This window comes from Molossus molossus, unplaced genomic scaffold (assembly GCF_014108415.1).
Source record: "Molossus molossus isolate mMolMol1 unplaced genomic scaffold, mMolMol1.p scaffold_m16_p_13, whole genome shotgun sequence".
In the NCBI taxonomy this organism is placed as follows: Eukaryota; Metazoa; Chordata; class Mammalia; order Chiroptera; family Molossidae; genus Molossus; species Molossus molossus.
This window is the reverse complement of record NW_023425348.1, coordinates 31024823-31096063: the sequence shown is the minus strand read 5'-3', so window position 1 is coordinate 31096063 and position 71241 is coordinate 31024823. Positions and strand designations below refer to the sequence as shown.

At 39.5% G+C, this 71241-nt stretch overlaps 4 protein-coding genes across 4 annotated transcripts in view; 3 read left to right on the top strand and 1 right to left on the bottom strand.

Annotated features, from left to right (window-relative positions):
- Positions 1 to 11424: 11424 nt before the first annotated feature.
- LOC118627864 (upstream-binding factor 1-like protein 1) lies at positions 11425 to 12651 on the bottom strand. The gene has a single exon (XM_036258319.1). It carries the CDS (start codon positions 12649 to 12651, stop codon positions 11425 to 11427), a length of 1227 nt encoding a protein of 408 aa, XP_036114212.1.
- An 8784-nt stretch (positions 12652 to 21435) lies between these two features.
- On the top strand, positions 21436 to 27156 carry LOC118627863 (tripartite motif-containing protein 43-like). The gene is made up of 6 exons (XM_036258318.1): positions 21436 to 21846; positions 22539 to 22648; positions 23467 to 23683; positions 24660 to 24682; positions 25173 to 25270; positions 26633 to 27156. Exons 1-6 carry the CDS (start codon positions 21436 to 21438, stop codon positions 27154 to 27156), a joined length of 1383 nt encoding a protein of 460 aa, XP_036114211.1.
- Positions 27157 to 39648: 12492 nt separating this feature from the next.
- Positions 39649 to 47640, top strand: LOC118627862 (upstream-binding factor 1-like protein 1). The gene is made up of 2 exons (XM_036258317.1): positions 39649 to 39666; positions 46396 to 47640. Exons 1-2 carry the CDS (start codon positions 39649 to 39651, stop codon positions 47638 to 47640), a joined length of 1263 nt encoding a protein of 420 aa, XP_036114210.1.
- A 9331-nt stretch (positions 47641 to 56971) lies between these two features.
- Positions 56972 to 71241, top strand: part of LOC118627861 (upstream-binding factor 1-like protein 1) — a 15543-nt gene continuing 1273 nt past the window's right edge. The window contains exon 1 of the mRNA XM_036258316.1: positions 56972 to 57100. Within this exon, the coding sequence (XP_036114209.1) occupies positions 56972 to 57100 (129 nt within the window). The remainder of the gene's footprint in view (positions 57101 to 71241) is intronic.

The window sequence follows — 71241 nt, the reverse complement described above, 5'->3', positions numbered from 1 at the left end:
ATGCCAGCAGATTACAATTTTTGTAATGACTAGCAAGGACTGAGCAGGAACCAAGAGAGCTAGAACCCTGGAGACGGTTAATAAACAACATCCCAGGGGCAAAATAGATAGAAAGGGAGCCAAGGGGACTACTTTAACGTGTCATCAAAAGAAAGCAAGAAAGAATGAGTGGGATGCCAAGGACTGTTTATTCCTTTTAAGTAATGATCCTATTTGCAGTTCCCAGGATTGAGACCATTTCAGATTCAGTTTTCCTGGATCGATAAGGTGGGCTTATACCTAAGAGTAAGTCCCCAGTGATATCATGACAAATTACATACCATGATGATTCCTCAGTCTTTATCCAAAGGAACCGATGTTCATTAGATATGTAGGAATATGCATATAGTTTGAATTCACACAGATTGTGAGTTTTTAATGGATACATGAAGACTCAAAGCATAATTATCACTTCATGTGAGATGGAAACAAATGAGTATCAAGTACAAATGCAGTTCTGGTCAAAATCCAAGATATAATAAGTCAGTTGGGTCTATAGACCTACTAGTGATTATTCTCTTGGTAACTGAATATATAGTGGAAGTGAAAATCCAGCTAATCACGAGTCAGTAGTTAGCTTCCTAGAGAAAGCATCCCTATAGAGTCAGGTGGACGTTATTCCACCTTTTCTGCTACACAGAGTATCTCATCTGTAATTGTCACAAAGCTACCCAAATTCAAGGGGATGGGACACTCTCAAGGGGAGCAGTATTAAAATAACATTATAGGGCCCTGGCCGGTTTGGCTCAGCGGTTAGAGCATCGGCCTGCGGTCCGGAGAGACCCGGGTTCGGTTCCCGCTGGGGGCACGTACCTCGGTTGCAGTTTGTCCCCAGCCCTGGTTGGTCGTGCGGGTGGCAGCCACTCGATGTGTCCCTTCACGTCGATGTTTCTCTCTCTCTCTCCCTTCCTCTCTCTCCCTCCCTCTAAAAAAAAAAAAAAAAAAAAAAAAACATTATAGGAAGATAATGAGGATGGAATATATTGTTGTACTTTTTGGTGGGGGGAGAGGGAGGGAGGAGAAATACAACCTGCTACATCTATTTTCCTTATAAGCCAATCACAGGGACCTGGATTCAGACAGGGAGGCTCCTAAAGACAGTAGGATTTAATGAGTCTCTCACATATCCAAAACTCCAGAGTCTTAACAAAGAGTCTACTGATTCTCTGTATAATTGGTACAGTACATATTCATTCTTTAGGGATTAGTGTCAACTGGACAGTCATCCTGAATACAACTGGTGAAACAGTGTTGACCCAGATATAGACAGCACTGGATTGGGGAGGGAGGGTAGGGGAGTTGTTGTCCATCTCCAAAGAACACAAGGAATAGACGTGGTCATTCTAGGACAGTGTGGTGAAGAAGGCCAGAACCTACCCTTGGCAGGAAGCCCCTTCTGATATCTCCATATTCAGCTACACAGACTCATTATTACAGGCTTTGTGGATGTCCTAAAAGAGCTAGGGACTGGGCCTGTGTTCCTAGGAGTGTTTCTGAAGAGAGAGTGAGGAAGTCATCTACTGGACCTTTTCAGCAGAGAGAGATCTTGGCCCCAATCTCAGACAGAGGCTAATCTATAATCTCACGACTCTGTGTCTCCCATATGCAGGAGGGACAGCCAGCCTTGTTCCTGTGACCTCCCACTTTTTGGATTGTGAAGGTATTTGATACTGGCTCTGAGACATGTCATCTCTTTGTTAAAATCTAGTTTTATATTAACTTTATGCTTTGAAGGGATAGAGTCTATGCTTTCCATTGGCCTCTGACTCTATAGGTATATGTCCCTCTACCCTGGCTTTTTGACCCATGAGTTCTGCCAGAATTGCTCTGAAACCCTTCTCCTTCAGGCCTCTGTCTGGCCCAGGTCTCAGTGCAAAGGTCTGGAATGTCTCCACCCACACTGCAGGGCTCTGCTCTTGCTCTTCACTTCTACAATATGAAACATAAAATATATGTCACCAAAATTCTCAGAATGTGAAGTGGGGGTGGCCTGCTGTTGATGAACACAACCACAAGGATGCAGGTTTCTGAGGGAGGAGGCAGCAAAGGTGAGGCGTTCCAAAACGTGTGGTACTGTCCCTGTCTGTGGTCCACTGCATGGAGCTGGAATGAGGGTTCTCCTGTCCGACTGGTCCTGCAGACCTGTGGGGGCTCACGTCTCACAGGACACAGGGGGTTTGGGATTATATAACAGAGAGAGAGGGAGAGGAAAGTAAAGACGACCAAGTAAAGGAACAGAGATGAGAGTAGGACAGGAGAGACATCACAAGGAGAGAGGAACTTAGAGAAAGCAGTGCAAAAAAGAGATGTCGTTATAGAGGTATTTGCTTAAAAAAAAAAGGTTTACACTAACCCTCAGGGCAGATAAGGGGTGGGGAGGCTCAAATAGTGCCTGACACAGAGTAAGTTTTCCTTGCTGGAACTGAATGAAACAATGCATTCAAGGGAAAGAGCATCCGTTGGGGAACAGTGACAAAGTTGTAGAGAATAGGGAAAACTGATAAAGGAGACCACAGGCAAACTGTCCATTTCAAAATTTCTCACGGGTGGTATGAAATTCCATTTCAAGGAGTTAGCATGAAGTTTCTGCTGTTCACTAATACCCAAAGTGAAAAAGACTGGTGAGAAATACTGCACTGTGGCTTAGAGCACAGGCCCTGAAGCTACCTGTTGGGTTTGATCCCAGACCCACTGCTTACTAGACCAGTTGACTGGAGGTGCCTCCGTTTCCTCAGCTGCAAAACAAAGTACCTATCTCAGAGGGGCATAAATGGATCAATGCCTTGCACAGTTTTAATTATGGCCATTATTAAGTACATTAACAAAAGGACAACAAAGGAGAGAGAGAGCACATTCATGAGAAAGGCAAAAAGATAGGAATGAAAGGAAAAGTAAAGAGACCTAAAGAGATGGGAATAAAAGCAGAGCAGGAGATTGAGAGAAAGCCTCAGTGGAGACAGGGATAGGTAAAGGAGCAGGAAAGCCATTAAAAGCTTTTCAAACCTTGAAAATGTATACTGGAGGAATGATGTGGGAAACAGATACACTGGAATATTAATCAGGATGGAGATTTCATCTGTTTTTCACTCTTAGAGTTTCAAGAGCCCCACAGTCATGACCCAACAGGAACAGATCTGAGTATCACTACCTGGAGCTCGACACCCTGGCTCCCAAGACAGAGAGGAAAATGGCCAAAGGTTTCAGCGACTGGACTCTCAACCTAGGAGTTGGACTTTAGTCAGTTGGATCTTCTTTCATTTAGTTCTCAATTTGTACCATTGGGGCTCGATGCTGCTGCATCTCAATTCCCACTACCTCCAGAACAAATTCAGAACCATGTTTTTAAACCTTGCTGTGGCTTTTCATAAGGGTTTCTCAGAGCCTGGAGAGTCTCCGCTGCCCTAGAAGTCAGTGAGATAAGGTACTCCTTCAGCTTCATAGTGGAGCCACCAAAGGATGGGAGACAATCAAGTGTGAGAGGTGTCTAGGCACGGTATAATAGCGACAAGCGAGTTGGAGTCCTGAGAGCCCCTTTTCTCCAAACACCCAACTGGACACACATCTAGGACTCAACTTTCTTTTTGTTCAGTGATGCCGTAGCTTTCAGGTGTCCCTGAATACAGCTCCCTTAGATTAGAAAGGTGTGGATCTTAGTCCCCATATTAGCCCCGAGAGCAAGCACCCCACTATCAGACAGCAGAGCTTCTCACAACTTTCCCCCATTCCTCATTCTCTGGGAGTGTGGCCACCACAGCATGACGACAGTATTCCTAGGGTCACCAATCACTCACCCCCACTCTCCATCCTGGGTTTCCTGAAAACAGGCACTTAAGGAGCTTCCTGGGGTAAGAGGTTCTCAGTGGGGCTGTCCTCCCTCTGTTCCTCAGAAATAAGCAATTGCCTCCCAGAAACAGGGAAGGAATAACCACAAAACAAATGGGATGAATTGTCTTCTTTATAGAAAGCAACTCAATAAAAGATAACAGTCAAAATAACCATCTGTACTGTTCCCCTCAAAGCCATTAAGTACAACATGTCTTCAATATTTACCTCTGCTTAGCCTAGCCCTTCCCTTAAACCAGCTTCTCCCAATAACCAAATGAAGACAAAAAGTAAAAAAAAAACAAAAAACAAAAACAATTTTTAAAATCCTGAATATCATTTATCCTTAAAAAACATGGCCTCTTTTTCTTGCTATTATTCTCCGGAGACGAGATGCCCTCAAAGGTGACAAAGTCTTGGGGAAGGATGGTGAGAATCTCACCTCTCCTCATGTACATTGTGTGCATGCAAGCTCACCCACTCCCACTCAGACACGGAGTTTTTCAACAGTGTACAGAAATCGCTGTGATTACTCATTAGTGAAATATATTTTTTAAATATCACTTAATCTCTAGAAGTGCTGCTTATTTTACATTTTTTCCAAGTAGGGTAAGTGCAACTGATTTTATTCCATGGAGATTCTCTTTCCCTTACCCCTCTCTCAGGATATATAAAAGTATCCTTACTAATCAATCCCATTTGGGGGGGTGCTAATTTTTTTCACACTTCCTCCAATAGAGCATAAAATTTTTTTAAACCTATACCTAATATATTGAGAAATATTAACAAAATTATTAACAGAAACTATTTCTGTATAGTAGGTAAAAATAATTTCATGTAATTTTTTTGTTGTTATTTTGTATTTTAACATTTTTGCAAGTAGCCAAACTATGTGAGTAAGGCTCTATTAGGAGCGTGGAGGTAGACTGCCATTGCTGTGGTTCCAGAGACATTGAATGAACAATAACGAAGCCTCTTTGATTAATAGAAGTAAAGCTCAGAACCTACCAAGGTGCTCTGGAGGGGGGCCTCCAGACACAGAGGGCCATTCTTAGCCCAGCTCTAGTTTTTTGAAGCCTTTCTGAATAACTGCCATCATCACCGAGGTAACCTCGGGTAGGGGTGGCCCACATTAATATGCTTGTTGAATCCTGGCCCTGTTCCTTTTCTTTTCTTTCTTTCTTTTTTTTGATGTGTGCCCCTAGCAGGAACCAAACCCGGGATTCTCTGGTCCGCAGGCAACGCTCCAACCACTGAGGCAAACTGACCAGGACCTGTTTCTTTTCAAACATGGGTCAAGAGATGACACTGGAACTCTGATTAAAGGCGTTATTAAAGGCTTCAGGAAAACTACAGGGAGAGAAAAGCAAACAGTAACCGGAAGCAAGGTAATCTTGTTTTATACAACTCCCTTTCCTCACCTTCCAGTTGGTGCTTCTCCTCAAGGAACCTCTGTTGGCTGATCCCATTTGCCCTCAGCACCCAAAAGTGATTCTCTGGATCTCTACCCAGATGGTCCAGGTTCAGGAAGGGGTGGAGATGGAGGAGGAAGAAAGGCTTCCCTTCCCATCTGTGCTGTGTTTCCTTTCTGAGATTAACATCACCACCAACTTCGCCTAGTAGGTGCATCAGAATCACCTGCAGGTCTTGTTAGATCACAGATGGCTGCGCCTCAGTTGTAGAGATTCTTGACTCAGTAGGTCTGAGGTGGGCTGGGGAGCTTGCATATCTAACCAATTATAAGATGCTGCTGCTGCTTCCTGGACCATACTTTGAAAATCTATGACTTAGCTCAATGTTCATTAAAGATGACACTTTAGGTTCCAAAAGAATGAACAATTTAACAAAATAGCACTCAATAGCACAAGGCTGGAAGGTCAGGCTATGACTTGCTGCTGTAGCTTCTTGAGGTCTAAAGTGGGGAGAAGGGAGCGGTAGGTCTGCAGCCCTTCGGCCCATATGACTACAGTGCCTTGAGAGAGCTGCAGAATGACTACCATGCAGTGTCCTTGGTTTCCAGGGCCCAGGACATCGAGCAGCAAGGTATAGGCCTAAGATCCAGGGGTCCAGACAGCCCCACCCATCATTTTGTTCCCTATGCCATCCTCATAGCCAGTGTTATCAGGAAATTATGTCCTCACTAGAGATTCTCAGTGTTGTTTTGAGAACCGTGGGGTATGCAATATCAAAATTATTTTTATAATAATATTTAGATATTATTTGGCCTTTGCCCTAGATGGTTTTAGAAATGTTATTTTAAATTATGTAATAAATATTTTATTATTTTTCAGTTAAATTTCTAATGTGGCATAGCCTGACATAACCCCATAAATAAAAAGCTTTTGGGGGCCCATAATTATGTTTCCAGCTTAATTGAGGTAAAATGTACATACTATAAAATTCACATACTTCATATGTACAGTTGATGACTTTGACACATTTTTATTAAATTTGTTTTGTGCAATCATCATCACATCCACTTTTAGAATACTCGCAGCCTTCAAAAAAGATCCGTCATGACCTTTCATGGTCAGTCCCTACTCTGGTCCCCACCTCTGGGCAACTATTGATCTGCTTTCTGTGTCTATGGTTTTGCCCTTTTAGAAATATCATATAAATGTAATCATACAATTCATAGCCCTCATTGTAGTTTTAATTTGCATATATATTACAAATGATACTGAGCATCTTTTCATGTATGGTATAGACTGAATAACTGTGTCCCCACAAAACTCATATTTTGAAATCTAGTCATTAATGTGATATCATTTGGAGGTGGGGTCTTTGGGAGGTGATTAGCTTATGAGGGTGGATTAGCTCATGCATAGGATTAGTGCCCTAAAGGGACATCTGTAATACTTTCAACAATAAAGATAAATTTAAAAATAAAATAAAAGAGACTCCAGAAAGCTCCCTTACTTCTTGTAACATGTGAGGACACAAAGATAAGACAGCTGTCTATAAACCAGAAAACAGACCTTCACCAGAAACAATCTGCCAACATCTTGACCTTGGACTTTTCAGACCCCCGAACTGTGAGAAATAAATTTCTGTTGTTTATAAACCATCCAGTCTACAACATTTTTGTTACAGAAGCCCAAGTAGACTAAGACAATGTTCTTATTTATCATCTACATATCTTCTTTAGTGAAGTGCCTACTCAAGTCTTTTAAATGGTGGATTTGGATTTCTTTTTGATCATTGGATTTCTTTTCGGGGGGGGGGCGGATCTTATTATTGAATTGTAAGAGTTCTTTGGATACAAATCTTTTATTAAATACATGTTTTGAAAATACTTTCTCCATGTCTATGGGTTATCTTTTACTTATATTAAAACATTTAAAAAAAGGGCCCTGGCTGGTTTGGTTCAGCGGTTAGAGCAACAGCCCATGGTCCAAAGAGTCTTGGGTTTGATTCTGGTAAAGGGCAGGAACCCCGGTTGCTTTTCGTCCAGGCCCTAGTCCGGGTCCTGTGGTAGGAAGCTGTGCATGTGTCTCTTTCACATCAATGTTTCTCTCTCTCTACTTCCCACTCTATCTGAAGATAAATGGGAAAATACCTCGGGTGAAGATTTTAAAAAATAAAAAACATTTAAAATAGGAAACAAAGCCCCTAGGTAGGGTGGGGATGGTGGGGAGGGAGAGGATTCCAGCTTGTCTCTCCCAGCATGCCCCGCTCCCTCCCCCCCCCCCCCCCTATACATGTACACACAGCGGCTCTCCAATGGCGGAGACTCCAGATTCCTTTCCTGGCTGCTGCAGAAGTGAGGAGCCAGAAGGCAAGCAACCTGCCAGGGCCTTGGTTTTCTGTGACCTGGCTCGGAATTTCAGCATTGTCACCTGCCACTCAACCATTCTATAGTTTAGAGTCCCACCACACAAACCTGAGAATAAACAGACCACGTGGAGGTTACTGAAAAGATGTTCTGGGGGCTGGAACTATCTGTGGCTGGAGAGTTTTGATGGTAGTTAGTAGTATTTGCAGATAGGAATATAAATAATCTTTCAGTTCAAACATGTTGATCTGTATCATTCTATTATTATTACTTAGTTCTTGAGGAATAAAGTTAACTTTTTTTCGAGGTAAATAGTGAGCGTGATAATACTTCAGGTTGTTTCTCTTTGGCATTAAAACTTGACTCCCAAAAATAGATTAGAATTTATGGGTGAGAAAATTGTCATTTTCTGCTTAACAAGAATTCATTTCTGCGTTCTTTATCTTTTTATTTATTTTTTCATGAAGAAAGGAAATAATAAAATTTTTAAAGATTATGTGGCCTGACGCCCTGGCCGGTTTGGCTCAGCAGTTAGAGCTTCAGCCTGTGGTCCAGAGAGACCCGGGCTTGGTGTCCGCTAAGGGCACATACCTCGGTTGCAGTTTGTCCCCGGCCCTGGTTGGGTTGTGCGAGTGGCAGCCACTCGATGTGTACCTTTCACATCGATGTTTCTCTCTCTCTCTCTCTCTCTCTCTCTCTCTCTCTCTCTCTCTCTCTTCCTCTCTCTCCCTACTACTCTATCTGAACAAAAAACGGAAAAATGTCCTTGGATGAGGATCAAAAAAAAAGATTATGTGGCCTGACTCAAAACACTTCCAATAATTTTTAGGAATTTATAGTCAGGTGTGCAGGGTCAAAAATGCATTAAATGTATTTGTATTTTGTCTCTTTTTAAATTTCATTTTTTATTTAGACAGATGAATTTCACTGTGGCTATTTGTGTTACCTAGTAAAATGTAAATTATATGTAAATGAAATTTTTCATTTAGCTCTGTTTCTTTTTTGGAAAAATAATTATATGTACAAATCGATCTATGGGGAAATATTGAGTATATAAAGAGAGAGTTGGTCCCTGGATCCCACTGGAGCCATGCAAGGTAACATGCGTCTCTGAAATCTAACTCAGGGGAAATGGACCTGTGTTACAGGGTATGTGGCCGCCAAATTCAAGGTTAGGTACCGTCCCTGGTTCCAGTGTCTAGCTACTAGAAGGGGTCCGTACTCCAACAAATCCAGCTCAAGGCCTAGAAGGGTAAGGACGCCCTTACCCTTGCAGCAAACCAGAGAAATCCCCATTTCCCTGAGGCTGTCCTGCAGGGAGGAGCTACATGGGGGCGGGGCCAGAGGAATAGAGACTCCCGCCGTTCTTGGGGCCACACCTCAGACACTTGCTTCCAGACACTTGAAGAGGAAGGAGCTCCCATTGCCCAAGGACTGGATCTGAAGAGGGTCTGAGCTTAGGCTCCACTAGCCCTGGAAAGTTTCCAGGAGTAGCCATGACCCAGGGAGCAGGAAGGACTTGAGGGAATAAAATGAGCGATTCTCCAGGAGCTTAGAAAAGGACAGATATAGAAGGGACTGACGGTGCCAAGGAATCCTGGCGGCTCAAGAGACTGCACTCAGGAGGCAGGTGGCTCGAGTGTCCGCCCAGAGACCGGATCTGCTTGCAGCGTCTGCGGGGCTCCTGGAGACTCGGGACTTTACTCAAGGACGCTTGGCCTGGGGGGGGGTTGGGGGGGGGGGAGGCTGGGTCCTGACCGGAACCCCGCGGACTTCTGCGGCTGCCTTGCTGTCTCCTGGACCTGTCCCTGCTCCTGCCTATCCCTGTGCTCATATGACAGCCGGGCGTGCTTTTCTCCGGAGTTGGTTCCTGCTCACTTCAGTGAGGACCAGGGGCCCCCTTAAGTCACCGGACCTGGGAAAACACATGGAAAGAGGCCAGTGCAGGCAGAAGGGAGTAGCGGGGTGGTCTCTCTCCTCCTGAGCGTGCGGTCCCAGGGGCCCCGAGTAGGCTCCGCTCCCGGACAGAGCAGCCAGTCACGTGGAGGCGAGGGCGCCTAGAAAAGCTAGTAAACCTCCACATTTGGTTGAAAAAGCTGCGGTGAGCAAAGGAGGAGAGTGGGAATCCTACGACTTGGAAAAGGTGGCATCCGCATTTGGCGGAAAGGAAGAAATCAACTTACCTTTGTTGTTTGTTTGTACTTATGTGAGTCAACTCTGAGCCAGGGATTTTATATGCATTAAATTGAATCTTCACTTACATCCTCTATGATTGTAATTTCATTGCCAGTTTATGATGCATTATGAGGAGATGGATAAACACATTATGATGTTAATCTATGCCACCTTATTACAATAGAAAAATTCAGATTTTTATCCTGTATTTGTCCCAAATTTGTGCTTTTCTGCCTCTTACTGATTACACTTACTGGGTCCTTCCTCCCTGCTTGACTGTGAGTAAGGCCAAGTCAGGAATTTTAACTTTCATCTCTGTATCCCAAGCAACTAAGACAAGGTTTACAGAGCAGTAGATGGTGAATGAATTTGAAAATATGTGATTCAAAAGCATGATTCACAAGCAGAGGTACGAAATTTGTAAATATTGTCATTATTTTCTGCCACTGTAATTGTAAGCTTATAAAAATGCATAAATAATGAAATATTTTACTAAGACATCAAAGAGTGAGATGAACTGTCAAGTCCCAACTGTTTTTACATATAAAGAATACAAGGGCTTATGCAATGCTAAAGTCCATGAGAACAAAAAGTGAAAATAACCAGGAAGGTTTAAAAAAAGATAAGTGTAATGAGGTGGCCCTGCCTTTCAACAGACTTTAATATGTCACGAAACCAAAATAATTAAAGCAGTGTGTTACCAGTACATGAAGTCACAGATCAGTGGAATAAAATAGTTATATACATATCCATACACGCAGGTATGTAATGTAATAAATGCATTGGGGGTAAAATGTGATTCATTTACACATGGAACCTTAGAAAGGGGCTGGGACAGAAACCAGGATAAATTCAGACATGACCTAGAAAATTGGTGCCAAGAGTCAAAGCAAATGATGCCAATGGGCAGTCAATTCAAATGGAAAAGGAGAGTTTTAAAAATGCAATTTCCAATTTTTGAAATCAGTAAGAAAAATCTCATTGACCGTTAAGAGATAAATACATGCAGGAAGCTGCTGCCCACAAGCCCCGTCCACTCACAGGACAGGGAATACCACTCTTCAGAGAGTAGGCAGACCCATATTAGGGGTATAACAACTTTTTTGTTGTTTTTCCAACTTTTTAAAAATTAATATAATAAATAATTTTGTCCACAATAACAACTGCAGTAAAGACACCAACAATTTTCTTAAAGGCAACTATCTTATCTCCAGTCAATCAAATCTTCCCCACCCGAGTTCCAGTGCAAGAGTCCTGAGAAACAGTTCCCCAGAAAAAGTACAAGTTATTGGCTCAGGGGTGAACCTACTCCTTTGGGCAGGTGGAAGAGGGAGTAAAACTTCTCACCTCAGAAAACTCAGTGCCCTCCAGAGCCCAATCATTGCATTGTTTATTTCAAGAGCCATAATTGGATGAAGTTCCTCTGGGAGGTAGATTTGGTGTATGGAGAAGAGCCAGAAGGTCCTACCCAAGATCTCGTCTTTTCTTTTGAGGAGAGAAAGAAAGAAGGAAGACAATAAAAATGGACAAGGAATAAAGACCTTTAATTGGATATCATGCCAAGGACTTTTATTAGGAAATTCTCTGCCCTACTCCTTAGAAATGAACAAAGCTCAGTGGGAATCTGAGCCACAGGCGTCTCCCAGGGAAGATGAACTGGAGCTGCTGTCCTCACTTTCTTCATCTTTATCCCAGTTGTTGGAGTTTGAGGGGCTATTGCCTTCTGCTTTTTCCCCTTCTTCCTTATTTTCTTCTGATCCACATGAGGCATGAGCATGGTCCCCAATAGTCTCTGGTGATTCTGTCTCTGGAGCCTGCAGCCCCTGCTCCTGTGCAAGGCCTTCTTGCAGAGTCCTTGCTGATGGAGACTGCACCTCTGTCCTGATGATCTTGGGGTCTGGGCCTCCATTCATGATCATGTTCTTACGCTTAGCACAGGTTCTCTCTCTGTAAGTAGCATAGTCTTCAGGAGACAGACTCTTGAGCCAGTGATCCAGGTCCACCTTGTACTGTTTCTGCAGCTCCTCAGCCTGCTTCTTATACTGCTCCTTCCGGCTGGGTGGGATGCGCTGCCAGCGTCTGCCAATCTCCACCATGCGCTCCCTCGGGGGCAGGCCTTGCAGCTCCCCACTGGACCACACATCCTCGTGGAACTTGTGGTATGCGTTCATTGGGGGCTTCTTGGGCTCTCCATAGAATTTCAACTCAGAAAAGTAGTCTTCTTGGGGAGACTTCACTTTTTTCATATTTTCCCCAAACTTTTTTGGGGCTTTGGTTGGGCTCCTTTTGTGGACAAGAGATGTCTTGGAGTTCTGGACTAGATCAGGGTGGTCCTTCCTAAATTGAGCCAGCTTCTCCTTAAACTCCTGTTTCTCCTTCTGAAAATCTTGAAAATATTTCAACCTCATCTGCTCTGGGAGTCTCTTATATTTCTCCGACAAGACCTTGGTCAGCTCCTGTTTCCTGAGGTTGGGGTGCTTTTGGGCGTACAGGAGCCGCTTCTCCTTGAAGAAGCGGAGGTAGGGAGGCAGGGGCTTCTTGGGTAAATCAGGATGAACCTTGTACTTTTTGCTTTTGTAGGAATTTTTAACATGTTCTTTCACTTCCAGGACTAATTCTTTCAAAGTGCGAACCTTTCTCAATTTATACGAAATTTCTAACCATTTGAGTTTGCACATTTCTCCAGAAAAATCTTTAAAAGCTACTTTTTCCCAGTCCATCAGTGACTGGGTTGTTTTGAATGTGTGGTTGTCTTTGGGTGGAAGGTTATTCTCCATGCTTGCTAGTAGCTGTGCTATGTCTTTTTCACACCAGTTGTCTTGACTGTTAGGCAATGCCATATCTAGGCCTTTGGGCCACTTCTATGGTCCTGGCAGTTTAGGCACCTCAGCAGGATCTCAACTTTCTTCACTCTCAATACCACACTGGTGAATTAATGTTGGACATGTGATTCTATATTTCTGTGGAGAAAGAAAAGTTACTCTTTTATGTGAAAAGTGAGATAATCACATACCACTTAGGCTATGTTCCTTCTATAATTTAACGTGCAAATAGAAAATATAAATAAAACCTGGCCTGTCCGGCCGGTGTGGCTCAATGGTTGAGTGTCAGCCCCTGCACCAAGAGGTGACCAGTTTGATTCCCAGTCAGGGCACATGCCCAGGTTGTGGGCCAAATCCCCAGTGGTGGGCAGGCAGGAGGCAGCCGATTGATGTTCTCTTTCATTAATGTTTCTCTCTCTCTCTCTCTCTCTCTCTCTCTCCCTTCCTCTAAAATCAATAAAGAAAAAATTTAAATAAAAACTGGCCCAACTAGGAGTTGAGATTATGATGAGCTTTAACAAGCTTTATTTGCATTATTAAAAATCCTCAAGCTCGCCCTGGCTGGCGTGGTTCAGTGGATAGAGCATCATTCCAGGCACCAAAGGGGCCCAGATTCAATTTCCTGGTCAAGGGCACAAACCTAGGTTGCAGGTTCTATCCCTGGCCCCCAGTGGGGACAGGAGGCAAGCAATCGTGTTTCTCTCTCACATCTCTTTCTCTCTCCCCCTTCCCTCTCTCTAAACATCCTTGGGTGAGGATAAATAAATAAATAAATAAATAACAAAACAAAAAAATTCTCAAGTTCAAAAGAAAAAGAAAAAAGAAAAGTCCCCACGCTCCATTCTAGTATGCCTTCCCATCAATCTTCCGACAGCTTGTCTTAATTGCACTTGAACAAAACAACCAGCAGTTCACTCAACAAGCAAGGATTAGAGAAAAGAAGGGAAAATTTAAAATATTGAAATGAAAAATAAATGCTTAAAGAGGAAAGGACTTTAAAACAACAATGAAATACCACTACACATCTATTAGAATGGCCAAAATCCACTCTGTGTTCCTTACCCACCCATTAGTCACTTAGATATTAGGGTTATGTTATAAAATCAACTGTCCTGGCATGACAGTGTTTGTGTTCAAGTAACCTTCATTTCACTTAATAGGCCCAAAGCCCAAGCAGAGCAATGCTGGCAATTCATATATACCATAAAGAAACCATAAAGTGCTTCCTTTAAGTTAAAAGGTATGTACATGCCCTGGCCAGTTTGGCGCAGCGGTTGGAGCGTCGGCCTGCGGTACTGAGAAACCCGGGTTCGGTTCTCGCTAAGGGCACGTACCTCGGTTGCAGTTTGTCCCCGGTCCTGGTTGGTCGTGCGGGTGGCAGCCACTCGATGTGTCCCTTCACATCGATGTTTCTCTCTCTCTCTCCCTCCCGCTCTCTCTGAACAAAAAATGGAAAAATGTCCTTGGGTGAGGATTAAAAAAAAAAAAGGTATGTACATATAGGAAAAATCATAGGAATTCACTGGGGGGGGTGGGGGGAGCTCAAAATGTGTCCCCCTTGGATAAGGGAGGACTACTGTAATCACAGAACACATTATTCTCAAACACATATGTTGATCATTTTCTTTTTTGTTTGTTTGTCTGGTACGTGCCCCTAGCGGGAACCTAACCTAGGACTCTCTGGTCTGCAGGCCGATGCTCCAACCCCTGAGCCAAACTGGCCAGGGCTATATGTTGATCATTTTCTAGGACCTAAAGAGAGTCTAAAATAATGCAACATTATTACAAGAACATTTAGAAAGTTCTGAATAAAATAAAATTATTTTATTTTTTTATTTCGAGAGTATATTTTTGTTTTTGTTTTTGATAATCCTCACTGCAGGATATTTTTTTTCCATTGATTTTTTTAGAAATAGTGGGAGAGACAGAGTGAGAGAGAAAATAACATCAGTGTGAGAGAGACATTGTTTGGTTGCCTCCCACACGAGCCCAGCTAGGCCTACAAGGCTGACCCGGGGAGACTGGGGCCAACTGGCCAGGGATCAAACCCGCAACCCACATATGTGCCCTTGACCGGGAGTTGAACCCAAGACCTTTTGGTGCTAGGGGCTGACGCTCTATCCATGGAGACACACCAGGGCAAGAGTATGTTCATTAAAGCTGGGCACAGTAAAACAAGGAACGGCTTAGGATAGAAGCAACAGGAGAGCCTAGGCTGGGATGCTTTGGCTCCTGAGAAGTCAGAGAAAAGGGGCCTTGGACAAAGGTTCAGGGCGTTAGCTCAGATTCAGCTGCCTCTGCCCACTGCTTCTCTGATTGCAAGTCCCCCAGGTCCCCTAGATCTTAGGAGATGCCAGCCTCAGAGGGCAGAGGGGGGGAAGGGAAAGGCCTGGGCGAGCTCTCAGGAGGGCACCGTGGCAAGAAAATTTTAATTTTAGAAAGTACAATCTTAAAAGAAATATAACCAACGCCATTGTAAATGGGGAATTCTTAGAAGAATTCTCTTTTAAATCAGAAATTAGGAAAAGGACAGTCATTACCACTGCTTCCATACCATCTTGTCCTGGGGGTCCTAGCTGGCACAATTTATAAAAATGATGGTGGGGGAGAAGAGAAAAATTAGAGGATTGAAAAAAATAGAAAAAAATAACATTGTTCATATTAAAATATTGGTAGGGGATGATTCTATTATAGAAAAGAACTGTATACCAACAAATCATTGAAAAAACGTAAGAAAGAGGTAGGGAAATGTATTCAAAATTAAAAGACTTTTGAAAGCTATAAGATCCTGAATATTCTGGTGTCTGTATACCTCATTCCACTTTTATTTCTTGTTCCCTCCAGGTCCGGTGGCTTTTTTCAGTCACTTGAGCTTATCACCTTCTTTCTCAGCTCAGGATCCCATCTAAACACACCCTAATTACCCTCAAGCCTGTTTTCAAAGCCACTCCCTTATACTAGCCTAAATTTACATTTCATTTTATCCCCCCCCCCTTTTTTTCCCTTTATAGCCTTAACCCAAATTGTAACTACAATTTCCATAGCTATTTGTGTAATGTTTTGCTCCCTGACTGTAGCCCTCATGAGGGTAGGGATGTTGTCTGTCTTGGTTATGGCTATTCCTTGATACATAGCACAAGTTGTTAATAAATAAGCAATAAATGAGGCAAGAATGCTTTCAGATGTGTTATTCACAGAATTGGAAATACATTTACAGACTGAAAGGCAGAATGTCTTAAATTACAGTGAAAATAATCCCAAATCAAAATATCATTCTCTAGTTAATACGAATTTAGACTAATCCTCCGATGTGATTTCAGAGAATCATATACATGTTAGGCCAACAGTATTTTAGTCTCATAGCTTTCATTTATGCATGGCTTCTACTGATCAGCTGTTCTCAATAGTTACTGGCTAAATAAAAACATCATTATGAATCCATGTTAAGATTCTATAGTTCAAAATTTTTCAACATTATAAATATTGTCATTTGAGGGGGAGGGGCTGTCCTTTGTTTAGCAGAATCCATAGTCTTTCCTCACTAATTCCAGTAGTGAATTCCAGTTGTGACAACTAAAAATGTTTCCAAATATCAATAAGTAACCCTGCAAGGAAAAAAAAATTACTCCCAGTTGGAACTACTGCATTAGTTACTAGAGAAAAATAAATATGAGAAACGGATAAATAATTTAGTTATGCTAACTGATTTTTTAAATCTCACAATCTAGCCCAGCCGGTGTGGCTCCGTGGTTGAGCATTGACCCATACACCAAGAGGTCACCGGTTCAATTCTTGGTCAGGGCACATGCCCAGGTTGTGGGCCCAATGCCCAGTGAGGAGCATGCAGGAGGCAGCCAATCAATGTTCTCTCTCATCAGTGTTTTTATCTTTCTCTCCTTCTCCCTTCCTCTCTCTCTAAAACCAATAAAGAAAAAAAAATTAAAATAAATAAATCTCACAATCTAGAACATGTAAGATAAGGCAATAAATATCATGTAAGATCATAGAAAACTTGCTTATGGAGTTTCCTCAAAAAGTTAAAGATGAAATTGCCTTATGACTCAGCAACTCCACTTTTGGGAATGCATATATTTAAAAAAAATACTAATTTGAAAGAATATATGTACCCCTATGTTCATTGCAGCATTATTTACAATAGCCAAGAATTAGAAGCAGCCCAAATGCCCATTAGTAGATAATTGGATAAAAAAGCTGTGTTAGCCCTGGCCGGTTTGGCTCAGCGGTTGGAGCATCCGCCTGCGGTCCAGAGAGACCCGGGTTCGGTTCCCGCTAAGGGCATGTACCTCGGTTGCAGTTTGTCGCCGGCCCTGGTTGGTCGTGCGGGTGGCAGCCACTCGATGTGTCCCTTCACATCAATGTTTCCCTCTCTCTCTCTTCCTCTCTCTCCCTCCCACTCTATCTGTACAAAAAAAAATGGGAAAATGTCCTCGGGTGAGGAAAAAAAAAAGAAAAAAAAAAGCTGTGTTATATTTATACAATGGAATAATACTCAGACGTAGAAAATATGGAAATCTTGCCCTGGCTGTTTTCACTTGCCCTGGCTAGTTTCGCTTGTCCATTAGAGCATCGGCCGTGGATCAAAGAGTTGTGGGTTGATTCAGTCAAGGGCACATACTTAGGTTGCGGTTTGACCCCAAACCCAGTCAGGGTCATCAGGGTGCTGGGGGAAGCAACCAATCAATGTGTCTCTTTCACATTGATATTTCTCTTTCTTTCTCTCTCTCTCGCACTGCCTCTTCCCACTGTATCCGAAGATAAATGGAAAATTATCCTCAGATGAGGATTTAAAAAAGAAAAGAAGGAAATTTTACCTTTGTGACAGCATGGATGGACCTGGAGAGTATTGTTACATGAAATAAGCCAGTCAGGGAAAGACAAGTACCACATGATTTCACTCATATGTGGAATCTAATGAACAAAATAAACAAAGTGGAGACAGACTCATGGATACAGAAAACAGACTGACAGGTTTCACACATGAGGGAGTTGGGGACTGGATGAGAAAAGTGAAGGGATGAAGCAAAAAAAAGAAAGAAAGAAAGACTCATGGACACAGATAACAGTATAGTGATTGCCAGAGAGGAGGAGGGTGGAGGGAGGTAGAAGGGGAAGGGGATAAATGGAGATGGGAGGAGACTTGATCTAAGTTGGTAAACACAGTACAATATACAGATGATATACTGTAAAATAGTATACCTGAAATGTATACAATCAATGTCATCCCAATAAACTCAATTTGAAAAACAAAACAAAATGTAAGTAATAATATTGAATAAGTAATAATATAAAAGAAAAACACAAACACATTAGCTCTAGTCCAGCCACTCATTGCCTAGGAAAAAATAACACATTTTGATATATACAGAGTTATAAATAGGTGTTTAAAGAGGATGCTAAGGAAGAATAATGGCCTCAACAGTATGTTCTTACCTGGTGTTGGAAGAATGATGTTATTACAAATGTATTGAGAAAGGATGTCAGATTAACCAGACCTTTTGCTAAGGCGATGTTTCCTTCACTCTGTAGAAGAAGCGTTTCTGGACCGCTCTAGCTCTCTAGGCACTGTGATCTTCCAACCGCACGGCTACAAAATTCACATGCATTTCTCTTGATCTCCCTTTTTTGATTCTTGAAAGCTGCGTCTTTTTCTCAAATGTGATTTCTCTTAAGAGGATTAGGCTAATGCAGTCAGTGTTAGTTGTGGGGGTTTTCCAGAAGTCTTTGAGGGTGAACTATGTATAGATGAGGCAGGACACTAACAAAGGAAGAATTATTCCAAGTGCTTGGGGATAAGGAAGCACAGAGTGAATGAATAATCTTTCTAAGACTAGATGGAAAGAAACCATTGCTACTGATCTCTGTCCACATCAAAATGACATGCCCTTCCTCTTCTGGCTTTCTGTAGCTTTTACATATCTTTTCATAAAGGTGCTTCCTATCTGATTTTATCAACTAAAAAATAATAAACTTTAACTCCTCCTTTACTTTCAATTTTTATTTTTTTAAATATGTTTTCACTGATTTTTTTAGAGAGAGAGGGAGAGAGAAATAGAAACATCAATGGGCTGCCTCCTGCATGCCCCCCGCAGGGGATCTAACCTGAAACCCAGGCATGTGCCCTGACTGGGAATCAAACTGGGACCTCTCAGTCTATGGGTTGATGCTCAATCCACTGTGCCACACCGGCCGGTCTAAACTCCTTTTTTAAAACGAGGGCATGCTTTAGATTTCAGAGCCCCCCAAAGTTTGAAAGGTTTAGGAGTCTCAAAGACCAATCTGTATCACGTGACTGGAGACCAAGGCCAAAGGGATTCTTAAAGTATTACCTTAAAAGTGACAAAAGCCAATCAATCCATCAAAGAAAACACTCCTCTGTGACAGATTATATTTAAACAAATCTCAGGAAACTTATTTTCAAGTTTTTAAAGGCATTTGCTAAAATCACTAACTGATAAAATTACCCGTTCTATCTTTTCGTAAATTAAAAATAAAAGTCCTGATATATAGAAAATTAGATATAAAGGCAGAGTGTGATATCTGCTTTGTTGTAAAGTTGGTGACTCTTGACTAGATTATATGTATAGGGTATATTTAAGGAGATTAGCAAAGGTGTTAAATTAATCCTGTCCTCAGGCTTGAAGACGCTTAATCACTCATTGTTAACATTTATCTAAAGACTCTGAAATGTAATCCTTCGAAGAAATGGGTGTGTTCTTTAGAGACTCAATATACAGATATACCGAGGGCCAAACTCAATCTTCTCCAGAAGAGAGAGCGTGTTTTGGGAGGTCACCTGGCTGGGGAGACTTCTGAAAGATACTTCAAACCACCAGAAAGTTTGATTCCTGAGCTGACCTCTTCCTGTTTTTCCTTCTACAGAAAGCACTGGAGACCATGGACATGTTCCTTCGGTGAGTAAGCCAATGCCCATACGGGAGTTTCTACAACTTTCCTAAAGGAAAACAAACAAAAATTCCTAATTGTAAGTAATCACCAAACTGAGTTTGTTTCTATCAAATGACATTGTTTGCCAGCTGAGTGAAAATGATTCCACTCCTGTTTTGATAAGTGTATTGAAATCACTACGATTCATTGTAGTTTGCTGGTATATCCCTTAGCTGTTCCTATAGTTACAAGGACTCAGAAGGCAGTGCCCAGATACCTTGTAGATTTGTACTCAGCATAGATTTAAAAACATTTTTTTAGGAATATTTGATTCTATATGTAGTACACATTACAGTCTACTCTAAATGTAGTGCATAGCTGCATACATGACAGAGGTGACTTTTATAATATATAACCAGATAACACATCCACAGATTTGAGAAGAATTTTGCTTTAAAGGGACCTCAGTTCTTGAGTTCCTCAGTTCTTGGGTGAGTTCTGGCTAAGAGAAGAATTCAGTGCCAAGACTCAAATAATAAAACAAAGTTTATTTGGAAAGTCACAGAGGTAGAAGCCATCCAAAAAAATGGGCTCAGGAAACAAAAACAGCAAACAATGAAAAGAAGGGCCCTTGGAGCTTAGTGGGGAGACAGAGAGAGAGAGAGAGAGAGAGAGAGACCTTGAGAGATGAAAGAGGGTGGAGAGGATTGGGCATGCTTGAGAGAGAGAGAGAGAGAGAGACTCCCTGGGGAATAAATGGGGTGGGGAAAGGCAAAGCTGTGCTCCATAGAAAGAGCCATGCTGGGTCCTCCATCCTGAGGGCTTGTAATAGATGAGATCTCAGGAGAGGATCTCAGTAGAATATTCATCAGCTTTCCTGGCCTGTCTCCTCAGGGTCATCATGGTCTCTACTGATCAGTTAGCGACAGGGGAGGGGATCATTAGTCAATGCAGCTGGTCCTGATGTCAGGCATGGCTTTGATCTGCCTGGTTTTGTTGCTTTTCTGGGCCTGGAGCTGAAATACAGCTGAGGCTTAGATGTTATTTATCCCCAGGGGTTCATGTTTAAGGGAGTGGTCCAGCAAGGGCTTGTAGTTTTTTCCACTGCTAGGCACCCTGGGTTCTCTGCCCTGGTGACATGGATATCTAGTTGCCTACTACAATTATGACTATATTCAAATTACATTTGTCACAATGTAAAGAAGTGCTTGATAAGCATTTTGAAGACTTGAAATATCAGCAATTCTCTTTAAATTTTGGTTTATTTGATTAAGTGATATAGATAATAAAAAGAGGAGGGCAAATGAAACACATTGGCATAATTATGTGAGTAGATTCTGCTTAGAATCTGATCTTTTTGACAATGTTTGGTTTCCACTTCTTTAACTCTTAACATGTTCACATACTGTTTTGTAAAAAAATAAATAAATGTTTTGGAATGTGGATTCTAATTGAGATGAAAAGGGATATCCGAGGTAAGATGCCTGACAATTATATGAAATAATGAAAACTGAAGTCAAATATTTTGATCTAAGTCAATGACAGGCATTGAGTATTGGATGGAATTTTACAGCATTCAGGACTCAGCACCTGGAGCTATAAATTTGGGTTAAATGCCCGAAACTCAAGGTATTAGGAGAAAATAAGATCTGGCATTCTTTTTTATGCAGAATAAAAGGGGGCAGGAGGTAGACAGTGTGGGTTAGAAAGCCAGGAATGGGTTCTGCAGGGTGTGAGAGCTGTCCTGTGTCTCTGCTTTCCACTTGGGCCACATGCCCTGGCAAGCCCCTGGTACTCCAGACACACTGCTATGGAGACAACCTGAGTCAAATGTTGCTTAGACCTTTGTGTCTCCTGGGCAGAGGAATAAACTCCTGATTTTCTTCCCTCAGAAAAATGGACTCAGACATCCCACAAAACTTCCAGAAAGAACTCACCTGTGTCATCTGCCTGAATTACTTTACAGACCCAGTCACCATGGGCTGTGGGCACAGCTTCTGCTGGTCGTGTCTCTGTGTATCCTGGGAGAAAGTTGAAAGTCCTGCTTGTTGTCCACTGTGCAGACAACCATCAGAACAGACAAACTTAAAAACTAATATTCTTCTGAAAAACCTGGTGTCCGTTGCAAGAAAAGCCAACCTGAGGCAGTTCCTCAGCTCTGAGGGCAGTAGGTGTGGGCTACACAGGGAGACACTGCAGGTCTTCTGTGAAGACGCCAGGAGCCTGCTCTGCGTGCACTGCTCTGACTCTCAGGAGCACGAGGCCCACAGACACCGCCCCGTTGAAGACGCGGCTGAGCAACACCGGGTAAGTACTTCTCCTAAGAGCACTTTGAACACTGGAGGATAGTACAGCGAAGACAACACAAGGACATGAGGTTCGTCATGATGATTGAATCTTCTCTTCATAGAGTGTCAAGTACCCACTTAAGGACCAGTGATGAAGCTATGAGGCAAACACACTTGTATATCTGCCTTTGTGGACATTGTATTTACTAGGAGTATAATTAAGTTAATGATCATCTGTATTTTGATGGTATAATATTGTGTGCAAGACACTGGAAAGCCCCCTCATTTGAGAAAGAATCTCTGGTGTAAAAGCTACAAATAAATGCAAAAAGGATTTTCTGTGGGTACATATTTGCTAGCATGGGACAAAGAAGCAGGATAAAGTATATTGGAAGTAGCCGGGGACCAGTATCACTAGTTCCAAATTCTGATGCAAGAGGCCTCGCTGTCTGAGAAGCAGCCATGTTAAGTACAATTCTGATCAGTTCCCTAGACAAAGGACAATGTTGCATTGTGGGGTTCTACAGGCTGAAATCTAAAATCTATCATTAGTGAAGGCAAAGAGGGAAACATCATTATCCTTCTCTCCCTAAAGTGCTTTCATCTAACATCCCTTGATTATCTCCATCATTTAGAGTCTGAAATCTCAAGTTATTTGCTTCTCTGGTTATAAAATTGCATTTTCTTTCTTTTCTATTTTTTTTTAAACAGGCAATGCTCTCAAACCAAATGAGATCTTTATGGGAAAAGATTCAAAGAATTCAAGAAAATCTCAGTAAAGATGGCAGAATATCTGTCTATTGGATGGTGAGTATGAGACTGTATCTTCATCTGCATCCGGCTGACATGAGAGAAAAAGGAACGGAGAATGGCAATTTAAGATGTGTGCCTCTGATAGTGAGAAGTGAGAGTGTAGGAGCTAGAGAATGATGTTGCTTTAAGTAGAAGAAAATGTAACATGCTAAAGAAAAAGAAAACGGAGGAAAAGAAATAAAGAAAAAACGTGAGATTAGTGCAAATCCATGACTTTTGGGAAGAAATATGCAATGGAATGAGGATTACTGTTCTCTAGAACAACATGGAAGCCTTGACCTTAAATGGGGGACAGAAGCCCATCCACAGAGAAAAGGAGGGCAGAGACAAGGGCTGGGAGGATGGACATCAGTTTAAGGGAAGGTGGTAAGGATTTCAGGAAGAACTCTTCTGATGGCTCCTAATCCTGAGCAAAATGCAACATTACTGCTAAAGGTCAGATGTCAAGTCAGTGGAGTAGGGAGGGTTTGACACTAAGGACAAATTTACTAATGCAGAGATCAGAATATTGCATGTAATGATTGATTAATTGATCGTACATTTTAACTGCTTGCATGTAGTCTTGAGAGAACGAGTGTGAAAAAAAAATGATCAAAGCACAGGATTAAGGCTCTTGGTATAATTTATATATGAATGGAAAATAAATGAAGGAAAGAGGAATGAATATGTTGTGTCTGACAGGTGGGAGGACCTGAATTTGGGATGCACGAAGCTTATTGGTAGAGAACATGACTCAGCAAACTAGATGCTGTTTAAGTGGAGGAGGATAGGTTGACCTGAGTATGTGATCTAGGAAATTCTTCTCTCTGCAGACTTATCTCTATAGACACCAAGATGAAACCAGGGCTTTTTATGAGACACTACAACTGGTTCTTCATGAGGAAGACAAACAATACTTAAAGAGTCTTGTTAAGGAAGGGTCAAAGATGTTTGAGCAACTCGAGAAACTTGAAGCTGAACTGAATGAAAAGAAGATAAGCCTAAGAGGAATGTATGATGAGCTTATGGACATGTGTCTGAAACCAGATGTAGAATTTCTCCAGGTAGGAACTGAGCATATGTCTGGGAGTTTTTATATTATCAGAAGCCTACAGACCTTTGATTCCCCTTATTTCTTTTTTACAAAGATACATGTCTTCATCTCCTGTATCTATGGTAGACAGTGTCTCCCAATTGGGAATAACATAGATAAACTGCCATTCCTAACTTAACTATGAACAATGAAGCTTTATGGAACTGTGATTATGGACATTCCCTATGGAACATTTTCTTTTTTAAAATCTCCTTTCATTTCTTGCTTCACTAAACACCAGAAAGGAAAAACTTATCCCAGACCTTTTCATGTTGGTTTACAAGTGGGCAATGTAGAGACATTTGGTAAAACTCCTATATGCTCCCTCCTTCTGTTGGGATATCATTGGTTTCATTTGCCATTAATTTGGGGCATATTTCCCTTTGGAGACAGGCCTTGGGAAAGATCCATGTGCAGAGAGCTGAGAGTAACAGCAACACACAATCACTACCCTTGTCTTCTCTCTTTTCACACTCAGTGTTTTGAATTCATCAAGAACATAAAAACAGATAAAAAAAGATGGTTACCAGAAATGGGGGGTGAGAAGCGTGGTGGTTAAAAAAGAGAATGGGAAAGAGTTAATACTATTGTGATATATTTACACAGTAACAGATGTTTACTACAATTAGTGGGGTGGTCACTCTAAGGTATAAAAATGTTGAATCACTATATTGTACACCCGAAATGATTATAACCAATATAACACTGTATACCAATATTATACTTAAATAAAAATAAAATTTTAAAAACATATTTGAAAAAGAATTTAGATTCTGACAATATGTTGTGTCAGGATTATTTTTAGGGAGGAAAAGGAAAAGGAATTTTATGAGACACTTTGTAGGTGAGGGGATTATTACTTTTCTGAACTTCCTCAAACTCAAAAACTGATTGATAAAATAACCTGCTTATGATTAAGTCTAAGCTTCTATTTTCTTTCTTGACAGGAATTAGGGGACAAGCTGAGAAGGTGAGTTTTGTTTTCAATGCTAGCTGGGGCTCGTGTGGGCTTTGAAAGAGATCGAGCTACTACTAAGATAGTGAAGACGTACTTTTTCAGATTTTTCTCAATTATTTGCATGTGCATCTGTTTATACGTGTTTTAAAGAAAATGACTTCTTGTTCCTTTTTATCAGAAGTTAGTATTTTTCCCTTCTGTGACTAAGGGAGGTATGTATTGTCAGGATAAATGCAGACCTTTCTAGAAGAATGGTCATTTATGGTTTTATATTTCATAATCAATAAGAACTGAAGGGCAAAGACTAAATTTTCCCAGAATTAGGTAAGAGAGACAAGAACCTCTGAGAAATGGGGTGGCAGCAGGTAAAGAAGAAAGGTAAGAGATTCCCTCAGAATGGTACAATACCATCCCATGATTGTGAACAAAGAGATTTTGATAAAGAATGTTCAGTAGAATGATGATGGCACCAGAGAGATTAATTGCATCTCCTAACTTACAGGAGTGAGCAGGTGCAGCTGCACATGCCTCCACCTCTTCAGCCAGAACTCCCTGCACGACCCATCACTGGACTGATGGATAGACTTAACCGCTTCCGAGGTGAGTGCCACCCCATTGGTGGGACCACCTGGCAGGGTCTTTCAATTATGATTTTTTTGTTGGTGATATTTTTCTCTTAAGCTTGCTCTTACAGAGGAGAATATCCTGTAAATATCCTACTTAGTCATGGAGCCACCATAATATAGGAAAAGATAAAATCAAAGCTGTTGTAATGATAGAGGTGACTCCGGCCTTATCAATTACTATACATTTGATAAATTCTATAATGAGAAAAAAGAAGACATGCACCAAAAAAGGGCTTCTTGAGCCCTAGAAATATCAACACATGAAATGTCAGTTGTTCATTGAGCCATAGAAAAGTGGACATCAGTTCGAGATATTTCAACTTCAAAATAACTGCAGTGAATTAGATTCTAATATATTTTTGTTTTAACAATATCTAGTAAATGGATTTATGACGTGTTTCAATGGGTGTAATCTGAAATAATCATCAATGTGAAAAAAAAAAAAACCAACTAAATTCAGAAACCAAGAATTTCAGAATAGTAACAATAAAGCAAGTTGGTGGTCAATGAGGCCACACACAGAGCTCCATGGTACCTAAGCCTGCAGGGTTAATCTATCGGTAAGTGGAAGACTGAGTTCTCAGGTGGAACCAGTTATCAAAAGCGGACAGTTCTTAGTAGGAAATCACACCTAAGAAGGTGGTTAGGCTTCCTCTTCAGTGTCAACTTGCCTACTTAACTGGTGCATTATCATTGTCATCCTATCCTGGCAAAGTGATCTCCATTTGTCTATTTATTTATTTATTTATTTAAAATATATTTTTATTAATTTTAAGGAGAGAGGAAGGTAGAGGGAGAGAGAGATACATCGATGAAAGAGGGAGCATCAATTGGCTGCCTCCTGCACCTCCTACTGGAGATTGAGCCCCAACCCAGGCATGTTCCCTGAGCAGGAATCAAATAAATACAAGATCTCTCAGTGAATGAAACAGTACTCAACCAACTGTGCCTCACTGCCCAGGGCTCCATTTATGTAGACTAAAATTGCTTTTCTCGCCCATGAAGGGGCAATCAAGATAAGTTTCATTGCTATGGATATGGTGGTACTACCCAGGTGTCCAGCTTTTCGGGTTTTATGAAATTAAACAGCCAGAAGCAGACAGGACCTTATACTCCTTTATGATCTCTGATTTCTGCAAAGCCTTTTTTATTGTAATTAGATTTTTTTTTTCAAAAGATATGTTGGCATCACTTGAATCCAATATTTTCTATTCAGAAATATCTTACTAATGTTGAAATGTTTTTATGTCAGTGGGACAGTAGGGAGACCCTTTTTCTCATAGACAGTTTTATTTTTAACATTGGTTTTGGTTGGAGTATTTTCTTTTCTTTGCAGTGGAAATTTCCTTCCCCTGTGAAATAACCAATCATAATCTCAGGCTGTTTGATGATGTGAGAAGTCTGAGGTTTACGCGTGACCATCTACATATGTCTCTGGATCCTGGAACATCGAACTATTTTGCTGCATGGGGAGCCCAGGCCTTCACCTCTGGCAAACATTATTGGGAGCTGCATGTGAGCAAGTCTTGGGACTGGGCTGTAGGGGTCTGTAAGGATTCCTGGTTGAGGAAGAGGGGCACACTACTTGAATCTCAGGACACATTTCTTCTCTTATGTGTGAAGGAGGAGGATTGTTACACTCTCTGGACCACTGCCCCGATGACTCGTCAGTACATAGAGAAACCTCTGGGCAGGGTTGGTGTGTTCCTTGATGTGGACAGTGGAAGTGTAAGTTTTGTGGATGTTGCGAAGTGTTCTCTCATAAAGCACTGTCTCATTAAGCCTTCCCCACTCCAGAGCAATCTAGATGACACATTCAATTTTCCTTTCAGGCCTTTCATTTACACTGGCCACACATAAGTAGGGCTAAGTTAGGAACCTGTCTGTGTCCAGGATCTCCATTCTGAGGGAGCCCTTCTCAGTTGAAGCCTATCAATGATACTTTATTGTCCTTTATGTTCTTCTGCTTTAATGTAATCTCCTTTTATTATTACTCAATATAAAGATCATCTGAAATGCAAACTTTTGTTCATTTTATTTTCTTGATGTCATGAGCTCGCTAGGGTCACCAAAACATACATCAGTGTGCAATCACTATTCATGGTCCGAATCCGGAATGCAGGGTTTGCACATAATGAACATACTTGGTTATCTATCCTGGCCATGTTAGCCAGCAACTTTCTTTTCCTGCCTCTTGCTCTAGTTGATCCTAGAAGTCCACTCACCCTCTGGGGAAAAACTAAATTGACAAGGAAGTTTCCACTGACTTTCAGGACTAGGATAGTCCTTCATATCACAGAACCCAGTATAGCTGGTCCTGTTCTTTTTCAACAGTATATATGACGAGAGATGGAGGAAGTGTCTTGTATTCAGAGCTGTGTTCTCAGAAGCTAACACATTGGCTAGGATATCAGGGGCCCTTAGCAAATCTTTGAAGGTATATATTAGTAAATGAACAAAACAATTACCTTACTTGGAAAGAGTTTTGTTATACATTTTCTGGATTTGAAGGTTGATAATAAAAACTGGTTAAATTATACAAGTTAAGTTTAAGCCTGGTTGATTTTCCCCTTATATATAAAAAAAATGGTATTTGTGTGTGGGAGGCAGCAACTATGGAGACTCTATGAGCATAGAGACTCTGTGTGTGTGTGTGTGTGTGTGTGTGTGTGTGTGTGTGTGTGTGTTATAATTATGGTGGTCCTACATCATTAAATTATTTAAGATCATCACCTGGGCCATGAGTGATGGAATGGGAGACAGAACAAAATGTAGAGATAAGCTCCCTACTATCTGTCCCCATTTCATCATCATACAGTATTGCATTGTTTTTTGTTTTAATTGTTTTTGACCCACACTAAATTGCAAATTCACCATTGTATTTCCCCTACCAACTATATTTCCTAAATATATTGTTAGAAATTAACCGATGCTGATTAATTAAATCAAGGTGATTTCTTGAACTAAAAAAAGAGGCTCAAGCTTAGGAGACATTGTAGTTGGCTATGTGACATGAAGAGGTCAACTCAGGTCACTTTGCCAATCTCTTCATTTACTGTTACTGGTAAAAAGAACTTACATTTATGGAGATCTTACCACGTGATTTTCCTATAAATGTGTTTTGTCTATTTTACATATACAGTCTTAATCCAATATTTCTGGTGGAGAAACTGAGTCATGAAAAATTTGGTGATTTGAACTAAGGTAATAAGTAAGTCTCCAATGTCTGTGCTCTTACCTTTGCTATGTGTTGCCTCTTAAAAATACATCTAACGAGAAATAATGTAGGAAATGGACCAATGTCCCAGTGAATGTTGGTGTCACATTACATAATGCATAGAGTTTGTTTTAGGACCTAATATAGTATAAATCCTAAATAAATATGTACTTCCAATATTTAAAAATATCATTATCACCCTGGCCAGTTTGGCTCAGCAGTTAGAGTGTCAGCCTGAGGATTCAGGTCAAAGGCACATACCTGGGTTGCAGGTTTGACCCCTGACCCCAGTATAGGGAATAACCAGTTAATGTGTCTCTCACACTGATGTTTCTCTCTCTCTCCCTCCCACTCTCTTTAAAAACCAGTGGGAAAAGATCCTCAGATGAGGGTTAACAACAACTCATCATTAATATTAGTGCAGAAATAATAATATATACTTTGGTTTTCTAGTCATTTCCCTCATTCTATCCTATCAGTGGCTGATCTAGACTTTTCCTGCTGTTAGTTGATCCCAAATCAACTACTTTCTTATTCTCAGTAGATGGCTAGTATAACCCAATGCTATGTCATTGATGCAGTCCCTTACATTCATGCTCAACTGCCATTATTCCAAACCATATCAGCAACCATCATTACTACCTTTCAATTGTTAGCAAAAATAAATAAATAAATAAATAAGCAACTTAAACTTAGTTTTTATTTTTCATAGAGTGTTTATTGTGCTTAAAATGAGGTGTTATGCCCTAGATATATGCAGTCCCTGATATACCCTTTCTAACATAGCATTTCAGGAAATAGACATTAAAAAGATAATTACAGTACTAGGATATTGTTGCATTTGTAAATTAACCACTAGATTTATATATATATATAAAAAAAGAGGGGTTGGTTAATCCCTTAATTGGGACTTAGAATTAATGTATTTCAATGAAAAGCTGAATATCTAAAAAAGTGGCTGTGATCATTATTAGTTACCTGTCTAATAGAGACCAATAGAGATGGAATTTCATCTCTGGTTATTAGGGCCTGTTACTATGATTTCTTATATTTCAATTTCTATGCTACCGACTACATTTACTTCACTAAGACACTCCTCCTGGGTTTACAATAAATGGTTTGAGGCTCTTTGGAAAGAAATTAAATTCAAATGCCAAATAGTACATTTTTAAATAATTTAAATTAAATTTGTATTTAATGCAAATAGATATTTACAATTTAATAAAATAAATATAAAATACTAGTATTTTGAAAATTGAAATTTAATTCATATTCAATCCAAAATATATTCAAAAACCAAAATAAATTCCAGATGAAATAGAGAGTTATATGTGAAGAATGCAACCATAAAATCAGAGGAAAACAAGGGTGTGGCTTAATAATTCTAGGTGAATTAGGATCTTGAAAACCTAACAACTGGAAAAAAATCACAAAGTAAATGATGTGTAAACAAATGAAAACAGCATACTGAGAAAAATATTTCTAATAAATATAACAAAATATTACAATATTTTCTCTCTTTTCCTTTTTTTCTTTATTGATTTTATTTTTTTTAAACTTACTTTTATTGTTGAATGTATTACAGATGTTCCTCCTTTTTCCCCTATTGACCCCCTCCTTCCCACCCTGCCCCCTTCTGCCTTTTCCTACTCTGTTGTCTGTGTCCTTTGGTTATGCATACATGCATATAAGTTCTTTGGTTTATTTCTTCCCCCCCCCCCTCCGATCTCCCTTTCCTTTGAGGTTTGTCAGTCTAAAAATCAATTTGTACTTCTTAGTCCCTTCATCTTTTTCACCCATTCCCCCTACTCCCTCCCATCTGCCAACCAACAAAATGTTCTCTGTATCTATGAGAATGTTTCTGTTCTGCTTGTTCATTTTGTTTGTAGAATCAATTGTCAATAGATATGTATTTATTGCCATTTTATTGTTCATGTTTTTGTTGTTATTCAAGAAGAGCCTTCAACATTTCATATAATAATGATTTGGTGGTGATGAACTCCTTCAGCTTTTTCTTGTCTGGGAAACTTTATATGTCCATCAATTCTAAATGATAGCTTTGCAGGATAGAGTACTCTTGGTTATAGGTCCTTTCTTTTCATCACCTTGAATATTTCTTGCCATTCCCTTTTGATCTGCAAAATTTCTTTTGGGAAATCAGCTGACAATCTTATGGGAATTTCCTTGTAGGTAACTAACTGCTTTTCTCTTGCTGCTTTTAAGATTCTATCTTTGTTTTGAACCTTTTGCATTTTGATTATGATGTGTCTTGGTGTGAGCTTCTTGGGGTTCATCTTGTTTGAGACTCTCTGTGCTTCCTGGACTTGTATGTCTGTTTCCTTCAACAAGTTAGGGAAGTTTTCTGTCATGATTGTTTCAAATAGGTTTTCAATTTCTTGTTCGCTCTCTTCTCCTTCTGGCACCCCCATGATGCGAATGTTGGTATGCTTGATGTTGTCCCAGAGGATCCTTACACTATCCTCATTTTTTGGATTCTTTTTTCTTTTTGCTGTTCTAATTGGGTGTTTTTTGCTTCCCTATATTCCAAATTGATAGTTTGCTTCTTGGCTTAACCTACTCTACTATTGAACCTCTGTAAATTATTCTTTATTTCAGTTAGTGACTTCTTCATTTCTGACTGGTCTTTTATTATGCTCTTGAGGCTCTCATCAAGTTTATTGAAATTCTCTCTCAGTTCATTGAGCATCCTTATAAACAGTGTTTTGAACTCTGCATCTGTTAGATTGCTTATTTCTGTTTTTAGTTCTTTTGCTGCAGTTTTGTTCTGTTCTTTCATTTGGGACCTGTTTCTTTGTCTCTTCATTTTGGCTGCCTCCCTGTGTTTGCTTCTATGTATTAGGTAGAGTCGCTATGCTCCTTGACTTCCTAGGGTGGCCTATTGTAGTAGGTGTCCTATAGGGTCCTGTGGCACAGCTTCCCTGGTCTCCCAGCTGGGCCCTTGAGGTATATCCTTTGTGTAGACTTTACCCCCTTCTGTTGTAATTGAGTCTTGATTGCTGGTGGAATATCAATGAGAGGGTTTTACTCAGGCTGATCAGCTGCAAGGACTGGCTGTGCCCACTATCCACTGACCTCAGACTACCTTGGATGATCAGCTAGCTGTGTAGGCGCCCACCACACAGAGCTAGACTTACTTCAGCAAGGCTGTGGTACCCATTGAGTCCATTTCTTGAGTGTGTCACTTGTGGAGATGGTTGGGTGGTGATGCTTCGCAATGTTCTGCAGCTGTCCACTGGATGTGCTGGCTCTGGGGCCAGGTCAAACACTGCCTGTGTTCTACCTGGGGCTATGCAGCATAAGCTACAAAGTGGTCTGCTGATGGCTGCTTTTTGTGCTGGGTTTGGAGGTGCCTAGGTAAAGCCAAGTTGTGAACCAAGACTTGCTGCTTCTAGTGCCAGGCCTAGATACACTTAACAAGAGGGATGGGACTTGCTGAGACCAGATGCTTCTTGTTTGAGAGAATTTAGGAAAATCTGAGGCAGGATCCAAGACAGGCCATTCCTATGGTAAAGCAACTGGTAACAGCTTGGGTGGGTCTGAAAGTTGGGTGGGGCATGGTCTCGGAGAATCACCAGGGCAAGACAAATAGTGTGAGCCAGGTTGCTGAAGTCCCAGATATGGTGGCTATCTGCTGCCCCAGGGAAGGGCTCACCAAAGGAATAAAGGCCTCTGACAGCAGGTCTGTCCAGGAGAAAGCTGCCTCTCCAGCTCTTGCCCCAATGTCAAATAACTCAGTTCTTTCCCGTATGTCTCTGGTGCCTTTTGAGCTGCCTCCCCCATGCTAGAGCTCAGAGGGAACAAGTCCAAGTAAATCCATGAGCGGACCCCTTAAGAGGAGCTGCCTGGGGCTCCAGTGAATGCAACCTCCCTCAGCCTCAGTTCCCATTGGTTTTTCCAGCCAGAAGTGATGGGGATTCTCTTTCTGGCACTGGAACCCTGAGCTACAGGGCCTGGTGTGGGGTGGGACCCGCTTACTACTCAGGGAGGTCCTTCCCAGCCAAGGTGTCCTCCTGATTTTTCTCTGCCACATGTGGGTGTGGGACCAGCCCGTTTGCCTCCGCCCCTCCTACCAGTCTCAATGTGGCTGCTTCTTTAATTTCATAGTTGTAGGACTTCCATTCAGCTTGGTTTCAAAGAGTTTTGAGTGATGGTTGTTCTGTAGTTTAGTTGTAATTTTGATGTGGTTGTGGGAGGATGCGATAGTGCATTTACCTATGTCGCCATCTTGACTGGAAGTCTTACCATATCTTCTTAAAGGCTCTTTTAAATCAAAAAGTTTATATTAATAATTAATCTGTAACTCTCTTTCCTGGGTGTGTATATGTGTGTGCGCGGGGGGGGCGGAGGGGGGCATGTCTCTGTGTGTGTGCATGTGGCCACATTAAGAAAAAATAAAAATAAAGAAAAAAAATGATAAAAACATAAAACCAAGCCACAAAGAAATATAGAATGAAGATACATACTACTAGATCTCTACTCTTCTTGAAGTTCAGCCACAACATTAAGATTCAAACAAATCTATTGAAAAGCAAAAAATAAAAGGTCAACATGATGGCAAGCATATATGACAACTCAAGAGAATTTTGAGCAAGAATAAATTAGGAGGTCATGAGGAGCAAGTCACAGGAAAAGTTAATTTCTATAATGTATTAACTCAGATTTCAAAGGACCCCTATACCAAGAAGAGACTGCTCGGTCTTACCCAGCTCATCAAAAACGTTTTTGTTCTTTCTTGTTGTTCATAGTTGGAAGAGGTTTAGACAATGTTTCACCTAATTTGTTAGCTCCCTCCAAACTTTTGATCTATAAAGTTACTGTGCTCTGTGATTTGGGAGTTTTTCTTTTTCTTTTTTAAATTTGTATTGAATTTATTGGGGTGACATTGGTTAATAAAATTATATAGGTTTCAGGTGTACAATTCTATAATACATCATCTGTATTGCATTGTGTGCTCACCAGCCAAAGTCAAGTCTCCTTCCATCACCGTTTATCCCCACTTTACCCTCTACTACCTTCCTCCACGCTTTGTGAAGTCACTACAACCAATGTGTGTTTCAGAATACTGATCCAATGGTCCACAATATTTTTACAGTTGCATACCTATAACTCAGTTCCTCCAGAGGGTGCTGCTGTTGAGCAGTAAATTTATCCTCAAAGTCAAGCAAAAGTTTTTGAAATGTTTTTGTGAGATATTTTTAACTTTAAAAAGTCCACAGACAGGAAAAAAGCAGTTCTTTATAATAAAACATATACATACCAAGTGCTTATAAACCACTTCAAACTAAAGGTCAAATTTCTGACAGAACTCACTGTTACTTATTTTTAATTGCCTTATAAGAAATAACATTCTCAACTACAAAAAAAAGAGAGAGATGCCCTGGCTGATGTGGATCAATGGTTAGAGCATCACCCAGGGCACTGAAGAGACAGGGGTTTGATTCTAGGTCAAGGGAACTTGGGATCCATCCTGACCTGTCTAGCAAGTTTGGGAGGCAACCAATCAATGTGTCTCTTTCACATTTGTTTTTCTCTGCCTTTCTTTCTCCCTCCCTTCCTCTCTAAAAATTAAATATATATATATATCTCCTAAGGTGAGTATTAACAACAACAAAAAAAGATAGATTCATAATCAGTATAATGGATTCAGGTGGCACACAGAAATTTTTAGGGCAGTTAAACTATTCTGTATGATACTATTATAGTGGATGCATTTCATTATAAATTGTCAAAATCCATAGAATGAACATCATCAAGAGTGAACTCCAATGTAAACTATGAGATACCTAAAGGCACTCTGAGCAATAATCATGTGTCATTGTAATTTTATCAATTATAACAAATATACCACTCTGGTGTGGGATGCTGATAATAGGGGAGGCTTTGCAAGGCTGGAGGGAGGGAACATAGGAAGAATCTCTGTAGTTTCCCCTCCATTTTGCTGCAGACCTAAAAAGTAAAGTCTATTTTTTAGAAAAATTTATGCAAAAGACCTATTGTAGTTAATATAGTTTAGGTTTAGAGTGAAGGGTCAGTGGAAGTCATACTTATTTGAGGTCAATTTATGGGGGTATAAAAAAAATGTAAGATCAAATATGGCATTAGAAAAACCAGGCTAATTATTTACCACTAGCAGACATTTGTTGTTTCCTTAAATAGATTAAGGGATTATATAAATCCAAACAAGGAGAATTGAACTTTTATTTATACCTATGATTACCTCATCTCTGGTTAAATGTGTAGTACAATACATTAGGAAACTTGTCCAGTCTGGAAATTCTATAAAGGGCTTAAGAATGAAATTCAGTCCTCCACATTTTCCAGAAAACAAAGGCCCTCACTGGTGGTCATTATGATGCCAAGTTACATCCACCAGTGAATGGTGTCCTGTAAAGCAACCAGCCTGGTCAACTTGGACAACTTTTCCTCTAACACTATCATCAAAACACCAGTTATGTTGGCCATCTGTTGGAATTTAGGGAATGTGGGTTTCGACCCACCCTCACTTCCTAAGACCATTTGAAATTGTTCTGTCAGCTAAGGATTTGAAAACAAGGTGTCTCCATGTAGATGGGTGGTTTGTCTAATTGGGTAGTCACATGCAGTTGAAATGGGACTAGAAATGGGACTAGTCTGAACTGGGCTGTATTGTCAGGTAAAATACAAGGGTAATGTGAAAAACTTAGCATTAACAAAAGTGTAAAATATCTCATTAATATTTTAATATTAATTGTATGCCACAATCATTATGTTTTGGATATATTGGGTTAAATATATTGTTATAATTTATTTTTACTGTTTTTAAGTACTTTTTATACTGTGTCCACTAGAAAAATTTTAGTATTAAAGGACTGTATTATGAAAGAAAAAAGCCTACCTCAAGGAGGTAGATAAAGTAAAGCAAATCTATGCCAAAATAAATGTCAAATGAACTTTAAATACTGAAATTTAAAAAAATATAATGAAAAAACTCAATAACATCAAAAATGGGTTCTTTTCAATGGACATAGACAACAATGCTGTGAGGGAGGGCAGGATCCGGAGGAGGGGTTCAATGAGGGAAAAAGGAGAAACATCTATAACAAAAATAAGTTAATTTTAATAAATTGACTTTTTGACTACATCAATTAAATTGATAAGCCCTAGAAAGACCCATCCCCTAAAAGGAGAGAAGGGTGTTTAAAACAAGAATATATGATCAAAAGTAAAAAAGCAAATATGCAGTCCTGGCTGAGTGGCTCAGTTGGTTGGAGCATTATCCTGTACACGGAAAGGTTGCAGTTTTGATTCCCAGTCAGGGCACATACGGCAGGCAATAGATTTATGTTTCTCTCTCACATCAATGCTTTTTTTCCCTCTCTCTTCTCTCCTCTCTCTCTAAAAGTGAATAAAAACATATCGTCAGACAAGGAATTTTTAAAAATGCAAATATGCAGATTACTTAGATACGAATGAGGCAATAAGATTTGATGAATAATTTTATGCCTATGCTTTTACCAATTTAGATTCAAGATAAAAGTGTTTGATATAATTCAATGCCAATTCATTATTGTAAAACACTTATTAACAAACAAAAAGGGGAGTGAAAATTATAGTCTTATAAAAAATTTTTAGAATCAATTATAGCAAATAGCATATTCAAAGGAGAATTTGAAAGCTTTCCTTTAAGAATAAGAAATGAAATGACAATGTCAGCTATTAACATGTATATTCAACCTTAGGCTGGATGTCCTATTTAATGCAATCAGACAAGTAAAAGAAATACATTGTAAAATAATTCAGGAGAAAGAAAGCTATCAAAATTTGCATTATTAGCATAACACGATGGTATACTTAGAAAGCTTTTCGAAGTTATGATTAGTGAAGTCAAGAATGCATTTAATCAGTATAAAACAACACTAAAAAATGGGAAAGGAAATTTAAAATGTTTCTTATATTATCAAACATATACTCAAACATGTAAAAATAAATTTAATAAAAACTGTAATTCTATGCATATAAACTATTAAACACTTGAAAAAATTTTTTTAAAACTGAGTCTTGTAAATGTAGATATCATATATTCATGGATTGTAAAACATAATATGGTAAATATGTCAATTCTCACCAAATAGATTAATAGCATAAATGTCATTCAAATAAGGAGTTAAACACTGTGTGTGCATTTGCAAGTATTTTTAATTGAGAAGTTGATTTTCAAAATTATGTGTGTATGACTGGGGCTCGTAGAAGATATTTTATGCTTTGGTCGATAAGGCAGAGACAGACCACATACTAAAAACAAATTAGTATTATAGGATTTATCACCTCAATTATTTCCATACCTAAATGGCACAAATAAAAATGCTTTCATTTTGTAGGGGACAATATTTCTGTAAAAGAGGACATAAGTTGTAGTAGGAACAGTGTATAATGATCTGTCTAGTAAGATCTATCTCAGCTTTTCATTCCTTCAACAGTGACCTTGAGTTTAAGATATGGTACCCAGGCAGCTGCAGTGGATTTATAATCTCAGTAAATTACAATTTCGTCCAAGGGAGTGAATAGTTCCTGGGTTTTGCCAGGCTCTGTGTTGGCCATAGGAGGATTCAAGCCTTTTTGGTCAATGTTTTTCTGGGGCCTTTTTCCATGGAAAGATGAGGGGGTAGGAATCTCAGTTTGTCATTTCTTTGCTTCTTCAGTTGTAGGATTCCTCTTTCTTCCTTGAGATGTTATGATGTTTTTGTATATCTCTATGCATGGAGTAATATTTTCTACTAACCTATAATCTCCAGATTCTAGGGTTTTTGTCTTACCTTGGAAGACTAGGTTTTGGGGGAGGGGAGGGGAGAAGTTACTGTGGTACCTAGCAAAACTTAGTCATGTTGTCTTAGTCACTATATGTATAATTTGAGGTAGGGATGAGATTGCCGGGCCTAGGTTCTAGGACCTTAAAATGCTGTGTGACATAATCACAACTCCAGGAAATTACAGTGCAAGTGCATGTTGGAAAGTCCCCTCATGGGACAGTACCATGTAACAGCACTACGGGGGGGGGGGGTCATCTGTGATTTGTTAAATTGTTGTAGGTGTCAACAAAATAAGACACCTATAACAGAGCCTGGCAGCTCTGTTAAAATTAATTTTCTACAGCGTTTGTAAAATGGTGACTGTCGTCAATAACACTGTATAGAATATTTGAAATTTCATGCGTCTTACTGCAAAACATGTTTGCGTTCTATTAGGGCATCAATCCCCAAGTGTTGTTTCCTATAGATTATACATCTAATCCGCCTGCCCACGCCTCTCCCTGTAGCCTAACCCGCCATGTCACTTCCTTTTGAAGACATCAGCCAATCACAGGGAGGGGGCGTGGCCTGGGGGGAGGCGAAGCACACTTGTCCAGGCAGCACTTCTGTAGCGTAGCCAGAGGCGTCGTAGCTGCCGCTCGAGCGGAGCGCGTTCCTGCGGACCCCGGTGTCCACAGAACTTCCAGAGCCGAGGCCACTCCTGGAACACTCGGAGGGGTACGGAATTGAAGGTAAATATCTTCATGCCTAATTTCTCTTACATAAATATTTTCCATTTACCTGTTGGAGTGCAAACAATGAGTTTTTCTAGTTATTTGAAATGACATCAATATTTAAAATATCTGTGATTAGAGCACTTGTAATAAATTGATATTTGTTATAAATAATTGGATTACTTTTTATTTTATTTACCATATTACTACTAGATTATTTAGGCCTTAAAGGGGATTTCTCCAGTTTTAATGCAACTATGGAAATGATAAACCACTTAAAAAGATCAATATAATGTCTGCATGTAATAGTTTTCATACACATTAACCTAAAAAACAAAAGGTGTTGAATTAATTAGAAAAGCCCTTGTACATGTCCTGTCTGCTATGTTTTTAAAATCTTCAGTTTCCAGACTGGATTTGAACATTTCAAAATAGACCCAAACAACTGTATGAATTCCCAAGAAGTAGCACTGAACACAATGAAGAAATATCAAAAATAAAGACAAACCAGTCATGTTTCCAATAATGGTATCTCTGAATTTTAGTGTAGACAAAACATCCCAGTGTTGAACTCCTTAAACGATAGACAATGTGAGAGAAACATTGATTGACTGCCTCCAGCATGTACCCCGACTGGGGGTCAAACCCACAACCTGGGCATGTGCCCTGACAGAGAATTGAACCCACCACCATTTGTTGTATGGGACAATGCTCCACCCAACTGAGCCACACTGGCCAAGGCAGTGTTGTTGTTGTTTTTTAACCATTGATTCCTTGCAATTATCACGGGAGCTTAAACATTCACCAGTTCAAGATGTGGAGGTGCTACAAAGGACTAGCTGACTTGGAGGAAATTGTTCACCTAAACTAGAAGTCACAGGACATTTTTTACAACTTATTGTTTGAAAGGAAGACTTTTCCTGTTAAATTTAAGGCATAAATTCAACTGTTTATATTTTAAGGAGTTCAAAGTTAAAGTTGACACTGATGAAATTAAACAAATGTAGAATTACATAATCAGTTTGATTAGTCAGTTTGGAGGCCAGACATGTAGAGACGATTAGCATAGAGATGAAGGGTGTCTCTATTTTACTGTCACGAAGTCAGAGAAAGAGAGAGACAGATTTATTAATTAATTCATAGTCTGTATATATGCTTCTGGACCAATCAGTTTGTACAAATAAGTTAGATATGATTGAGACCATTGTGTTTTTGTTTTTGTTTTTAATATATTGATTTTACAGAAAGAGAGGAAGGTAGAGGAAGAGGGAGAAACACCGGTTTGTAGTTCCACTTACTTATGTATTATTGCTTGATTCTCGTATGTTCCCTGATCAGGGATCAAACCCACAACTTTGGTGTTTCAGGACAAAGCTCTAAGCAATGGAGCTAAGGAGCCAGTGCTGCAATCATTGTTTATTTTTGAAGGGTTAGTAAGGTTAAAGGGTGTAGGCAAAAGCTTGCAAAAGGCAGTCAAGGCATGAAAAATGCATTGCTAGCATGAGCTTTGCTCAGCCTTCCATTAAGTGGGGAGCATCCAGATTATCCCCAAAACAATGAGTCACCCAGCAGATGCAGGAGGAGATACCAGACCACTCCAACTGCATAGAGGACGATGGGCAATGCAGAGGAGGTCAGCAGGAATTGCCAGAAGCTAAGAGCAGAATATGTTACCTAAACCCCAAATGTTGTTCCTGGATGAATCCTTTATGAGCCATTGAATTTAAAAAATATAGAAACAGGTCTCCTTGTCCCATTCTAGGTTGACTGTGCAGGGCCACCTACAAAGTAAATGTCCTGATGTACCTTCTTGAACTCAATGAATTGATCATTTTAATAAAAATTTCTGATTATAGTAGTAATACATTAAAATTTTAACCTCTAAGATCTCCCACTCTGATCTTGACTGATATCAGTGAGTTTTATTTTATTTTCAATGTGGTATCATTCAGTACAGTTAATTGTCTTGCAGCGGTTTTTCTAGTCATGTGGACATAAGCATTTGTTTTAGAATATTAATAAAATCCATTAGTTAAAAACTGACAAGGTAACATAGACTAAACCAATGACAATAGAATATTGTCAGTGGCATAACAGACTAATAATATGTACAATATTTTATTAAATGATACCCCATATTTCAGAACATTTATTTCCTATTCATTTATTTATTCAGCTACTAGAAATGCTACAAAATACATCCTTCATATATATTCTTGTTTGTGAGAAATTCTTTTGGAAAGTTTGCTAAAGAAAACATTGCTGGGTTAAAGGATACATGGATATAATATTTTGAGTTTACCACTGTACAGTAGTAAATTTAAAATTTAAGTCAAGCCCTGGCCAGTTTGGCTCAGCGGTTAGAGCGTCGGCCTGCGGTCCGGAGAGACCCGGGTTCGGTTCCCACTAAGGGCACGTACCTCGGTTGCAGTTTGTCCCCGGCCCTGGTTGGTCGTGCGGGTGGCAGCCACTCGATGTGTCCCTTCACGTCGATGTTTCTCACTCTCTCTCCCTTCCTCTCTCTCCCTCCCATTCTATCTGTACAAAAAATGGAAAAATATCCTCGGGTGAGGATAAAAAAAAAAAAAAAATTTAAGTCAAAAAACTCATGTTTCTTAAGAAACATTTACTTCACTTCAAAGTGAAATACTGAAAAAGTTAACAATATTTTTCAAGTCCTTGAATTCTTCTCTCATTAGGTAATAAAATATCATCTCTCTTGTGTACACAGGCATTCACCACACTTAGAGTAGATTGTAATGTGTACTACGTGTAGAATCAAGTACTCCTAAAATTTTGTTTTAGAAACTACAACATGGACAAAACTACAAGATATCTGGCAACTACTTTCTGAGTCCTAGAAACAGTGAAGTTATACATAAAATAAGAGAACTAAAATTAGCCATCATATTTATTCCAACACACAGTCCAAGACAAGATGACCAAACCGTGATGGAATCATTTTCACTAAGTCAGCAAACAACGTGATTTTATAGAAACAACCTCAGCTTGCTGATGAAATGAAATGGACCAGTGCTTTTTCTGGAGGTATTAATACGAGGACCAGCTCAGGGATCAAGCCTTCCAAGTGTGGTGGCAGTAGCTTTCAGAAGTCTCCCCAACCAGGGAGAACACTCTCTGTTCTGGAAAACAATGACTTTAGCTCCTTATAAGGTGTCTCTAAAGATCACGTCAGTTTTGTTCCAGGTGACAGCATTTAAGAGGTCTTCAGAGAGGTGTTAATAAGGGATGATTATGTCTCTTTAAGGGGGAAGAAAGATTAACACCTTTGCTAATCTCCTAAACAGTCCTCTACCAAAACAATCTAATCAAGAAACACTAATTATACAACAAACCAGCCCTTTCATGCTGTCTTTGTTTCTGAATATCTGGACTTTAAGAACTTTTATTGTTGCCCTGGCTAGTTTGGCTCAGCGGTTAGAGTGTCGGCCTGCGGTCCGGAGAGACCCGGGTTCGGTTCCTGCTAAGGGCACGTACTTTGGTTGCAGTTTGTCCCCGGCCCTGGTTGGTCGTGCGGGTGGCAGCCACTCGATATGTCCCTTCATTTCGATGTTTCTCTCTCTCTCTCCCTTCCTCTCTCTCCCTCCCACTCTATCTGTACAAAAAAAAAAAAAGGAAAAATATCCTCGAGTGAGGATAAAAAAAAAAAAAAAAAAAGGAAAGAACTTTTATTGTTGCCTTACAAAACAATAGAAAGGATTATTTTATTAGTTAATGACTTTAGCAAATGTCCAGAAACTTGGAATATTTTAACTTTTTGTTATGTAAGAATTGCTTTATTTAGTGGTATATTTTTATATTTTAATGTAAGATTTTAACGTAAAAATACCTTGGCAACTACTCTTTTTTCTTTTACCTTCCTGAGGATAAGCGTATTTATTTATTTATTTATTTATTTATTTATTTATTTATTTATTTATTTATTTAATAAACACTAGTGAGATCTAGGGCCAGGTTGGAGAAGTGGACTTTGGCCTGAGAATACATGAAAACTCCTTGGTCCATTGTGGGTGGGTGGGGAGGGGGGTGTCAATGGGGGGAAAAAAAGGAGAAACATCTGTAACAAAAATAAAATAATTTAAAAAAATAGGAATTAAAAAAAAAAAAAAAGAAAATTTCTTGGTCCATTGGACAAAAGAACCCACAAGCACTTCCTACCATTTACTTGGAGAAGATATTAATGAGAATACGAGTACCTTTGAAAATAATATTTAGTAATATTTAAATAAATAAAATTATAGTATTTGCTACTATAGCTCAGGATTTTTTCCAATATTAGTTAAAATCTTAACAATATAACACATTTTATTTGTTCCAGATACAGTAATTTAATTTCTCAGATTAGCATTTTCTTTATATATATATATACAAACATGCACACACACACTCACACACCCACACACCCACATATATATACATATTCGTATTTATTCATAAATATTTATTAAGCACCATGATGTGTTAAGGCCATATTCTAGCCCAGTGAAGGATACAATAATGAAAAAGGAGGCCTGGTACCTGGACTCAAGGAATTGAAATATGAGAGAGGAAGTGTTGCAGAAAAAGGTAATATCAATCACATGCAGGTTACAAAGGTCAGTGACTAGATACATTTATTAATATTAGCGAGAGAAGGAGGGAGAGAAAGAGACATGAGAGAGAAGCATCAATGGGTTGCCTCCTGGGATTGAACCTGAAACATAGGTATGTGCCTGACTGAGAATCAAACTCTTGCCCTGTCCTCACAAGTATTAGACGCTCACTCTAAAATCACTGCCCTGTCCAGCCATGGCCTTGACCTCACGAATAATTTAACATCTTGCTAAAGGTTAACATTCAAAATATCCCAGCTCTGTGAGGCCCTCTGTGTTGTGAGACTCATTCAGGTCCTCCATGGAGGTGGAGCTGTCAGGGGGCGAGGCAGTGATGGAAGGATTGCGGTTGGGGGGATGCTGGCCAGCTGGTCCAGCCATGGCAGCAGCATAGCCAAGTGAAGTGTTGCATGGAGCCAGATTTAAAATAGTGGCCGAAGAGGAGGTCATCATTTTGAATAAAAGAACATATGTTAAAACAAACATTAAATTAAGTGTTATAAGCATAAGCCCTGGCCAGTTTGGCTCAGCGGTTAGAGTGTCGGCCTGCGGTCCGGAGAGACCCGGGTTCGGTTCCCGCTAAGGGCATGTACTTCGGTTGCAGTTTGTCCCCGGCCTTGGTTGGTCGTGCGGGTGGCAGCCACTCGATGTGTCCCTTCACATCAATGTTTCTCTCTCTCTCCCTCCCATTCTATCTGTACAAAAAATGGAAGAATACCCTCGGGTGAGGATTTAAAAAATAATAATAATAATAAGCATAAACATACAGTATTGATTTATTTAAATAATTGTGGGTAATTAAATCACAGCTATGGTATATTGATAACAGAAATACCTACAAAACTATTTTTGTGAGTAATTTTAAAGATATGTATCTGGCAGTGTATTTTTATAAATATCGCTTTTCTTTTTTGGAGCAGTTTACTCTTATTAGCAAAAAAAAAAATGCACAATATTAAAAAAAGAGATAATAAGTTTTAAAACTCACAGCAACACATTATTACCATAAATAAACACAAGGAGTTTAGACTTCCAGAAATGTTCCTCTACATATTTTGCTTGTATATATGTATATGAATACGTTGAACTATCCAATATTAATTCATATTTACATACTGCATTACAATCTACCTATTAAAGCATTTTCTTATTTCAAGTTTCTTGGTGATATCCAATTGTGGGATATATTCAGATAATAAATTACTTGTTGGAAACTTAGTAATAAAATTTTAAAGCATTGGCTCATGGGTTGAGTGTCGTCCCATGCTCTAAGAGGTCACCTGTAACATTCCGGGTCAGGGCACATGCCCAGGTTGTGGGCCCAATCCCCAACAGTGGGCATGCAGGAGACATCCAATCGATGTTCTCTTTCATGGATGTTTCTATCTCTCTCTCCTGCTCCCTTCCACTGTCTCTAAAGTCAATACAGAAAAAATATTTTAAAAAACTTTTTTTAAGACAAAGGTGGAAAGTGGATTTTTTTTTTAATTTATGAAGCGTGATACTGTAAAAAACAAAGTCATCACTTCAGTATAATATCCTGATGGCCAATTGGAGGTTCATCAGATTACTTTCACAAAATCACCTGGATTTGTTTTTCCATCTCCTAGCTCTCTAAACATAGAACTAAATATAGTCATTTACATTTTGATCTCAGATGCCACTTTAACCTCTGAAGACTGGAGAGAAATTGAGCAGGGCAGAAACAATTTAAATAGGACTGAAGATGAAAGAATTTCAGATTCTAGACCATAGGGAAAGCCTGAAATTATCACCGAGGGGAAGGACCTATATGCAAATACCATGTTGAAATAAAGTCAGACATGGAAGCGGGAATGGGAGTGAAGTGTGTACAAATTTGCCATGTGGATGTTCTTTAAAAATCAATGCCAAGGTTGAACCAACAACAAGGAAGGTGGGGTTAAATAGATTCCTTCTGGAGATTCCAAAGTCCCTCTTTCTGTTGGTCTTCCCCCTGCAGAAGCCGAATCCAGGTGGAGCCTAGGAATCCCTATTGAAAGGGCTCTCAAAAGCCAGGATCCTTCTGTGTGGAGGCCTTTGGAGTTGTCTGGACTGGGAAAAGCTCAGAAGGTTACAGCTGCCTGCAGATACCCAGGGCCCAGAGATCACAGAAACCCTGATCTGATTGAGTGGGTGTTCTTACAAGCATCCACTGGGTGAGGATTATACAATTATACAGTCCTTAGGTAAGCACACACTTGTAGGGGGTGCATTCTTCTTTCCTTCAAACCTAAAAACACAATTATTATTATTTTAACTGTCAGCAGGCTTAAGATTGTCCAAAGAAAATGGAGTTTGCCAAATTAATAAAAAATTATGTAATTATTTTTAGTTTAGAATTTTCACCTGTTATTGTTTTGACATTAACAAATTTACAAAATTCTTTTTTATTTTGTGTTCCTTGTGCATACAAATTGTGATATCTAGAGGAAAAGTTCCAGATTTTTGTGTAGTTTCATATTTGGCATGAAATCTAAAGCTTCATTGGCAAAATGTGTAGAACAGCAAAAGTGACAGAGGCTTAAGAATACAGAAAAGTTAACAAATCAAATGATAACTATTCCATATTCTCATTTAATCCTTGAGATTTGAAGGGAAAATCAATGTGATTCATTAGAAAGTATCCATTCCCCAACACTCTAGGTAAACTATCAATTAATAATTTACTCCAGGTTCAAGAGTCACTGAAAACAAAAGACCATAGTGGAATGCATGTCTCCATTGATTGTTTTACTTTATTTCTAGCTCATACCTGCCATCATGCACAACTGAGCTGCACTTAGAAGGTGGCCACACTTGATGCACTAGAAAGCCACAGTCCTCCTTTTTAACAATTCCCTTTTCTTTCTTTTTAGTTTTTTCAGGAGGGTTGGGGGGGAAGAGAGAGAGAAACATCGATGTGAGAGAGAAACATTGAGTGGCTGCCACCCACACGACCGCAACTGGGCAGTGACAAACTACAACCAAGGTACGTGTCCTTAGCGGAACTGAAACCCGGGACTCTCTGTTCCCGGGTTGACGCTCTAACCACTGAGTGAAACTGCCAGGGCATTTTTCTTTTTCTTTAATCCTCACCCAGGAATATTTTTATATTTACTTTCAGATAGGAAGAGAGAGGGAATGAAGGGGGTGAAGAAGAGAGAGTGAGAGAGAAACATCAATGTGAAAGAGGCACATTGACTGGTTGCCTCTCACATAACACCGACCAGGACTGGGGACAAACCAAAGAGGTACGTGCCCCAAACGAGAATCACACGCCAGACTCTTTGGTCTGTGGGCCAATGTTCAAACGGCTGAGCTAAAACAGCCAGGCTGGACATTTCTCTTTTTATTTTAATTTTTTGTTCTTCCCAGGCCTTTTTCTTACATTGAGCCTTGAGTAGCCAGTTGCTGCTCTCTTTAAGACAGGTCCTAGTGAGATCTGGCAGAGGGCAAACTACAATGGAGGATGATGTGACGATTCTGGAACATCAAATGTAGCATATGTATGGTAAACATAAGTTTCACTTAGGAAGTGGACACTTTGTCAATTATTTTGTTAAGGCATTTCATTACATGAGGGACATATCCTAAGTGGGTTGTGATTTTCTCATTCATTTCTTCTCTTTCTCCTCAGAAATATAGAACACGCACACTGTAAAACTTCCAAAATAGCTTACCTGCTAAGTCTTAAAAGTGAAGACTTTAGAATTACTGCTGTGGTGTCTGCATAACTGGGACCTCGTAAGTGGCCCAAAGACCTGGAAATGGCATTGACAAATGGACAAGCCCAGTGGCCCAAAGAAGACATTATGATGTTACTGGACCTCCTGGAGAATAATCTCCCATCCAATGATAGCCACACATTCAAAACAACCCAGTCACACATGGACTGGGAAAAAGTCGCTTTTAAACATTATTCTGGAGAAATGTGCAAACTCAAATGGTTAGAGATTTCTAGTAAGATAAGAAAGTTTCGGACTTTGACAGAACTAGTCCTGGAAGCTAAGAAAGATGTTAAAAATCTTTACAAAAGTAGAAAACTCAAGAAACATCCAGACATGCCCAAGCAGCCCTTGACTGCTTACCTCCGTTTCTACAAGGAGAAGCGGCTCCTGTACTCCCAAAAGCACCCTGAGCTGAACAACCCAGAGCTGACCAAGGTCCTGTCTAAGAAATACAAGGAGCTCCCAGAGCAGATGAAGCTGAAATATATTCAGGATTTCCAGAAGGAGAAACAGGAGTTTAAGGAGAAGTTGGCTCAATTCAGTAAGGACCACCCTGATCAAGTCCAGAACTCCAAGACATCAGCTGTCCCCAAAAGGAGCCCAACCAAAGCCCAAAAGAAGTTTGGGGGAAATGTTATGGAAATGAAATCTCCCCCAGTAAACTGTATTCCTGAGTTGAAATTCTATGGTGAGCTCAAGAAACCCCCAATGAACGCATACCACAAGTTCCACGAGGATGTGTGGTCCAGTGGGGAGCTGCAAGGCCTGCCCCCGAGGGAGCGCATGGTGGAGATTGGCAGACGCTGGCAGCGCATCCCACCCAGCCGGAAGGAGCAGTATACGAAGCAGGCTGAGAAGCTGCAGAAACAGTACAAGGTGGACCTGGATCACTGGCTCAAGAGTCTGTCTCCTGAAGATTATGCTACTTACAGAGAGAGAACCTGTGCTAAGCGTAAGAACATGATCATGAATGGAGGACCAGACCCCAAGATCCTCAGGACAGAGGTGCAGTCTCCATCAGCAAGGACTCTGCAAGAAGGCCTTGCACAGGAGCAGGGGCTGCAGGCTCCAGAGACAGAATCACCAGAGACTATTGGGGACCATTCTCATGCCTCATGTGTATCAGAAGAAAATAAGGACGATGGGGAAAAGGCAGAAGGCAGTAGCTCCTCAGACTCCAGCAGTGGGGATGAAGATGAAGAAAGTGAGGGCAGCAGCTCCAGCTCATGTTCCTCAAGTGACACCTCCGACTCAGATTCCCACTGAGCTTTGTTCATTTCTAAATGGTGGGACAGAGAACTTCCCAACAAACTTCTATGGCATGTATGTCCAATCGAAGGGCTCTCCTCCCTGTCCCTTTTCATTTCTTTGCTTGTTCCTTCATTTCCCCTACTCCTCCTCAATACAAAGGAGAACATTTGGGAAGAAGGGAATTTGGGACAGTGCTCTCCATATCAGGCCCATAAACCTGGGAGGAGAGGCTCCTGCTGGGAGAACTATAAGCATTAGCCTGTATTGGGTCCATCAGTACAGCTTCCTCTGGAAACTGGGCAATGAAGTTCTGGAAACAAACAGTGAGACGACTGGGCTGTGGGGAGCACATTGTAATAGACGAAATGTTTCTGAAGTAAGAAGTTTTCCTTTCCTCATGTTCTTTCTGCCAGTGTTGGTTTGGGGCCACCCTGATCCTGTGACTCCTACATTCCCTGAAAGAACTGGACTCTTGCACTATGTCTGATGGTAGAAAGCAGTTGGTTACCCTGTAATGTGAGAGTGTGCCATGTCATAGAGGAGGCAATATGTATATTTAACTCTTATAATCTTTATGATACTTTCTACATTCAAATAAAATTATATTTCTTAAAGGTAACTATTTCATTTGAATAAGTGTTTTAATAGAATAAATTTATTATAATTTGGGGCTTTGCTTTTCCAACTCGTGTCTGCATTTGTTCTTTGCAGAAGCCTAAATTACTTCCTGTTGCTCCAGGTGCAACTGAATCTCTTACTTAGCATTCAGGGTGGAAAGATAAATGATAGTGAGTACGTAGATGGATAGATAAATACATACATATATACATAGATACTTACATAGACATTGATATATACACTACTCTTTCTACTGGTCTGTCTGTGAATTCTTGTCCCAATACCACACTGCTTTAATGACATGTTTGGTTTACTGACATGTTTGAAAATCTATTTAAAGCTATTGCTTTCTCATTGGATTTTTTCCCCTGTATATTCCATGCTATTTCCACATTGTGTTCTCATGAATATAAACATCATAGAATTAATTGTATCATTGCTATATGAAATCCATTCAGGTTTGAGCATTTAGATAATTAGATATCTTAGTGAATTATTTTTTTGTTTTGTTTTGTTTTTTATCCTCATCCGAGGACACTTTTTCCATTTTTTGTTCAGATAGAGTGGGAGGGAGAGCGAGGAAGAGAGAGACAGAGAGAAACATCGATGTGAAAGGGAAACATCGAGTGGTTGCCACCTGCACGACCCAACCAGGGCTGGGGCAAACTGCAACCGAGGTACATGCCCTTAGTGGGAACTGAACCCGGGTCTCTCTAGACCGCAGGCTGACGCTCTAACCGCTGAGCCAAACCAGCCAGGGCATGAATTATGATTAAGTGTTTTTCTAGGTAAATAATCAGTTTTAGAAAATAATGGTAACGTTAACATTTTTTATACCTCTAATCCTTTCTCTTTCCAAATGTGTTGGTCGGAATATCCAGAACAATGTTAAATAATAACAGTGATGTGTGCTTGTCTTGCTTCTGACTTTCAAACGATTGTTTAATAGATTTGCAATTGAAATTTTGTGGATTAATGTACATTTACATTAAATTATAACCTATTCATAAAATGCCTCTTTATTTGTGTTATTTTTATTATATAATGTGTATTAATATTTAACAAATCACTTCTATCATCTATTAATAATATTTCCCTAGATATATTAGTATCAGGAATTGGGTTGTTGTATTACCTAATATTAAGCCCTCATAATATTACAGAAATAAGTGCACTTTTTTGTCCCATATTAAAAACATGACTAGAGTTGAGGCAAATTTTTCAGCCTTTCCCATGATGAGATTATAACATTGACATAAAGCTTCTGGATATGTTTACTACATTTACTAACTCTTTTTCATAATTTAAATTTGAATTGATTTTCCCACAGTAATAAAACCTGAGAGTGGGCAGCAGGGTGAGGCACACAGGACGCATCAATTATCACAATAAAGCTGAATGAAGGATTTCCCCCTCTCTCTTCCCTAGAAATTTAAAGAAAAGGTATTTAGGGTAGAAGAACCAGGGAGGAAATCTCTCAGAAATGTCCCAGACACCTAGACTGGGCTAGATTAGCACTTGGTATGTTGTTTGGTGCGAAACTGAATGGTAAATATCATGGAACCATATGCGTTCTACGATATGCGTGTTGTCTCAAATACCAGAGGAAGGGTGGGTATCCCTCATGCCAGTAGTACTTGAACTGAGTCTCAAGGAGCTAGCAAGTTCAAGAGAGAAAAGGAGATTGCAGAGTGGTTTGGTCCATACGTTTACCACACTTACTGACTGGCTCTCACTCATCAGGCATTCCTTTTCTTCACGTTCCACAAACTCCTGAGTTCTTGAACTGGCCTCTCAATTTCCTCTGCTGCTTCCCCTGTCCTGGGGATGGGCATTTTTTTTTATTTTAGTCTATACACTTTTTCAGCATGACCTCATTATGCTCCATGTTTTTATTATTCTTACATTAAGAAGTCCCAAATTGATGTCTAAGTCTATATATATCCACAGAAATTCATATGACAAAGTAATGATCTTGATATCCACAGTACAATTGTCTTCTGGAATACCATTCTCAGTGTGTCAAAACCAGAATTCATCCCAAATTCAAAACCTGTTCCTTCCTTGAGCATACTCTTGGCATTGATCCCACCAATCATCAATTGCCCAAATCATTGTCATTGTTACATTCGGTGATATTCCTCTCATCTCAACCAGCACAGTACAAGCAATCTTCCTTCTTAACACACAATCATTAAATGTGAGTCCCAGGAAGGCTTTCATAGGGCCTGCCAAGTTCTAGTAAAATATTCCTAAATAGTTTTGGCTAGTTAAAATTTCTTGCGGCTTTCCTAGTAATTAAACACAGAATGAGTTATAAAGATAGAAGGGTAAAGGGAAAAGTGTAATTCTACAGTTGATAATTAAGAATATATTGACAATTAAAGAAGGAAAATATTTTTATTTAACTTTATTTTTGGAGCAGTTTTAGGTTCACAGCAAAATTGAATGGAAGGTACAGAGTTTTCCCATAAACCTCCTGTCTCCACATATGCATAAGCCTCCCCTTTATCAGTATCCCCCAACAGCATGGTACATACGCTTCTTACAACTGATGAACCCATATCAACATACCATAATCACCCAAAGTCCATAGTTTTTACTATTAGTGCATGAAAATATTTTTATTTATTTATTTTCAATATTACTTAAATATTTATTTCAACACACCACGTTGATGCATCCATTTTTATTTTTTCCTTTTAATTGAATTTATTAGACTGACACTAGTTAACAAAATTATACAGGATTGGGTGTACAATTCAACAACACATCATCTGTACAATTTATTGTGTGTTCAGCAGCCTGTAGGATAATTTTTTTTTTCCTTTATTGATTTTAGAGAGAGAGAAAGGGAGAGGGAGAGAGAGATAGAAACATCAATGAGAGAGAACATCAATTGGCTGCCTCCTGCATGCCTCCCACTAAGGATTTGACCCATAACTTGGGCATGTGCTCTGACCAGGAATCAAAACAGCAACATCTTGGTGCATGGGTCGATGCTCAACCAGTGAGCCACCCCAGCTGGGTGGAAGAAATTTTTTTACTTAATACATAAAATTTTTGAAAGTCATATCATAGCTATCTCTATGTATATAGTGCAGACCCTTAAAAGCATTTTTGTCTTCTTTTATTGAAACAAATATTTATTACAGCTGATTTAGAGATTTTTATTGAATAAACATAGAAGTCATGCATGTGATATTTAGCATTCAAAAAATGACTACTTTTATTGTCTGGAGAATTCTGTCTTTGCAGTTTCAGTAATATGCTAAGTGTAAATACCTGCATTTATTCTCTTGAAGTTCCTGGAGATTTATCAATTTCTTATGACTTCTAGATAACTGACACGTTATATTTATTGGGAAAAAATTTTAGCAGATTGTTTCACTGGTTTTGTTCCTTAACATTAACTTTGCAAAATTATGCTTACATGTTTCTATTTACTTCAAATTAGCAGATCCCAGAAGTCACTTTTGCCACTTGGTGGTAGAAATGTTTATAACCCAGGTTTGTAGTGAGATACACAGTCAGGTAGGGCTCTGCTTGTCAATTAAAAGTATACATTTTCTATTTCACTCAGCACCTACTGTTTCCTACGCCATGTCTCATTGCATGAGATACAGAGATGAATGTTATTGTTTCTGAATTCATAACATTCACAGTCTAGCATGGATGACTGGCCAGTCAATGTAATCAGTAAGAAGTATTATTTGGTCAAAAAAGCACAAATACTGGAATTGGACAAATATACATTAAAATTCTGAGTTTGTTATTACAATAAGATGGCATTAATTTTAAAAATTATCTCTTTGCTTATCTGTTTTCTCATCTATACATTATGAGCTAGGAAGAAAATTGCAGTTCGGTATGATAAAAGTAAAGTTTAAGCGTAATGTTTATACAATGCTTGGTTCACAGTAGATTTATAGAAAATGTTAAGTTGATTCCATTGGGGATGCTAAAGCAAAATATCATAGACTGGGTAGCTTAAACACAACAGAAATGGATTGTTAAGAGTTCTAGAGGCTATACATTGCCTGGTGGCACTGTTCCAGGTCGCAAACTTCTTGTATCTTCATTTGGCAGAATGGTCAAGGGATCTCCCTGAAGCTTGTATAAGGCACTAATCCCATTTCCGGGGGTTCAGCTCTCATGACTTCTCAAAGACCCCACCTCCTAATGCCACCACAATGGATATTAGGGTTCAATATATGAAGTTTGGGGCCACACAAACATTAAGATGTTATCTCTTAGCTTCTTTGATCCCTTTATTGTCACGATCTTCCATATTTGTCCTTTATTGAATTCTATACAGCAAGATAATTTACATTAAAATAAATGAAAATAGTCCTGGGTATTTTGGTTAGAGTGTCAGCCAGTGGATAGAAGGGTCACAGGTTTAATTCCCATTCAAGGGCAAGCACCTGAGTTGCAGGTTCCATCCTTGGCCCAGGTTGGGGTTGAGCGGGAGGCAACCAATCAATGTGTCTCTCTCACATATCTCTCTCTCTCTCTCTCTTCCCCCCTTCACTCTATCTAAATATCAACAGAAAAATATCCTCAGTTGATGATTAACAAAAAATAATAATAAAATAAATAAATGAAAATACATTTAATAAAATTACTCTACAATATACATGCCGCCATGACCTATAATCTTGCTGCAGTTTGGTTTCAGCTCTGACACAAAACATCATTCCAGAAATTTTTAAAAATAAGCGCCATTGCTATACAGATACATTTTTATGAAATAATAGTAGGAGTTCGATGATGCAATGGAAATTGATAGAAAGACAGCACACTTTTTTGAAATGTAAAAATTTTACTGAAAGAAAATTATTCCAGAGTTTGTCTTTAAACAATGAGGGATTAAGTAAGAAAATGGGTAGTGAAGTGATGTTCAGATTAAGGTAACAACTTAGCCAAAAATTAAAAGTGGGTATGATGCATTGCAGAACAACTTCCACAATTCCTTTGTCCTGGTTCTCTTTTACAGACAACTCCTAAAACCACTAAAAAAACTGTCACTTAGTTTGGAGGTACTCTTCATTTATTCAAACATTTCTAAAAATTACACTTGGGAATTCTGAAAATGTAAAAGAAGTGTAGTGTACCTGTAGAATATTTCCAAACTTCTAAATAAAACAGAAGAAAAACTAGGATAACAAATAAAATTTCATGGACACTTCCTACAACAAAACTAGTAGGCAAGTCCCAAAATATGAACAGATGCAGAAAAATCAGAGATATCTAAAGATCCATGGGTTATCAGAATCTCTATAGAAGGAAACATAGTGAGGGGCAGGACATCTGGTAAATCTTAGAACCCAAGGTCAGCAAAAGGGATTCACTGACAGGCATGGCAGGGCAATCTACGAATAGCTGCTGACCTTGGGTAGGGTGGAGGCTTGCACACTGAAATACCCAAGGGGTTTCCAATAAGATCTGAAGGGCCTGATACCATCCAGTTTTCACAACTCTCAAACAGAACCAACTAAAACTCCCTGCCTGAATCAAGCTTCTTACTCAAAAAAAGTACTGGGAGTAAAATATCTATGAAGCAAGACTAAGGTGATAGGACCAAAGAAAGAAAATATTGCAAACAAATAAGTGTGAGAGAAGCAGACCAGGAGATGGCAAACATAAGAGGCCATACTATTGAACACGATGAAAACAAACAGAGAGCCCTGGACTCATTAAGTGAGGAAAGCTATCTTGACATGTTTTCACCTCATAAAAGTCCAGGAAGATTAGCTGCATAAAAGTACCATCAATAGGGCACATTTTTAACTTCATATTTATAGAGAGTCCAGAGGGAAGAAAGTAGATTTTCAAAAATAACAGTCCTGAGTATGACTGCTCACAAGGTGGCCTTGAGAGATAGTTTCTAGACAAACCACAGTGCCAGGGCTACATTGACTTTGTAGCCTTGTGTTCCTGCGTTGGGAGAACATGGCTTTGAGAGGTCCTATACACTTCCTTCCTTAGCCTCGCAGCCCCACAGCCACACCTTCCTGGATAGAACTACATCACTGCGTCTGGCCACCCCTAGCTGTTCCTGAATGTCAATTCCTTCAGCATTTCATGATCCTCTCCTTTGCACACCTCCTCTACTCCTTAAAGTCTTTCCGTGCAAGAAGCTATCTACAAATTATTTAGTCCTGACTTAATAGTGAACTTTTCTAAGAATTTGTTAGAAACAGACAAAATTTACACAGGGCACAAGTTCGCTAATTCCTAATTGTAGACTACACCCAACTCTCACAAGGGTTTATTACTTTTCTAAATGAAACAAAGAACTCAGATTTGGGACTGGGGTCCTTGAGGCAGCTCCAGTATATCATCTGCAAATTAAAGTCAAGGTTTTGGACTTAGGAAACGACTCAAGAAAGGCAGACGTGGGTGGGTGAAAAATGAATGATCTGAAGGAGATTGTATGATTTTCCAGAAAGTCAATTGAACCATCACCAAGACCTACAACACAAGCTAGGCTTACTGAGGCCAACCAGAAACTTACCAGGACTCGAGTGTCCCCTTAGCTCTAAGGCTAAGACCTCTGAATCAACTTTGGAACTTGAAGGGATCAGTTGGAAGCATGGCCCTCCACATCTCCCGATCATGAGAGAAAATTCTAGAAGGCCAGAGTCCCTATATCAGCAATCTCACTAATATGTGGAAATGTACTGGTCCTGCAATCAGTCCCATCAGGGGTCTGAACCACTACCTCATCCTGTCCCAGTGGGCCTGGGTGGTGGTAAGCCCACAGGGACTTCCCCAAACGGTCCTGTGGCCAAGGCCCTTTGCATAGTTACCCTCTGGCCCTTGATTGGCCTCATGAATTGGGTCTCCAACAGTGAACCTGGAGAGAGAGAAAAGAGGTTTAGTATTTCTGGAGCTGTTTGGGTTTAAAAGCAGAAAAAAATATAGGTACAAGGGAGCTCCCATAGTACAGTCAGCTGATTTTTCAACAGAAATTTTGCCAGGTCAAAGGGATTGGCACCAAATACTCAACATGATGAAAAGCAAGGACCTACGATCAAGATTACTCTACCCAGCAAGGCTATCTCTTAGATTCTAAGGGGAGATATATAGCTTCCCAGATGAGAAAAACTGAAGGAGTCCTTTACCACCAAACCAGTGTTACGAAAAATGTTAATGGGACTTCTTTAATAATAGTAAGAAAAAAAGAGCAAAAATATAAATAATAAAATGATAATAACTACATACATATCAATAATTACTTTAAATGGCATAAGGTGGCTGAATGTATAAGTTAACTAGATTTATTCATATGCTGCCTACAAGAGACCTCCTTCAGGTTGAAAGACACACAAAAATTAAGGGAGGGAAGTTGTTTTTCATTCAAATGGAAATTTAAAAAAAAACCTGAGGTAGCACTATTTATATCAGAGAAAATTAACTTTAAAACAAAGGCTATAACAAGAAACTAAGAAGTAAGTACCCAACAATTCCACTTTTGGGAATTTAACCAATGAAACCCAAAATGCTAATTCAAAAGGCATGTATACGCATCCCTGTGTTCACAGCAGCATTATTTACAATGGCCAAGATATGGAAGCAACCCAAGTGTCTGTCAATAGACAAATGGATAAAGAAGATGTGGTGTTACAGACAATGGAATATTACTCAACCAAAAGAAAGAATGAAATTTTACCATTTGCAACAACATGGGTGGACCTAGAGGGCATTATGCTAAGTGAAATAAGTCAGACAGAGAAAGACAAAGACCATATGATTTCACTTATTGATGTGGAATTTTAAGAAGAAAATAAACCAACAAAAGAGAAATAAACTGGTAGGTACAGATAACATTTTGATGGTTGCTAGTTGGGAGGAAGGTTTGGAGAAGGGATGGAAAAGGGGAAGGGAGTAAGATATACAAATTGCCAGTTATAAAAATCATCTCAGAGATGTAAAGTATAGCATAGGGAATATAGTTCATAATACCGTAAGAACTATGTATGGTGTTAGATGGGTAGACTTACTGGGGTGATCAATTTGTAAGTTATATAAATGTCTAATCACCATGTTGTACACATGAAACTAATGAAATATTTACTGTATGGCATGAGTAATTGACACGCTTAAAAATTATTTTAACAAGTAAGAGCAGAGGATTCATTCTGTCTGTAAAGAGAACGGAGAATGTAGTATATGTCCCATGACACATACTGCAAAATAATCAGCTCCAGGACAGCTATCTCTGTCCAACGTCAGCCATCCCAGCAATTTCCAACCATTCTACCTAATGGGTGATTCCAGAAACTGAGATACTCCTATTCCTCCCCCATAAATCTCAGGCCATTATCTCCCATTTCAAAACCAAACTAAGCAAAAAAAAACAAAACAAAACAAAACAAAAAAACCCAAAACCTGGTAGGCACATTATACTGTGTTTTTATTTAAAATATAAAATGTTTTAAAATATAAATGCAGGCAGAGTTCCATTATGCCAACTACACACCATATGATCAATACAACAAACTGTCATTCTATTTGGGGATAGATAAAGGAGACAGCAGTGAGAGCCACCAGGAATCCATTTGTACTAAGACAAGCAGATATTGGGGCATTCAAGCAAGTGAGGCTGGCACATTTGATTGGCAGGAAGATTCACTATGAGAGAAAAAAGGCCAGGAGATTCAACATAAGGAAGAAAATCCAAGAAATTCTTGGGTGGAACTAAGGGAGCCAGGAGGCAGCCATGGGGTCAGCTGGTGGCTACATCGTCACGTGGTTCCCTTTGGTGGATTTGCAGCTAAACATGGAAAAGAGAAAAGAGGACCAGGTCATCCTGTCAGTGACACATGAAGCTGAGATTAGCTTCATCTCAGTGCTAGAAGCATCCTGAGCCTTCAGAAGAGAAAGGAGAGCATGTCTAAAAGGTTTGGGAATGTCAGAGACATGTATCTCATCAGAGTAATACTCCCCAGTCTCTCCAGGTCTCAGCCCCCAGCCCTCTGCAGGGTCTAAGTCTCTCCACCTACATCCCTGTCACTTCAGTGAACCCTAAAGTCCTTCCTATCCCAAAAATTGAGGTTTCCAAGGGGTTAGGTTGGTTGGAAAGTAGTGTTACAGATAGTTAAGATTCCACCCTGGGACAGATGATCATTCCAGAGAAGACACAGGCTCTGTAGTCTTTCACCACCTGGACCCCATGTGAAGGGTGGCCCTGCCCACCAGCCATGCCCCAGAAGGGCCAACAATACCTGTAGCTTCCCAGCTGATTCTTAGGGAGTTTGCCTGGGAGGACTTTTGCCCATCTGACCTCCTGTCTAGGAAGCCCCATGACTTCTGATTGCTCACCTCATTCACAAGAGTACAGTTTGAATGTAATTGCTGGTTGAAATTTTCATGTTAAGAAGAAAGACAACAGTAAAAGTATCAGGATGTATGTGAAAGCTTCACCCACTTCCACTCATTATTATTGACTGGAGCCAATTCTCGCTGAATGGGAGGACGATTTTTAGATTCAGAAGAATGTAACTACAGTGGAGCTTGAGTATTACTCAGAATGCAGGAGACACAGAATGACCCAGGAGTTTAACAGCTCACATGCATTATTATACCCCACTGTAGGCCTGCCAGGCACTGAAACCCCTGGCAGGCACTCCTCCTCCCCACCCTGATCCAGCTGCTAGTGGTGCCAATTCCCTGTTGTGAACACCACCAGAAGTGAGGTGTGGGTGGGTAGGGTGGTGGCATGAACACAAACCCTGGGCACAGGTATGTATGTTGGGGCAGGGGGTGGGGGAGGTGTGCATGTGTCCATGTTAAGAGAAAATTTTTAAAAAGGAAAAAACATGATAAAGACATAAAACCAAGCCACAAAGAAATATAGAATGAAAATACGTACTGCTAAAACCTCTACTCTCATTGTAGTTCAGCCACAACCTTAAGATACAATTAAATTTATTGAGAAGCAAAAAATAATAGTGCAACATGATGGCAAGCATAGATGCCAACTCAAGAGGATTACTGAACAAGAATAAATTAGGAGGTCATGAGGAGCAAGTCACAGGAAAAGTTAATTTCTATAATGTACTAACTCAGAGTTCAAAGGACCCCTATTCAAAGAAGAGACTGCTCCATCTGACCCAGCTCATCAAAATGTTTTGGTTCTTTCTTGTTTTTCACAGTTAGAAGAGGTTTAGACAATCTTCAGGGAAATTTGTTAGCTCCCTCCAAACTTTTGATCTATAAAGTCACTGTGCTCTGTGATTTGGGAGTTGGTTTTTTTTTTTCTTTTTTAAATTTTTAACAAATTTATTGGGGTGACATTGGTTAATAAAATTATATAGGTTTCAGGTGTACAATTCTATAATACATCATCTGTATTGTGTGCTCACCAACCAAACTCATGTCTCCTTCCATCACCATTTATCCCCCCTTTACCCTCTTCTACCTCCCTCCACCCTTTGTGAAGTCACTACAGCCAATGTGTGTTTCAGAACACTGAACCAATGGTCCACAATATTTTTACAGTTGCATACCTATAACTCAGTTCCTCCAGAGGTGCTGCTGTTGAGTAGTAAATTTATCTTGAAAGTCAATCAAAAGTTTTTGAAATGATTTTGTGAGATATTTTTAAGTTTAAAGAGGCCACAGACAGAAAAAAAGTTCTTTATAATAAAACATATACATACCAAGTGCTTATAAACCACTTCAAACTAAAGGTCAAATTTCTGATAGAACTCACAGTTATTTATTTATATTATAAAACATTTATATTTAATTGCCTTATTAAGAAAAAAGCATTCTCCACTACAAAAAAAAAAAAGATAAGCCCAGACTGATGTGGCTCAATGGTTACAGCGTCACCCAGTCCACAGAAGAGTCACGGGTTTGATTCCAGATCAAGGGCAGGCAAGTTCCATCCCGGCTGGTCTATGAGTTTGGGAGGCAACCAATCAATGTGTCTCTTTCACATCGATGATTTCTCTCTCTCTCTCTCTCTCTCTTTTCCCCTACTTCTCTCCCTTCCACTCTCTCTAAAAATCAATGGAAAAAATATCCCTGGGTGGGGATTAACAACAACAAATAAGATTCATAATTAGCATAATGGATTCAGGGGGAGCACAGAAGAATTTTTTAGGACAGTGAAACTATTCTGTATGATATTATTATTGTGAATGCATTTTAGTATAAATTGTCAAAATCCATAGAATGTACTTCATCAAGAGTGAACTCTAATGTAAAGTATGAGATTACCTAAAGGCACTCTGAGTGATAATCATGTGTCATTGTACTTTTGTTAATTAGAACAAATATACCACTCTGGTGTGGGATGCTGATAATAGGGGAGGCTATGCAGGGGTGGAGAGAGGGAACATATGAAGAATCTCTGTACTTTCCACTCAATTTTGCTGCAAACCTAAAAAGTAACCTATATAATCTTATTAAAAAGTAAAGTCTATTTTTAGAAAGATTTATGCAAAATACCTATTGTAGTTAATATAGTTTAGGTTTAGAGTGAAGGGTCACTGGAAGTCATACATATTGGAGGTCAACTTATGGGAGTGTGAAAAAACGTAAGATCAAATATGGCATTAGATAAACCAGGCTAATTATTTACCACCAGCAGACGTTTCTTATTGTTTCCTTAAATAGATTAAGGGATTATATAAATCCAAACAAGATGACTTGAACTTCTGTTTATACCTATGATTACCTAATCTCTGGTTAAACGTGGAGTACATACAATATTTTAGGAAACTTGTCTAGCCTTTGGAAATTCTACAAAGGGCTTAGGAATGAAATTCAGTCCTCCACATTTTCCAGAAAACAAAGACCCTCACTGGTGACCATTCTGATGTCAAGTTACATCCACTAGTGAATGGCGTCCTGTAAAGCAACCTGCCTGGTCAACTTGGACAACTTTTCCTTTAACACTATCATCATAAGACCATTTATACTGGCCATCTGTTGGAATTTAGAGAATGTGGGTGTGACTATGGCTCGTAGAAGATATTTTATGCTCCACTCATAAGGGACAGACAGCCCACACACTAAAAACAAATTAGTATTATGGGCTTTATCATCTCAATTATTTTCATACCTAAACGGCACAAAAAAAACTGGTTTCATTTTATGGGGACAATGTTTGTATAAAGAGGACATCAATTGCAGTAGGAACCGTGTATAAAGATCTGTAGTAAAATATATCTCAGTTTTTCATTCCTTCAGTCAGTGACCTGGAGTTTAAGATATGGTAACCTGGGCAGCTGCAGTAGACTTATAATCTCAGTAAATCAGAATTTCATTCATAACTCATCAACTAGTACATAAAACTATTGAGAGATGTAAAAGGCAGTGAGCTGTTCTTCAATCTCAGAGACAACTTCAAGTAATGTTCTCAAAAATTTAAAAATGGAACTGCCTTTTGACCCCGCAATCCCACATCTGGGAATATATTTGAAGAACACTGAAATATGTATGCACCCCCTTTTTTTTTATTGGAGTGTTATTTACAATAGCCATATTCTGGAACAGCCCAAGAAGGTAAAAGGACTAGCAAAGTAATACCCAAAAAGCATATATACATAGCACATAGATGCAGACAACAGTGTGGTGATCGGCAGAAGGAAACTGGGGTGGAGGTAGATGGAGATGGACAAAGGGATGGAGACTTTGCCTGGGGCAATGCACACACTCTGCAGTGTGCAGATGATGATTTGTTAAGCTGTACACTTGAGACTTGTATGTTTTCATGAACCAATGTCATCCCAATAAATTCAATTAAAAAAAAAAAACTCTAAAAGAACTACCAAGATTTCTCCAAGTAACAAAGAGTTGGGTTTCGTGAGAACCTCTGAAATATTTTTTAAATTTATCTTTATTGTTAAAAGTATTACAGGTACCACCCCCCCACACTTTCCCCTCACTGACCCTCTCCTCCCTGCTCCCACCCTGCTCTCGCCTTCCCCACCTACCTCTGAAATATTTTAAGTTGGGTCCCTGGTGTGCTAGTGAGCAGTACTTGCATCTCAGACGTATTAGGAAGTGAGCTAGGATACACTGTGCTCTGCAGGTGCCATAAAATACTTTCCCGAGTTCATCTGAAATCCAGTCCTGACAGAGCTTAGACATGCTGCATTCAGGCTCTTGCTACCCAGCATACTGAGAATGCCAGGTTGACAACTGGCGTTAGGGTCTGGGTTTGTTCTAAATCTTTCAGTCAACAGTGGTTCACATGAGCTGAAAAGCAGATGACCAGGCATGCCTGATGTGGGCGGTTTTTCCTAAGTGTTCACATCTAGTTCTAGCTGTCCGGGGAGTTCTGAAAGCAGTTCTCTAAGTGTTCACCTTCAGCAAGAAACACTCACCAACCCTTCCCTGCAACCACACTCATGTCAACTGGAATTCATCAGTGGTTGCTAGTTACAAAATCAGGCGACTCCACTCAGGCTGTGGAGGTGCCATAATGTAGGGCCAGTCTGGTGCCAGGCATATTAACATTTGTTACAGCTCAGGTAGCTGCCCTGGGTTATCATAGCATCCCCCACCTGTCCCCACCCCATCATGTGAGTTGAACTGAAGGTCTGTTTATCCCAAACTGGTGCAAACTGAGCTTCCAAGGGAATCTCTAGTCATCACAGAGCACTCGTGCGTTTTTTTTGTTTGTTTCTTTAATTTTTTTTTCCTTTACTGATTATAGAGAGAGGGGAAGGGGGAGGGAAAGAGGGATGGAAACATCTATGAGAGAGAACATCAATTGGCTGCCTCCTGAATGCCCCCACACTGGGGTATTGGCCCACAACCTGGGCATGTCCCTGACCAGGAATCGAATCAGTGACCTCTTGGTGCACGTGTCAACACTCAACCACTGAGCCACACCAGATGTGTGATCTCATGTTCTTTTGAAAATATCATTTGGTCCATCTGTTTTTTGTTTTGTTTTCCTTTATTGATTTTAGAGTGAGAGGAAGAGAGAGATAGAATCATCAATGAGAGAGAACATCAATTGGTCACCTCCTGCATGTCCCCCACTGGGGATTGGGCCCACAACCTGGGCATGACTGGGCATCAAACCGGCGACCTACTGGTGCATGGGTCGATGCTCAACAACTGAGCCAAACAGGCCAGATGGTCCATCTGTTTTTTATTTGCAAATTATCAGGTATTTGTGACAGTATTTCCTTAGCCTAACAAAGGTTCATAATAGGTTTTTATTAAACCAAGCTCATCAATATTGAGGACTTCCTTTCAGGCAAATGTTTTAGAACTAGGGTCATGCCAAAGGAGTAGATATTTCCTGCTTTTGGCCAGGCTCTGTGTTGGCCATAGGAAGATTCAAGCCTCTTTGGTCAATGTTTTCCTGGGGCCTTTTTTCATGGAAAGATGAGGGGGAAGAAATCTCAGTTTCAATCATCTCTTTGCTGCTTCAGTTGTAGGATTCCTCTTTCTTCCTTATTTGAGATGTTATGATGTTTTTGTATATCTCTATGCATGGAGTAATCTTTTCTATTAACCTGTAATCTCCAGATTCTAGGGGTTTTGTCTTTGTCTTTCCTTGGAAGACTGGGTTTGGGGGAGGGGAATGGAGAAGTTACTATGGTACCTAGCAAAACTTAGTCATGTTGTCTTAGTCACTATATATATAATTTCAGACAGGAATGAGATTGCCGAACCTGGGTTCTAGGACCTTAAAATGCCGTGTGACATAATGACAACCCCAGGAAATAACAGTGCAAGTGCATGTTGGAAAGTCCCCTCATGGGACAGTACCATGTAACAGCACTAGGGGGGGGGCATCGGTGATTTGTTAAATTGTTATAGGTGTCAACAAAATAAAGACAGCCTGCAGCTCTGTTAAAACTAATTTTCTACAGCGATTGTAAGACGGTGACTGTCGTCAATAACACTGTATCGAATATTTGAAATTTCATGTGTCTTACTGCAAAACATGTTTGTGTTCTATTAGGGCGTCAATCCCCAAGTGTTGTTTCCTATAGATTATACATCTAATCCGCCAGCCTGCACCTCTCCCTGTAGCCTAACCCGCCATGTCACTTCCTTTTGAAGAATCAGCCAATCGCAGGGAGGGGGCGTGGCCTAGGGGGAGGCGAAGCACACTTGTCCAGGCAGCACTTCTGTAGCGTAGCCAGAGGCGTCGTAGCTGCCGCTCGAGCAGAGAGCGTTCCTGGGACCCCGGTGTCCACAGAACTTCCAGAGCCGAGGCCACTCCTAGAACACTCGGAGCGGTACTGAATTGAGGGTGAATATCTTCATGCCTAATTTCTCTTACATAAATATTTTCCATTTACCTGTTGGAGTGCAAACAATGAGTTTTTCTAGTTATTTGAAATGACATCAGTATTTAAAATATCTGTGATTAGAGCACTTGTAATTAATATTTGCTATAAGTCATTGGATTATTTTTTATTTTACCATATTACTACTAGATTTTTTAGGTCTTTAAAGTGATTTCTCTAGTTTTGATGCAACTAAGGGAATAATAAACCACCGAAAATGGTCGACATGATGTATGCATTTAAGAGTCTTCATATACATTAACCTAAAAAATAAGTGTGTTGAATTCATTAGAAAACCCTTGTAAACCCTTGCTATGTCTTTAAAACTTTCAGTTTCCAGACTAGATTTGAACATTTCAAAATAGACTCAAACAACTGTAAGAATTCCCAAGAAAGAGTACTGGACACAATGAGGGAATATCAAAAATAAAGACAAACTGGTAATGCTTCCACTAATGGTATCTCTGGATTTTTAGTGTAGACAGGACATCCCAGTGTTGATCTCCTTAAATGATAAACAATGTAGGGAAACATCGATTGGCTGCCTCCAGCATGTGTCCTGACTGGGTGTCAAACCCACAACCTGGGCATGTGCCCTGACAGAGAATCGAACCCACCACCATTTGTTGTATGGGACAATGCTCCACCCAACTGAGCCACACTGGCCAAGGCAATATATTTTTTTTAACCATTTATTCCTTGCTGATTATCACGGGAGCTTGAACATTCACCAGTTCAAAATGTGGAGGTGCTACGAAGGACTAAGCTGACTTGGAGGAAATTGTTCATGTAAACTAGAAGTCACAGGACATTTTTACAACTTATTGTTTGAATGGGAGAGTTTTACTATTAAATTTGAGGCATAAATTCAACTGTTTATATTTTGAGGAGTTCAAAGTTAAAGTTGACACTGATGAAATTAAACAAATGTAGAATTACATAATCAGTTTGATTAGTCATTTTAGAGGCCAGACATGTAGAGACGATTAGCATAGAGATGAAGGGTGTGTTTATTTTACAGTCACAGAGTCAGAGAGAGAGACAGAGAAAGAGACATATTGATTCATTAATTCATAGTCTGTATATCTGCTTCTGGACCAATCAGTTTGTATAAATAAGTTAGGTATGATTGAGATCATAGTGTGTTTTATTTTTTATTTTTTAATTCATTGATTTTACAGAAAGAGAGGAAGGTAGAGGGAGATAGAGAAACATCGATTTGTTGTTCGGCTCATTTATGCCTTCATTGCTTCATTCTCATATGTTCCCTGACCGCGGATCAAGCCCACAATGTTGGTGTGTCAGGACAATGCTCTAAACCAGTGGTTCTCAACCTGTGGGTTGCAACCTCTTTGGGGGTCAAATGACCCTTTCACAGGGGTCGCCTAAGACCATCAGAAAACATATTTCCAATGCCAATTCATAGCAGTAGCAAAATTACAGTTATGAAGTAACAACGAAAATAATTTTATGGTTGGGCGTCACCACAACATGCAGAACTGTATTAAAGGGTCTTGGCATTAGGAAGGGTGGGAACCACTTAGAGTCTAAGCAATGGAGCTAATGGGCTAGGGCTGCAATCATTGTCTATTTTTGAAGGGTTAGTAAGGTTAAAGGGTGTAGTCAAAAGCTTGCAAAAGGCAGACAAGGCATGAAAATGCATTGCTTGCATGAGTTTTGCTCAGCCTTCCATTAAGTGCGGATTACCTAGATTATCCCCAAGACAATGAGTCACCCAGCAGATGCAGAAGGAGATACCAGACCACTCCAACTGCATAGAGGACAATGGGCAGTGCAAAGGAGGTCAGCAAGAATTGCCAGAGCCTAGAAGCAGAGTATGTAACCTAGACCCCAACTGTTTTCCTGGATGAATCCTTTATGAGCCATTAAATTTAAGAAATATAAAAACAGGTCTCCTTGTCTCATTCTAGACTTACCATGCAGGAACACCTTAAAGTAAATGTCCTGGATGTACCTTCTCGAACTCAATGAATTGATAATGTTAGTAAAAATTTCTGATTATAGTAGTAATACATTAGAATTTTAACCTTTATGATCTCTCACTCTGATATTGACTGATATCAATCAGTTTTTATTTTTATGTGGTATCATTCAGTACAGTTAATTGTCTTGCAGTGGTTTTTCTAGTCATGTGGACATAAGCACTTGTTTTAGAATAGTAATAAAATGCATTAGTTAAAAACAGACAAGATATGTCCAGCCGGTGGGGCTCAGTGGTTGAGCATAAACCAATGCATCAAGAGGTCGCTGGTTTGATTCCCAGTCAGAACACAAACCCAGGTTGTGGGCCTGTCCCCAGTGGGGGGCATGCAGGAGTCAGTCAGTTGATGATCTCTCTCATGGATGTTTCTATCTCTCTCTCCTTCTCACTTGCTCTCTCTAAAATCAATAAAGGGAAAAAAAAAAGACAAGATAACATAGACTAAATCTGTAATAATAGAATATTGTCAGTGACATAACAGACTAATAATATATAGTATATTTTATTAAATGATACCCCATATTTCAGAACATTTATTTCCTATTCATTTATTTGTTCAGCTGCTGAAATAGCTACACAATATATCCTTTGTGTATATTCTTGTTTATGAAAAATTCTTTTGGAAATATTGCTAAAGAAATCATTGCTGGGTTAAAGGATACATGGATATAAGATTTGAAGTTACCACAGAACTGCCCTAATTTAAAATTTCAGTCACAAAACTCATGTTTCTTTTTTTTTTTTTATCCTCACCCGAGGACATTTTTCCATTTTTTTGTTCAGGTAGAGTGGGAGGGAGAGAGAGGAACAGAGAGAGAGAGAGAAACATCAATATGAAAGGAACACATCGAGTGGCTGCCACCCGCACAACTGACCAGGGCCGGGGACAAACTGCAACCGAGGTACGCGCCCTTAGCGGGAACTGAACCCGGGTCTCTCAGGACCGCAGGTCGACGCTCTAACTGCTGAGCCAAACCGGCCAGGGCAAAACTCATGTTTCTTAAGAAACATTTACTTCACTTCAAAGTGAAATACTGAAAAAGGTAACAATATTTTCCAAGTCCTTGAACTCTTACCTCATTAGACATTATAGAATAGCATCTCTCTTGTGTACATAGGCATTCACCACGCTTAGAGTAGTCAAATACTTCTAAAATTTTGTTTTAGAATCTACAACATCCACAAAACTACAAGATATCTGGCAACTACTTTCTGAGTCCTAGGAATAGTGAAGTTATACATAAAATAAGAGAACTAAAATTAGCCATCATATTTATTCCAACACACAGTCCAAGACAAGATGACCAAACCGTGATGGAATCATTTTCACTAAGTCAGCAAACAACGTGATTTTATAGAAACAACCTCAGCTTGCTGATAAAATGAAATGGACCAGTGCTTGTTCTGGAGGTATTAATACGAGGACCAGCTCAGGGATCAAGCCTTCCAAGTGTGGTGGCAGTAGCTTTCAGAAGTCTCCCCAACCAGGGAGAACACTATCTCTGTTCTGGAAAACAATGACTTTGGCTCTTTATAAGGTGTCTCTGAAGATCACACCGGTTTTGTTCCAGGTGACAGCATTTAAGAGGTCTTCAGAGAGGTGTTAGTAAGGGATGATTATGTCTCTTTAAGGGGGAAGAAAGATTAACACCTTTGCTAATCTCCTAAACAGTTCTCTACCAAAACAATCTAATCAAGAAACACTAATTATACAACAAACCAACTCTCTCATGCTGTCTTTGTTTCTAAATAACTGGACTTCAAGAGCTTTTATTGTTGCTTTACAAAACAATAGAAAGGATTATTTTATTAGTTAATGACTTTAGCAAATGTCCAGAAACTTGGAAATATTTTACCTCTGTTTACCTTTGAAATGTTTTAATGGCCCTGGCCGGTTTGGCTCAGCGGTTAGAGCGTCGGCCTGCGGTCCTGAAATGTTTTAATGATGTTTGATATGTAAGAATTGATTTATTGGTAATATATTTTAACATAAAAACACCTTGGCAACTACTCTGTTTTTCTTTTACCTATCTGGATATGTTTATTATTATTATTATTTTTAACAAACACTAGTGAGATCTAGGGCCAGGTTGGAGAATTGGACTTTGGACTGAGACTGCATTAAAACTCCTTGGTCCATTGGGCAAACGAACCCACAAGCACGTCCTGTCAGATTTACTTGGAGAAGATATTAATGAGAATACTAGTAACTTTGAAAATAATATTTAGTAATATTTAAATAAATAAAATTATAGTATTAGCTACCATAGCTCAGCATTCTTTTCTAATGTGTATTAGTTAAAATATTAACATATATCACATGTCATTTGTTCCAGATATAGTAATTGTAATTTCTCAGATTAGTATTTTTATTTATACACACACACACACACTCACACCTGCATGTATATATATACATATTTGTATTTATTCATAAATATTCATTAAGCACCATGATGTGTTAAGGCCATATTCTAGCCCAGTGAAGGATACGATAATGAAAAAGGAGGCCTGGTGCCTGGACTCAAGGAATTAAAATATGAGAGAGGAAGTGTTGCAGAAAAAGGTAATATCAATCACATGCAGGTTACAAAGGTCAGTGACTGGATACATTTACTGATTTTAGCAAGAGAAGGAGGGGGAGAAAGAGACATGAGAGAGAAGCATCAATGGGTTGCCTCCTGGGATCGAACCTGAAACGTAGATATGTGCCTGACTGAGAAGCAAACTCTTGCCCTGTCCTCAGAAATATTTGACTCTCTCTATAAAATCACTGCCCTGTCCTGCCACGGCCTTGACCTCACAAATATTTTTAACATCTTGCTAAAGGTTAACATTCAAAATAGACAGCAGTGTGCTCCCAGCTCTGTGAATCCCTCTGTGCTGTGAGACTCATTCAGGTCCTCCATGGAGGTGGAGTTCTCAGGGGGCGAGGCAGTGATGGAGGGATGGGTTTTGGGGGGATGCTGGCCAGCTGGTCCAGCCATGGCAGCAGCACAGCCAAGCGAAGTGTTGCATGGAGCCAGATTTAAAATAGTGGCGGAAGAGGAGGTCGTCATTTTGAATAATAGAAAATATATTAAAACAAACATTAAATTAAGTCTTCCAAGCATAAACATGCAACATCGATTTATTTAAATAATTTGAGGTAATTAAATTACAGCTATAGTTTATTTATAACTACAAATACCTACAAAACGATTTTTTTAGTTACTTTAAAGGTACGTATTCAGCAGTATATTTTTATAAATATCCCTTTTCTTTTTCGGAGCAGTTCATTTTCACTAGCAAAATATTGCACAATATTAAAAAAAAGAGAGAGATAATAAGTTTTAAAACTCACAGCAACATATTATTACTATAGATAAAAACAAGGAGTTTAGACCTCCAGAGATGTTCCTGTACAAATTTTGGCTGTGTTTATGTATATGAATATATTGAATAGTCCAATAATTCATATTTACATACTGCATTACAATGTAACTATTAAAGCATTTTCTTATTTTAGGTTTCTTTGTGATATCCCACTGTGGGATATTTTCAGATAATAAATTACTTGTTGGAAACTTAGTAATAAAATTTGAAACCATCCGGGCGGAGTTGTCTCACTGGTTGAGTGTTCACCCATGCACCAGAGGTCACTGGTTTGATTCCGGGTCAGGGCACATGACCAGGTTGTGGGCCTGATCCCCAGTGGGGAGCATGCAGGAGGCGGCCAATCAATGTTCTCTCTCATCAATGTTTCTATCTCTCTATTCCTCTCCCTTCCTGTCTCTCTAAAATCAATGAAAAAAAATTCAAAACAAATTTTGAAACAGAGGTCGGAAGTGGATTTTTTGTTAATTTATGAAGCCTGATACTGTATAAAAAAAAAAAAAAAAGAATTAATCACTTCAGTCATAATATCCTGATGGCCTGTTGGAGTTTTATCAGATTGCTTTCACAATATCATCTTTATTTGTTTTTCCATATTCTAGCTCTCTAAACATATGGCTAACTATAGTCATTCACATTTTGATCTCAAATGTGACTTTGATCTCTGAAGACAGGAGAGAAATTGAGCAGGGCAGAAACAATTTAAATAGGACTGAAGATGAAAGAATTTCAGATTCTAGACCATAGGGAAAGCCTGAAATTAGCACCGAAGGGAAGGACCAAATACCATGTTGAAATAAAGTCAGATGTGGAAGCGGGAATGGGAGTAAAATGTGGAAAAATTTGCCATGTGGATATTCTTTAAAAATCAGTGCCAAGGTTGAACCAAAAAGGAGGATGGAGTTAAATAGATTCTTTCTGGAGATTCTAAAGTCCCTCTTTCTGTTGGTCTTCCCCCTGCAGAAGCCGAATCCAGGTGGAGCCTAGGAATCCCTATTGAAAGGGCTCTCAAAAGCCAGGATCCTTCTGTGTGGAGGCCTTTGAAGTTGTCTGGACTGGGAAAAGCTCAGAAGGTTACAGCTGCCTGCAGATACCCAGGGCCCAGAGATCACAGAAACCCTGACCCGACTGGGTGGGTGTTCCTACAAGCATCAGTGGGACCAATTATACAATTCTTAGGTAAGCACATATTTGTTAAGATGCATACTTCTTTTCTTCAAACATAAAAACACACTTATTATTATTTTAACTGTCAGCAGGCGTAACACCATCCTAAGAAAATAGAATTTATCTAGTTAATAAAACATTATATAATTATTTGTAGTTTACTCAAGCTATAGAATTTCCACCTGTTATTGTTTTGACATTTACAAATTTACATAATTCTTTTTTATTTTGTGCTCCCTGTGCATACAAATTGTGATGTCTAGAGAAAGACGTCTAGATTTTTGTGTAGTTTCATATTTGGCATGAAATCTAAAGCTTAATTGGCAAAACGTGTAGAACAGCAAAAGTGACAGGTTTTAAAAATCAATCAAGGACACAGAAAAGTTAAATAAAATGGTAAATATTCTACATTCTCATTTGATCCTTGATATTTGAAGGGAAAATCAATATAATTCATTAGAAAGCATTCATTCCCCTGCACTCCAGGTAATCCTATCAATTAATAATTTACTCCAGATTCAGGATTCAGATAAAAAGACCATAGTGAAATGTATGTCTCCATAGATTGTTTCACTTTATTTCTAGCTCATGTCTTCCGTCAAGGACACCTGAGCTGCACTTAGAAGGTGGCCACCCTCGATGCACTAGAGAGCCACAGTCCTTCCCCTTTTCGACAATTCCCTTTTCTTTTTCTTTAATCCTCACCCAGGGATAGTTTTACATTTATCTTCAGATAGAAACAGAGGTTGGGGGGGAATGAAGAGAGAGAGACAGAGAGACAGAGAAACATCAGTGTGAAAGAGGCACATTGACTGGTTGTCTCCCACACAACACCAACCAGGACCAGGGACAAACCAAAGAGGTACGTGTGCTGGATCAGAATCAAAGACAGGTCCTAGTGAGATCTGGCAGAGGGCAAACTACAGTGAAAGATGATGTGACGATTCTGGAACGTGAAATATAGCATACGTATGGTAAACATAAGTTTCACCTCAGAGGTGGACAGTTTGTCATTTATTTAGTTAAGGCATTTAGAGGAACATGTCCCAAGTGGGTTGTGATTTTCTCATTCATTCTTCTCTTTCTCCTCAGAAATATAGAACACACACACTGCAAAACTTCCAAAATAGATTACCTGCTAAGTCTTAAGAGTGAAGATTTTAAAGTTACTGCTGT

Excerpts from the sequence above, each read along its gene's own strand:
- LOC118627864 (XM_036258319.1), bottom strand. The coding sequence starts at position 12,651 with ATGGCATTGCCTAACAGTCAAGACAACTGGTGTGAAAAAGACATAGCA.
- LOC118627863 (XM_036258318.1), top strand. The coding sequence starts at position 21,436 with ATGGACTCAGACATCCCACAAAACTTCCAGAAAGAACTCACCTGTGTC. Across the intron at positions 22,649-23,466 it reads TGGATGGTGAGTATGAGACT|ACACCAAGATGAAACCAGGG; the intron begins GTATCTTCATCT and ends TTATCTCTATAG. Across the intron at positions 24,683-25,172 it reads TTAGGGGACAAGCTGAGAAG|GAGTGAGCAGGTGCAGCTGC; the intron begins GTGAGTTTTGTT and ends CCTAACTTACAG.